Consider the following 72,089-nt stretch of genomic DNA (forward strand, 5'->3'; position numbering starts at 1 on the left):
GCAAAAAAATGTAAAGAATTTTACGAGGGGTGATTGATAAGTTTGTGGCATAAGGTAGAAGGAGTCAATTTTAGAAAACCTAGCACATTCATTTTTCAACATAGTCCCCTCCTACATTTACACACTTAGTCCAGCGGTTGTGGAGCATACGGATCCCTTCTTTGTAGAAGTGGTCCACAGCACTTCGTTCATGGCCGAGGGTAGAAGGAGATGAGTTATACAGATCTCGTTACATGCATGCGCAGTTCAACTCTTTGAGTGAAAATACAGAATGTTTGATGTTAATAACTCATCTCCTTCTACCTTAGGCCATGAACCTATCAATCACCCCTGCTGTGGACCATTTCTGGAGGTCCAAGACGCTGACTTCTACAAAGAAGGGATCCGTATGCTCCACAACCGCTGGGCTAAGTGTGTAAATGTAGGAAAAATAAATGTGCTAGGTTTTCTAAAATTGACTCCTTCTACCTTAGACGATGAACTTATCAATCACCCCTCGTAAGTACTGTTGAATTATAGTGATGTGTGTATGTCTTTCTTACCTTTAGATCCAATGATGCAACCCATATCTGTCAGGTTTGCAAGGGACTCTCTTGCACTTAAGGTGTTCCTAAATCCTGCTGATTATATCTTAATTTGCACAAGTCCAGTTCAACTATTACCCTTGTGGCATATTTCAAATTTATTCTTGGCCTTCTTTACCCATAATCCAGTTTTCTCCTCCAGCCCTATTAGAGTCCACAATGTCTGCCCTCTCCTTCACCATTTTCACCACCAGAGGGTCTACCTTCAGCTGCGAAGATCCTAAATTTTGGGGTTTTGTCCCTAATCTTTTCCAATTCTTTCCTTTTTTAGTACATTTCTGTAGAGATTATCAATGAAAATTTTGGAATGGAGTGGAAAGTGCAGCCATTACCAAATGCCATCATTAGCGCCCAGCTGTGTGACAAAGTTCCAGCCATAGATTTTTGTCCAAGCTTTAATCATCTGCACTTGTATCCCTTTATGTCATAGGAATAGTCATAGTCGTAGAGCACTACAACACAGAAAGGTGCCTTCTGGCCCATCTAGTCCTTGCCAACTATTATTCTGCCCAGACCCATCAACCTGTACCTGGACCATAGTCCTCCCATCCATTTACGTATCCAAATTTCTGTTAAATGCTGGAATCGAACCAACATCCACCACTTTCACTGGCAGCTCGTTCCACACTCTCAGCACTGTTTGAGAGAAGAAGTTCTTCTTCATGTTCCCCTTAAACATTTCACCTTTCACCCTTCAACCATGACCTTTCATTCTAGTCTCTGTGAACTGCCATTTCTTTAAGGCCTGCTGTAAATTGCCTTTGAACCGTATTTTTTGCTGCAGTGACAGAGCTCTAGAATTTGTTGCTGTTGTATTGTCTTGTTTATAATTTATTTCAATTTATTTCTGTAGAAATATGATAGTCGATAAATGATATTTTACAATGCAGACTGAGAGAAACTGGTTGTTAATGAAGTGTGTGGATCTAACAATTCAAAAAGTATCTCAGGTTTGCAGCACACGTTAGTACTGCTGTCTACCTCAGCACAGTCATATAGTAGTTAGCATAATACCATTACCGAACCAGCAACCTGAGTTCAACTACCGCTACTGTCTGGAAGGACTTTGTACGTTCTCCCCGTGACCAGGTGGGTTCCCTCTGAGTGCTCTGGTTTTTATCGTCACTTGAAAGAAATGACTGAATCTTCTTCCACACGATTCCTGCTAATCCGGGCTAAGAGTTCTCTCAGCCCCGTTCAGCGGAATTGAGAACAGTTGTAATGGGAGTCGTTTGCCCTTGTGGTAAATAAAACAGGCAATTGTATTCTTGCTGCCCATTGTTCCCCTGCATGATCTTGCTCAGTGACAACTTTTTTATATAAAAATAAACGTTATTCACAATAAAAGTCGCTTTCCAAGAATAAACTGTCCAGCGCCTTTCATTCTCACATTCATAATCAATGCAATACATGTTGTTCTGTTACATTTTTTAAAACCAATAGTATTAAACAGGGGTGTGAACAGGCAGCTATCTTTCAACTCCTCACCAATCACTTGCCGGCTCTTGTTCTGCCCCTTCCCTTCACTATGTTTGTACTATCTCCTCTCTACCTGTCAATCCAGATGAAATGCTTCAAAACATAATGCAAACTGTCCATCTCCCTCCATAGCCCTGAAGGGGGGTCTTGGCCTGCAGCATTGTCGATGCTACCTGACCTGCTGAGTTTCTTCAGCATTTTGCGTGTGTTGGTTTGGATTTCCAGCATCTGCAGACTTCCTCCTTGCCTTTATGATGCATTGTCCCTCCACAGACCTGTTGAGTTCCTTCAGCACCTTTGGTGTTTCTCCTGATTCCAGCATCTGCAGTCTCTCATATCTCCAGCCAACCTCCTGCTGTTCCTTCTAGCTGAGACCCTTCTTCAGGATTGCCACTTTCCGACGGTGTATGGGTTAGTAAGTCGGGAGAATCACTGTTGGCCTCAGCAGCATGGGTTCACTGGCGGGCTGCCCCGAGCACATCCTCGGACTGTGATTTATTTCTACTGGCTGTTTTGTGCCACTGAATTTGTATTTCACTGCCACAGCGGCCCAGTCTAACTGAGACCAATTTATCCTGCAGAGTCTAGAGGCCATCTTGACCTGTATGACTCAGCAATTGAGGGAGCTGATGGTTTTTTATGATGCCTCGCTTCTTCAAGTGATCGACAGTGCTACTCAAGAATACTTTTGTACCATGAAGCGCGGGCTAGCTTAGGAGCCGAAGACAAAACGGTTCAAGCTAATGGTCTGTTAGAACAGACAAAGAAGTTCCTTCAGCAGGCAAACCATTAACAGTCTCAGAAACTACAAGAACATTGTGTCTTCATGAAACAAAATGTATCTTAGCAACTCCAGCACAAAGAAGCACTAGTGAAGCATGGTATCCACTCACTAATCACTTCTATCATTGAGATTATATTAAAAAAAAACCTTGAACGTTTACTCTGGGCCAGAGAAAAATATCAGTTCTCTGCAAACTAGTCTCTTTTGAGTATTTTACGCCTTGAATAGTCACAATTCTTTTCCTTATTCATCACCTGCAGAATGCCCCATTCATTAACTGGGTGAGTGTGTTCAGTAACTGAATACTACAGGACACAGTCCTCCAGTGATCCTCAAGGTGGACATTGCAACACAATGGGGATGAAATTCCTTCTGTAAAGAAAGGTGCTGAAAGCATTTGGCAGGACTAGAAAGTGGGAAATACCTTGCCACAGGGCAGCAGTTTCTGAGTGAAATTAATGACAGAAGTAAGCCCATCTCTGAAGTAAAGTAAGATGCAGAACAGCAATTAAGAGAAATATGAATGATTCTGCAGATGCTGGAAATCCAGAGCAACACACAAAATGCTGGAGGATCTCACTAGAGCAGGCAGCATCTATAGAAAGGAATACAGTCAATATTTCCCGCTGTGTACTGATGAAAGGGACCAGGTAATGTTAAACACAAGAAAGTCTGCAGATGCTGGAAATCCAGAGTAACGCTCGCAAAATGCTGGAGGATCTCACTAGAGCAGGCAGCATCTATAGAAAGGAATACAGTCAATATTTCCCGCTGTGTACTGATGAAAGGGACCAGGTAATGTTAAACACAAGAAAGTCTGCAGATGCTGGAAATCCAGAGTAACGCTCGCAAAATGCTGGAGGATCTCACTAGAGCAGGCAGCATCTATAGAAAGGAATAAATAGTCAACATCATGGGCTGAGACCCTTCTTCAGGGCTGGTAAATAAAGCGGGTCATAAATCATCAGAATAAATCTGATTCTGATTCTGTGTGCCAAGCACAGCTCCAGCACAAATACAAATTTGCAGAAGACTTCACTGTTGTTGGCTGTATCACAGGTGATGGTAAGTCAGCATGCATGAGCGAGGTAGGACTCGTCATTGAGTGGTTCACCAGGACTGGAAAGGAAGGGGAAAGAAGCCGGAAAAGGAAGATGGGGCGAGGGGAGGGAGTACAAGTTAAAAGGTAATAGGTGAAGCCAGTAAGGGGAAGGTAGGTGGGTGAAGAGGTGCTGGGTGGAAAAGATAAAAGGCAGAAGATAAAGAAATCTGATAGGAGAGGAGAGTGGCTTGTTGGAGAAGGGAAGGAGGAGGGACACCAGAGGAAGTTGATAGGTAGGTAAGCAAAAGAGAGGGGGTGTGTGAAGAGCCAGAATGGGGAATGGAAAAAGAGAGAAGAGCGGGGGGAGGGAGAAATTACTGGAAGTTAGAGAAATTGATGTATGTCTGACTAATAATGTTGTTTGCCTCAGCATAAGGTTTTTTTTATATAAAGATACTGTAGCAAACAGAAATTATAGCATTCACATTCTTGGTTTTTTTTTCCAGAATAGATGAAAGGCATGCTTGTGACACAAATGGGAATAACTCACAGATAGAAAATAAATAGTTCAAGCCCATTCCTCCTCTGGGCAAACTGCTCCATTTGGATGAACAGATGTACCAGGTGCACACAGACTTTTAAGCGTAGAACCTGGGCATACACAGAGTTTAATTTAGTGTTGCTGTGGGCTGTGTTTACATCTTCTGCTGGGCAATTGCCACTGAAAGTGCACTGAGACAGCCAATTAGACGGAAAGTAAGTTGCCTTTTTTGACATTTGGTTTTCCAATTTTCTTTTCCACAACCATTGTGAGAGGGCTTTTTTCAAATAATGCAAAGAAAGTGCTCTAATTATTGATCAATGCAAAACACATGAATATGCCTGACTAAGTGGAGAACCAGACACACAAAAACCAGTGCTCATCACCAATAATGGAAGTGGGCTGTAACATAAACTCTGAATTTACCACCCTGCTGCACCAATAGCCAGTCTCACCTGCTGGCTGTATGAGTCATTCACAGATGCATAAACCTCGGTTACTAATGAACATTGGGAATTGTTCATCTACTCTTGGATTTGAAGATTCAAGATTGCTTATTGCCATTCTTCAGTACACGAGTGTAAAAGAGAAAGAAATTATTGTTACTCTGGTTCCGCCGCAGCATTAAAAAAACAGTAAGACAAAGAACACAATAAAAACACATTCCAAAATTAACACAAATCCAGGGACAAAATATTGCAGTCAGATTTTCATTTCTCAAACAGATCACTGAAGATTCAAGATTATTTAATGTCATTGCAAGTACTCAAGTGTAAACGAGAACAAAATAATTGTTACTCTGAATCCAATGCAGCATATAAAAATCACACTAACATAAAGAACACAATAATTTAAAAAACACAATAAATATAAATACGTAAGACTAGCTTACGTACATAAATGGGTCAAGATGGCGCCAGCTAGCAATGTTTTCTTGGGTGACATCTTCCAGATAGCTAATCATTTCAGCTTTTCTACGTCTTCTACTTATTCTTTTTATCTTAATTTTGTTTTTGAAACTGTTGGAGCCAGTGACTTGCAGTCTATAGTTCGACTGAGTGAGCTAGCACTCTGCTGTCCCCGAGAAATCTCCAGAAAAGAAATGTGAGCACAAGCTACCACGCGGTGCAGCTCAGAGACGAGACGAGGACCCACGATTGACTACACCTCTTGCCAAATAATGCGTCAAGGAAGATTGGAACATCAGGGCAAATGCGGAGGAGAGCGAGTGGCTCTCGGGGGGGGGGGGGGACCTTGGGTCCCAATGCTCTCAGGGATGTTATCAGAATTCTGAGATTTATGGATTGGTCTGAAGTTCAAATTGGCCTCTTTCAGTTCTACGTTTTTATTGTGTTTTTGCCCATTCTTTCTTGTTGCCGACTGGCAGGCTGAGGTTTGGGTGATCTGATAGTTTTTGTGTGAGGGAGGGATTGGGCTGGGGTTAAGGTTTATGAGGTTTTCTTTTCATGTGGGGGGGGGAATTGATGTCTTTCTTTCAACTACTTCTATGGTACTTCTGTATTTTGTGGCTATCTGGAGAAGACAAGTCTCAGAGTTATATTCTGCACTCAAACTTTGATAACAAAATGAACCTTCGAACCTCAGACTGATTGTATGTCCATAAAGTGATGCTAGGCTCTGGAGTGTCTGTACATGAGGTGACTGACAGGAAATGTCAGTGGTGGTGGGGTGGATCAGCTTTACTGCTTGGAGAAAGTAACTATTTTTGAGTCTGGTGGTCATGACGTAGGTGCTATACAGCCTCTTCCCTGATGGGAATGGCACAAACAGTCCACAAGCAGGGTGGGTGGGATTCTTTATGATGTCTCTGGCCCTTCTCTGTCACCTTTCTATATAGATGTCCTTGATGGCGGGTAGGCTGGTGTACATCCACTTTTGGATTTAAAGGGTTAACTTACGAAGAACAGTTGAATAAACTTGGTTTGTTTTCTCTTTTGATTTAGATTGTTGAGAGATAATGTAATAGAGTTGTTTAAAATAACAAAGGGGTTTGATAGCAGGAAACTCTATCCTCTGTAGGGGGATCCAGAACAGTGACCACAAACATAAAGATGAGTAGAGGTCAGGAATTTTGCTGCAAACCCCAGGATACCGGGTCAATGAAACTTTTGTTATTAATATCAACATTTATTTTTAGGCAAAGCTATCAAATGATTCAAATAAAAACAACTGTTGTAAACATTTAGAATTGAAAGCAAAGTTAATATTTCTGGTAAAAAAAACTCTCATCAGGATCTTGAAGCATAAATTCCATTTCTCCTTCCACAAATGTTGTCTGACCTATTGAGTATTGTCAGTATTTTCTTTGTTTAGGGACGCAAAATACCGCAGGTTCTGGAGATGTGGGGCAACACACAAGGAGATTTCAGGCAGATGGGGCTTATCCGCCGAGGTTGGCAACTCACCTAAGAGAAGGAAAACTGATCTCAGACCTCTGCTGCCTTGCGACTATACCCACTCATGGGGGAGGCTTGGGAGGAAACACCGAGGGAAAAAAAATCTGGAGCTGGAGTCCCTAAGGCAGACCCACTTTGAATTCAACATTGTCTGGCAACTCCTGCAATGCTACTGGTGCCAAAGTATATCAGTCTCTGCTGTTCCTTTGGGTCCATCAGCTGCATGGAGACAGGGAGGCTGCTACATAAGCATGAGCTCACTTTCCATACTGTACTGCCTTGGCTTCCATTTCTAGACAGCTAGGATGCAATATCCATAGATGACCAGCCCAACAGAGGCCACAACTCAACACAAAAAGCTCAGGGAACTTAATGGGCCAGGCAGCATCTATGGAGGTAAATGGACAATCAAAGTTTTGAGTCAAGATCCTTCATTAGGACTTGATGAAGGGTCTTGACGCAAAATGTTGGCTATTCATTTCCCTCCATTGATTCAACCTGACCCGTTGAGTTCCTCTAGCTTTTTTTTGGTAATTTCTTTCTTTTAATTATCAGATTTCTATCATCTGCATTTTTTTATTCTGATTTTCATCATCTGCAATCAGGAGATTATTCATCAAAGAATATTAAAAGGAATTGACACAAATCAGCACAAACTTGCTGCAGATGATTGCAAGCTCAGCCAGCTCCATCATGGACACTAGGACTCTTCAAAAGTGATGCCTCAGGAAGGCGGCATCTATCATTAAAGACCCTTCCCATCCAGGACATGAATTCTTCTCGAGATACCATCATGGAGGAAGTACCAGAGCCTGAAGACACTGAATGGTATAGGAACAACTTCTTTCCCCACCAACTGCTGTCTGTAAGGAGTTTGTATGTTCTCTCTGTGGCGTGTGGGTTTCCTCCAGGTGCTCCAGGTACCGGTTGTTAGGTTAATTGGTAATTGTAAATTGTATTGTGATTAGGCTAGGGAAAATTGCGGGGAGGGGGTTGCTGGGTGGTGGGGCTCGAAGGGCTGGAAGGGCCAATTCTGCGCTGTATGTCAATAAATAAATAAAAAATTCTGAATGGTCTGTGAATCCATTAACATTACCTTACTATTTTGTTCAGTTTTGGACTAATTATCTATTTTACTTTTTGTTTATTTAAAAATATTTCTTTTTGTAACTTATAGTATTTTTTATTATGCATTGCGCTATACTGCAGTCGCTAAACAACAAATTTCGCAACATGTATCAGAGATAACAAACCTGATAGTGATTCTGAAAAACCTGATTCTGAGATGAATTGAACTAATGTGAGGCACTGAAGGCTCTGATAGACTTATAGGATTTCTACTCATAATGAGTTGGGTCCAAGCCTTCCTGAGAATATCACTAACATTAAAATATGTTTGTCCCTATGAAAGTTTTCACTCTCATGTCTCGAACATACTGTATGATTGCAAGAAAGGTGATTGTCTAACCTTGCGTTGTATGAAGGTATATTTACAAAGTAGTGGATATGGTCCAGTCCATTGGGGGGTAAAGCCCATACCACCATTGAGCACGTCTACACAGAGTGCTGTCACAGGAAAGCAGCATCCATCAACAAGGGCCTCCACTATTCAAGCTCTCTACTCACCGCTGTCATCAGGGTGAAGGCACAGGAGACTCAAGGTCCACACCACTAGGTTCAGGTACAGTTATTACCCCTCAAACATCAGGCTCTTGAGGGAATAACTTCACTCAACTTCATCTGCCCAGTCACTGAATAGTTCACACAACCTATGGACTCACTTTCAAGGACTCTTCATCTCATGTTCTCAATATTTATTGCTTGTTTATTTATTAATTTTTTTTGCTTTTGATTTGCACTGTTTGTTGTCTTTTGCACACTGGTTGTTCATCCGTCCATTTGGGTGCAGTCTTTCATTGATTCTATTATGTTTCTTGGATTTACCAAGTATGTCTACAAGAAAACGAATCTCAGGGTTGTATATGGTGACATACATTGTTCTTTGATAATCCATTTACTGCTCAATCCTTGTTCCAATCTGTATCATTGTAGTTACACAACAGTAGCAACCCCTCCACAATGTTTAGTCAATTGCTGCCTGAAATATTTTTTGCTCTAGTTTCCTCCAATATCGGAATGCTGCCTGGGCCAATAGCCCATTATGTGTGTTGAAGTTCAGGAAGGATTTAGCATGATTTCTACATCCAATTTGGACATATGCAAGGAGCATGTTCAGTCAATTAGATGCACGCAAGGGGCACATCCAGTCAACTGAACATTTACAAGGGACATGTCCTGCTTGATAAAAAGTTTGCCCTCACCACGTCGGTGTATAGATCTGGCAAGGTGGGCAGTTGTTCATCATCAACATACAGTGTTACTAATCATTACGAATATGACTGCTTGTCTAGTTGCTGGTATACAATGAGCAGAGCTGATCACTGAGCTGGAACTTGTCCAGCATCCTGGGTTTTCACCAACTTCCACAAATCTTCCTATGGGTTTGATTTACAGGCATCACTATAACATATCCATCCCCTGTCCTTTTCAAGCTGAACACAGCCTTTTGCATGTACATACAGTACGTCCCATCCAAATCCTTTCTGTCATTGACCATCCAGGTGAAACAGCATCTCCTCCACTTTCTTGTTTATCTAACCAAAAGCCAAGTCTCAAGTGGAATGATCTCTCTTTGCTGGCATGCACCATTACTTCTGAAGTCTTCCAAGGACATATCAGCCTTCTCCTATTTATGCACCCGCCCGCAACAAAAATTTCACAAAAATTGGCATCTGTTCCAATAAATATATTAATAATACTTTCCTTTATTTTCCCATCACTCATCATTGGCGAGGCCTAATTTGGAGAATTGTGTGCAGTTTTGATCACCTACCTACAAGTAACGATGTAAACAAGGTTGAAAGGGTACAGAAACATTCTACAAGGATGTTGTCAGGTCTAGAGGACCTGAGTTATACAGGAGGACTGAATAGGTTAGGAATTTATTTCTTGGAATGTAGAAGATTGAGGGGAGATTTGATAGAGGTATACAAAGTTATGATGGGTATAGATAGGGTAAATGCAAGCAGGCTTTTTCCACTGAGGTTGGGAGGGACTATAACTAGAGGTCATGGGTTAAAGGTTAAAGGTGAAAAGTTTAAGGTGACCATGAGGGGAGACTTCTTCACTCAGAGGACTGTGAGAGTGTGGAATGAGCTGCTATTGGAGTATAAAGTTGCATTGTTTGCTGTGTAACCAAAGCTATGTAGTCAGCTTTGTATTTGCTATTTGCTATGTATGTATCCAATTTAGTAGGAGAATGAAATCTCTGTATTGTCTCTGTACTATCGAACACATCAGTGACTTAAGAATGTAGCCAAATAAGAAGATAATGGTGTGTTAATGAGAGGTGTAACCAAAACTATTTAGTCAGCTTTGTGTTTGCTATTTGCTATGTATGTATCCAATTTAGTAGGAGAATGAAATCCCTGTATTGTCTCTGTACACATCAGTAACTTAAGAATATAGCCAAATAAGAAGATAATGGTGTGTTAATGAGAGGTGTAACCAAAACTATTTAGTCAGCTTTGTGTTTGCTATTTGCTATGTATGTATCCAATTTAGTAGGAGAATGAAATCCCTGTATTGTCTCTGTACACATCAGTAACTTAAGAATGTAGCCAAATAAGAAGATAATGGTGTGTTAATGAGAGGCTAGCTAAGAGATAACTGTGGCCAGGGATGAGGTAACACGTGGCCTAAAAAGTAGATTAGAACATGATTAAGTTGATGGGTAGAAACAATAGTGGGAAGTCGGGAGCTGATGTACATGTGATACGCAACTGTAGACCGATTGGACATGCTAATGCAACTAAACCAGGAGATTGCTATAAAAAATGCTATGTACAAGGATCGGTGGGCAATCAGCGACTAGCTCACTGACTGTCTCAGCTTTGATTTGCAAATTAAAGTTTAACACTTCTTGAAGAATCTTCTGCGTCTCCTGGTCGTTTGTGGGGCACAAGAAACCACAACAAAAATTGGCGTAGTCGGCAGGAACGGAAAGAGACCTGCGGAAAGGAAACAGCAGATTGGGGATCCTTCCCAGTCCTCTAGGCAGTTTAAGTTGTTCAGCATGGACTAGAGGGGCCTGTTTCTGTGCTATACTTTTCTATGACTATGACCTTCTGAGTTTTTCACTGTATCTAAGTTGCCAGACATTTTTTTTTCCTGGGATCTGGTGGTAGACAAAGAAAAAATTTCTTTCAAACAAAGAGAGAGATGACCAAAGGCAACATTGTCCGTTTCTATCACAAGCTATGCTTCCAGACTATTGATCCCATTCTCCTCCTGGTATCTTTAAAAGCCAGCCTTTGGAAACACGGTGTCATATTTGAGCTCAGGATGAGTTTTGGTCTTCATGTCCCACCCATCTCAGCATCAGAATCAGGTTTAATATCATCAGCATATGTCATGAAATTTGTTGTTATGCGATAGCAGTACATACTAATAAAAACTACAGTATAGTGTAAAAGTCTTATGTAGGAGGGTGCCTAAGACTTTTGCACAGTACTGCAGTAATTTCATGTATTGCACTGTACTGCTGCTGCAAAAAAACCCCACATTTCATGACATGTGTGAGTAATGATAAACCTGATTCTGATATGGGTCTCTATTGTGGACTGAGAGTGGGAAGGGGGCAGGGAGAGGGGGATCACGGTTGGGAAAAGGGGAAGGAGCAGGAAGCACCAGAGAGACATCCTGTAATTTTGCTCCATGTTGACAAATACAGTACTGTGCACGTACTTGGATAATAAACTAACATTGACTTTACTTTGTCTTTGAACATTGTAACGAAGCTCGGCACAGTGTAGCAGTCTGCAGGGGCGCTGACTCAGAGCTCCAGTGAGTCGGGTTTAATCCTGACCTTAGATGCTGTCAGTGTGGGGTTTCCCTTGGGTGCTTTGGTGCACCTCCCTACCACACCTCAAAACATGCTGGTCAGTTGGTTATTTGTAAATCACGTCCCCCACCACCACCCAATGTGCATGGATGTTAGGAAAAAGGTCAGAGTTGAAGAAAAAAAGAATTGGTTATAGGGAAAAGGCATGGGAATGGCATGTATGATTTTACTCTGAGAGCCGACATAGATTTAATGGGCCTAATGGTGTGAAAAATTTAAAATATGAGAAAGTCCCCACACTATTATCCAGACTATCTATTCAGTCACCCTGAATGGATGCCAGTTACTTTGTGCTTTTACATTAGGGATCATATTTAGCCTTAGTTCACTAGGCACAGGTAATTCAGTAATGATTTTCTTTCTGCCTGGAGACTTCAGAAAGATTGGAAATCTTGACATTGCCGGTCTATTGATGTTACATCGCACGGCTTCAAATGCGTTGTGGCTTAACGCTACTGACGATTCCTAATTCAAAGCCACCTCATTCCAGTTAGCTGATAATTCATCTGTGTCCATCAGAATTCCATTTTTGTTCTTTTATAATGAAGTTTCATTATAATATTAACTTGGATCTATCATTAATAATGCTTGTGCATTATTATAATAAGCTGCAGAGAGTTGTTAAATGAGTCAGTTCCATCATGGCCGTTGTATCCAGGACACGGTGTCTCAAAAAGGCAACGGCCATCATTAAGGACCCCACCACCCAGGACATGCCCTCTTTTTACTGTTACCATCAGGAAGGAGATACAGAAGCCTGAAGGCACACACTCAACGATTCAGGAACAGCTTCTTCCCCTTTGTCTTATGATTTCTGAATGGACATTGAACCCATGAACACTACCTCTCTACTTTTTATTTCCATTTTCTCGCACTGCTTATTTAATTGAACTGTTTGATTTAAATATGTATACATACTGTAATTCACTGTTTTTTTCCTATTATTATTATGTATTGCATTGTACTGCTGCAAAGTGAACAAATTTCACAACATATGCCGATGATTTCAAACCTGATTCTGGTGTGGTTTTGAAGGTGGGTGCGTGAAGCAGGTAAGAAAGACCAGTAATATTAGCCCATTAGTAAGTAGCCGCTACGTCAATGGATATTTTCCCTGCACTCTTTGGATATTAATTCACAACATGAACCATTGTCGCCAAACCCTCATTCAACCTGCTGCCTTGAAACCTTGCCATGAATGTAAGAAACTGCAGAGAGTAGTGGACTTAGCCCAATACATCAAAGCCACATCCCACACCACCATCAAAAGTACCTGTCTGAAGTGCTGCCTCACGAAGGCAAAATCTATCATGAAGCTTATTTACATACTGCCCATTACACCACTGGCGTTTAGGGCAGCAGTGAAGGCAGGAACATCTCTGGAGGTGTTCATCATGTCAGTAGCTTCCTCACAGCTTTCACTACTGTCAGCCACTCAAGTCCCAGGTGGAGACTCAGGAGCACCTTTGCACTGAACTGCAGAAGGATTTTTCATCGCTGTTTCCACAACAGTTTTGTTTTACCAGTCAGGGTTGTTAGCTCTCAGCTGAACCCCTGAACCTGGAGGTCCGGTCTCTCAGTCTGGCCTCTAACCTTTGACCTGTTTGGCATGGGTAACCCTACCAAGAGCCAAAGCATAAAGCCTAGACTCCAGCCAACATAGCTCTCTGGGCCATTGAGGCAAGCAAGTTTCCAAACCCAATGACAAGGTTCTGGTCCTCGAGGAGGATCTATCATAAAAGATCTCCACTATCTGGGCCATGCCATCTGGCAAGAGATGAAGAAGCCTGAAGTCCCACAGAACCGGGCTCAAGATCAGCTACTTCTCCTCAACCATTCAGTTCTTGACTCAACCAGAACAACCCCAATCACTATAGCAACACTAATACCACTTTGCATCTCAGCAAATTTTGTCTTTTTAGTTCTAATTGTCCACTGTATTGTATAATTTATAATTTATGTTCTATTTTGGGTTTCTTTGAACATGTTGTGTCTCTGCTTTGACCTTGTCTTTGACTAACAGAGGTCACCATCAAGCTTCCTGCTTCTGTACGCCACGGTCGTGTAGCAGTTAGCATGACACTATTACAGCTCGGGGTGTTCCGGATTTTGGAGTTCAATGCCGTTGCCGTTCTGTAAGGAGTCTCTGTATATTCTCCCCATGGAATGCATGGGTTTTCACCAGGTTCTCTGGTTTCCTCCCACAGTCCAAAGATGTACTAATTGATCATTGTAAATAGTCCCAGAATTAGGTTAGGGTTAATCGGGTTTGTCAGGGGTTGCTGAGGCAGCATGGCTTGAAGGGCCAGAGGGCCTATTCTACACAGTATTGCAAAATTCAAATAAATAAATAATGCTAACTAAAAACACAAAATGCTGGCAGAGCTCAGCAGGCCAGACAGCATCTATGGGAGGAGGTAGTGACAATGTTTCGGGCCGAAACCTTTCATCAGGAGTGAAGTAACATGGGATGGTCGAGGGGGGATAAGAAGTGGGAAGAGGGATGATGTAGAGAGCTGGGAAGTGATAGGCTGGAGGGAAATGGGCTAGGGGGAAGGTGGAGAATTATGGGAAATAAAAGAGAAAGAAAGTTAGGGCTGGGGGGAGATTATAGTGAGGGGGGATAAAGAGAGAGAAAGAGAACCAGACTAAAATTATAGATAGGGATGGGGTAAGGGGGGGGGGGCAGGAGTATCAACTGAGGTCTGTGAGTTGAAAAATAAATAATGCTGTGTGCTTGTGATATTAATTCAGGTTAAGTTTATCTTGGCATCTTTGCCTACATGTACTTGTTCACATGACTGTAAACTCATCTTTAACACTGAAGTACTTGCTTGGTCAACAGTTCAGTTTCTAAATCCATCTGCTCGTAACGCTGTTGACATTTAGGCAGCAGTGAAGGTCCTCCATCTCTGGCCATCTTCACGGCTTCCTTCATCATGTTGGTAGCTTGGTTGTCACTATGTCAGTCACACAAGTCCTGGGTGAGGACTCAGGAAAACCATTGCACTCGGACGTAGAAGGATCCTTCACTGCTGCTTCCATGGCAGTTTTACTCTACCAGTGAGGGTTGTTAGCCCTGAGCTGAACCCCTGAACCTGGAGGACCGGTGGACCACTCTTAGTCTGACCTCTACCCTTTGACCTGTTTGGCCTGGGTGACCCTACCAAGAGACAAAGTACAAAGCCCTGACTCCAGCCAACTCTCTGTATCTCTGCGGCATGTATGCCTCCAGACTGTACAACAAGGTTGTGGTCCTCTTGGAGGTTCTAAGTTCACAATGGAGTATAAAACAGATGAATGCCATCAATGGGATTGGTTTGGGGTTTAACAAAGAGGTTCCTTTCTGGTCGTGTCTTATTCTATGTTTGTATGGAATACAATAGAATTCATTATAATCAGCCTCAATGCTTCTACATTTGCACAAGGTTTGATGAAGAGGACTGTTGACCAAAGTTGAGTAAACCTTCATATGCCCAATTTTGCGTGACGTTGGTGTAATAGAAAGCTTAGCTTGCAGGTGCAACACAGCCACAGAGCATTGGTTAAGCAGGGTTCACAAGAAAAAGCGCAAGTTACGCACCATTTTTTACAAAAAAGAACACAATTAGAATAAAAATAAGTAAAGTCCATTTTATGACAAATTGATCAAAGTTCATGCCTTTCAAAGTGTGGGTGTATGTTGTCATCACTAAGGTTCCGTTCACACCACTGGCTGTAAGGAGTTGAATGTTCTCCCCATGATCACCTGGGTGTCCTCTGGGTGTTCTGGTTTCCTTCCCTGTTCCAAAGACATGCAGGTTAGTGTTAGTGAGTTTTGAGAAATGTTATGAGGCTTGGAAATACTTGTGGACTGTCCCCCCCCAGCACAATCCTCACTGATTTGCTTTGACTTGATGCAAAATTCCAATTTCAGTGTCAGTTTTAAAGGTTCAAAGGTTCATTTTATTATCAAAGTATGTACACAGAATACAACTCTGAGATTTGTCTTCTCCAGATAGCCATGACATATAGAAAAACAGTGGAGTCATTGAAAGAAAAGACATCAACAACCCCCCCCAGAGAAAAAAGAAAAAAATCCCAAACACCCTAACCCTTCCCTCACACAAAAACTAGCAGATCGCCTACCTGGACACTACAGCGAAAACATCAAACCCCTAACCCCCAAGCCCCCCCCCACGCAAAAAAGCAGCAACAATAACATCAAACACCCAACGTCTCCCTCGTCCAAAAGGGTAACATATTGTCCACCTGCCAATCGAAAACAAGAAAGAAAACAAAGAAAAACTGAATGTCTCAGAATTTCAATGTACGTGTGACAAATAAAGTTAATCTTTAAGAAATATATTTATCTTTCAGCGATTCTCATTTATGGGGAGGGGAAAAGACTTGACTCCTCTGCATTGCTGTCCATGACTTGCTAGCTCTCATTACCTGATGAAGGCTAATACCATCAATATCACAGCCAGACTGCACTTGGGGTATTGTGAGCAGTTTAGGGTTCCTTATCTAAGAAAGGATATACTGGGATTGGTCAGAGTCCAGAGAATGACTACGAGAATGATCCAGAGAATGAAATGGTTAAAGTATGAAGAGCGTTTGATGGCTCTGGGACGGTATTTGCTGGAGCTTAGAAGAATGAGGTGGGATCTCGCTGAAACCTATTGAACATTGAAAGGCCCAGATAAAGTGGATGTGGAGAAGATGTTTCCAATCATTGGAGAGTCCAGGACCTGAGTGCAGAGCCTCAGAATACAAGGACATCCCTTTAGATCAGAGATAAGGAGGGATTTCTTTAGCCAGAGGGTGGTGAATCTGTGGAATTCATTGCCACAGACAGCTGTGAAGGCCAAGTCATTGGGTATATTTAAAGCAGAGTTTGATAGCTTCTTGATTAGTAAGGGCATCAAAGGTTATGGGGATAAGGCAGGAGAATGGGGCTGAGAGTGAGAATAAATCAGCCATGATGGCATGTTGGAGCAGACTCAATGGGCCAAATGGCCTAATTCTGCTCATATTCCTATGGTCTTATAGTTACCATTACATACATTACTCTTTTACAAAGAAATGAGAATAATAAACAGATGAAAGGGACATACAATAAAGATATAATATTCATTTGTACTAATCATTTAATTACTTCACTTTATTACCTAAACTTTAATATATTTTGCTCATATTGGAAAAGTAAAGAATATATCCTTGCACATTGTTCAGTATTGTTATACCTCTGGGTGGAGTATGTCTTTCAAAGCCCCAACTGGCTTTCAGATAAATACCATTTCATCTCAAGGAGCTTAGTTAATATGACCAAGCGGAATCGTTAAACAGCCATGTTCTGAGGATTTTCCAAATGACGATGTTCTAATGACACCCATGGAACCGAGCTGATGATGAAATTCCCAATGCTGTAAGCTCTTCATCTCACTTCAGAACTCTTGTACATTCTGGTGATTGCATTTAGATCCCAGTTGCCTCAGCATCTTCATAAATGCTCGGTTTGGGCCAGCACTCTTCATTATCTCCTCCAGCTGTCAAACTTGTGCACATAATTCCAGCTGTGTATTAAACAGAATTCCAAGGAGTTTATTTTTATTTAGAGATCTAACATAGTAACAGGCCCTTCTGGCCGAATGAGATTGTACCACCCAAATATACCCAAATGCCCAATTTATGCCCACTAACCTGTACGCCTTTGGAATGTGGGAGCAGCTGGTGGAAGCTACATGGTCGTGGGGAGAACATACAAACTCCTGCAGACAGCAGCAGGAAATGAATTGGGGTCATGAACACTGCAAAGTGATACACTAGGCACTAAGTATGAAGGATATCTTATTTTCTAAAGTGGAACAAGGATAAAGGTGAGACATGATTCCTGAAGCCAACCATCAGCTCCTTAGTTCTACCAATGTTGAGCAAGATGTTCTCGTTGTGGCACCACTCAATCACGAGTCCTATCTCGCTCATGTATGCTGACTTAGCATCACCTATGACTCATCCAACAACAGTGAAGTCTTCTGCAATTTTGTATATGGTGCTGGAGCTGTGCTTAGCACACAGATTCAGAATCAGATTTATTTACCAGTCCTGAAGGAGGGTCGCAGCCCAAAACATTGACTGCTTATTCCTTCTATAGATGCTCCCTGGCCTGCTGAGTTCCTCCAGCATTTTGCATGTGTTGCCTTGGACTTCCAGCATCTGCAGACTTTCTCGTGTTTGTTCATCAGATTTATTATTGTTGGGTAATGTAATCGGTGGAAATGTACATAATTCACAACCACCGACATTGAGTTGAGTACACTTTAAGAGGCTGGTCTGATATGATGATGTAATTATGTAAAAGACTTTAGCTCACTTTTGTGGTCAGGTTTTGGAGTTCAATAACTCTGTTGTTAGAGTTTTCTTACATTTAAAGGGCCTCAACGTCATTTTATTTGCAAAAACCTACATTAATACTCACTATATGACAGGAAATTTGAAAAGTCATATGTGTATATGATGCACACCCTCAGTAATGAACTGAAAAGCCAACATAATTCTGAAATCTCTGAGCACGACTTAAACCCACCGTCTTGTAGCTCCAAAGGTCATACCACCTGACCCATACTATTTATTGAACCAGGTAAACAACCCTAAAGATCTTTTTGTAGTATCTTCTGTCAGTTGTCCTTAGTGCATTACTGAGTGTTTCTCTATGTTCTAAGTCAAACAAAAGCCAAAAAACGGAATAAGGTTTAACATAAAGCAAAGAAAATATAACACAATGATGTTGTATTGACTTTATAACCTACTCTAAGGTCAATCTAACTCTTCCCTCCTACATAACACTCCACTTTTCTATCATTCATGTACCTACCTAAGAGTTTCTTAAATGCTACTGATGTATCTGGCTCTACCATCACTACTGGTTAAAAAAAATTACCTCCAGCATCCCCCCCCCCCCCTATACTTTCCTCCAAGCTCCTTAAAATTACGCTCCTTGGTAGTAGCCATTTCCGCACAGGGAAAATGTCTCTGGCTATCCATTTGATCTGTGCTCCTTACTATGTGCTGCACTTCTATCAAGTTGTCTCTTATCCTCACTCGCTCCAAAGAGAAAAGACCTAACTTGCTCAACCTCTCCTCGTAATGCAACATTTGCAAGTGATATTCCTTGGTAAGCTAATTTTGTGCAGAGATTTGTCAGTGCCAAAAATAGCAAATTCAATTTACGTGGAGACGTTAATGTAGCTAAATCTTTCCAAAATAATTCACAGGAAGCACTATCAAACAGAAACTGGGGCCAAGTCACATAAAGTCACATAAGGATACATTAGGGTGAATGAGTCAATAACTGGTAAAAAAAAAGCTAGATTTTAAGGAATTTCTTGAAGATGATTTAGAGTCATAGAAAAGTATAGCACAGAAACAGGCTCCTCAGCCCATCTAGTCCATGCCGAAGTCGTCACATTTATTGTCATTTAACTATATACACGTATATAATGTATATACCAAATAACATATATAGAAACATGACAACGTTTCTCTGAACCAGGATGTAAAACACAGTATTTCACATAACACACGTAACACACAATAACTTATGAAGGTACGGATAAAATTTACAGAGGTATCACACATAACTAACAAACTAAAGTGCATTAATATTATATATTGTATGGAACAGCTTAACCATTTAAACTGCCTACTCCCATCAATCTGCACCAGGACCATAGCTCTCCATAGCTCTACCATCCACATACCTATCCAAACTTTGCTTAAATGTTGAAATCAAGCTCGCATGCACCACTTGCGCTGGCAGCTCGTTCCACACTCTCACGACCCTCTGAGTGAAGAAGTTTCCCCTCATTGTTCCCCTTAAACTTTTCATCTTTTACCCTTACGCCATGAACCTCTGGTTGTAGTCCCTCCCAACCTCAGAGGTAAATGTCTGCTTGCAGATTGCACTACCTGTATGTATAATCTATATTTTCATTTATATTTATCATTATTATTGTTATGAGCAGAGAGACAACATCTGCCGGAAGTAAATTCCTTGTATGTGCATAGGTACTTGGCAATTAAAGTCTGATTCTGATTCTGATTTATCCTACTTATACCCCTCATAATTTTGTATACCACTGTCGCATCTCCTCTCAGTCCTCTATGTTCTAAGGAGTAAAGTCCTAAACTATTCAATCTTTCCTTATAACTCAGATCCACCAGACCCAGCAACATCCTTGAAAATTTTCTCTGTACTCTTTCAACCTTATTTACTTCTTTCCTGTATGTAGGTGACCAAAGTTGCACATAATACTCCAACTTAGGCCTCACCCATGTCTTATACAACTTCCACATAACCCATCTCCTGTACTCAATGCATTGATTTATGAAGGCCAATGTGCCCATTTCTTTAGAGATAAAGTGCAGAACAGGACCTTCCACCCAACGACCCACCCCACCCGTTTAACCCTAGCTTAAGCAGAGGACAATTTACAATGACCAACTAACCTACTAATTGGTAGGTCTTTGGACTGTGGGAGGAAACCAGAGCACCTGGAGGAAACCCACTCAGTCACAGGGAGGACGTACAGGCTCCTTACAGATGGCGCTGGAATCGAACTTCAAACTCTGACGCCCTGAACTCTGGTAGCATCATGCTAGCCGCTATGCTACCATGGCGCTACAAGCAACAGATCAGAAAATGGAAGTGAAGCTGAAGTTTAGAGTTTTAGCAGTTGAAGACTTGTCACCAGTGGTAAATTGGTTCAATCCGGGGGTGGTCTAGAGGACAGATTTGTAGACGTACAGGTATCTCAGAGGGAAAGGGCTAAAGAAAATTAAAGTGAAAGGAAGAGATTTGAAAGCAAGGATGAGAGTAGTAAAAGTGTGCTGCTTTCAGCAGAAACTCTGTGATCACCAGACTCAGGGATTTGGTGTGATTTAGGATATATTCAGCAAAGGTGTCCTTAATCCTTTATGGAGCATGGAAATGAGGGAAGATAAGTGACAGTTAAGTCCGGAGGAATGAAAGTTCCATTTGAAGTTCCCAAAACCAGAAGAATCAAGGCAAGGCTAGGAGTGGACATTACCAATAACCTGTTTTCATTCAACGAATTGGTTGTTTGTCAGTATTCATGTATAGTTTTTCATCGATTTCATTTGTATTTCTTCATTTTCTTGTGAATGCCTGCAAGAAAATGAATCTCAATGTAGTATATGGTGACATGTTCTTCAAACTTTGAAATAAGTAGTCCCAGCCAAGAAAGCTTATCAATGCCTCTATTTCCTCAGTAGGCTAAAGATATTTGACAGTTTAACACTGTTAATTAATTGGTTCCTAGTATGATAAATTGTAATCTTGAAATCTTGGATTTATTGTGCACTGATGATATCACCTTGACTGGTGATGAAATGTCTGCAACCTAACCTCCAGACTTTATGAAAAACCCTACAAGCAAGCAGCCAACCCAAGGTACCAATCTTCTCTTTCATTACAGAGACAGATTTATGGCCTGTTTATGAAGCAGAAGGAAATTATTTAAAATAATTAACCACGTTGGGTACTTTTAGACTATAATTTAAATTCTCACAGTATTAGAAGCTAAAAGGGACATATAAAGAGCCAGAGCCTGTTTCCCATTGTAGGGGAGGCACGGGTTTAAGGCGAGAGGGAGGAGATTTAAAGAGGAATTGAAGAGCAAACATTTCATACGAAGAACTTGGACCATAATATATACTGTAGGAGCAGAGTTAGACCATTTGGACCATCGAGTCAGCTGCACCAATTTCATCATGGCTCTTCTATTTTCCCTCTCATCCCCACTCCTGCTTTCTCCCCGTATCCCATCTTGCCCTGACTAATCCAGAATCCATCAACCTCTGCCTTAAATAATATGACTTGGTCTCCAAAGCCACGAATGGCAATGAATTCCACTGATTTACCACTCTCTGGCTAAAGAAATTCCTCCTAATCTCCATTCCAAATGGAATTCCCTCTATTCTGAGGCAGTGTCCTCTGGTCTTAGACACTCCACCACAGGAAGCATCCTCTCTACATCCACCCTGTCAAGGCCTTTCAATATTCCTTGGGTTTCAGTGAAGTCATTCCTCATTCTTTTGAATTCCAGTGAGTAGAGAATCAGAGCCATCACTCTTCATATGACAAGCCTTTCAATCCCAGAATTGTTTCTGTGAACCTCTTTTGAACCTTTTTGAACCAATTTACCAGCTCACCATTGATCCAATATGACAAAGCCGTATAACCATATAACAATTACAGCATGGAAACAGGCCATCCTGGCCCTTCTAGTCCATGCCGAACGCTTACTCTCACCTAGTCCCACCGACCTGCACTCAGCCCATAACCCTCCATTCCTTTCTTGTCCATATACCTATCCAATTTTTTTTTAAATGACAAAATCAAACCTGCCTCTACCACTTCTAATGGAAGCTCGTTCCACACAGCTACCACTCGCTGAGTAAAGAAGTTCCCCCTCATGTTACTCCTAAACTTTTGCCCCTTAACTCTCAACTCATGTCCTCTTGTTTGAATCTCCCCTACTCTTAATGGAAAAAGCCTATCCACGTCAACTCTATCTATCCCCCTCATTATTTTAACTACCTCTATCAAGTCCCCCCTCAACCTTCTATGTTCCAAAGAATAAAGACCTAACTTGTTCAGCCTTCCTCTGTAATTTAGGTGCTGAAACCCAGGTGACATTCTAGTAAATCTCTGTACTCTTCTCTATTTTGTTGACATCTTTCCTATAATTCAGTGACCAGAACTGTACACAATACTCCAAATTTGGCCTCACCAATGCCTTGTACCTTCTAATCCAACCTAGCATGAGGAAGCTTGTCAAACGCTTTACTGAATACCACATCGACAAAATCAAATAGCTCTACCTTCATCAACAATCTTTGTTTCTTCCTCAAAAACCAAAAGTTTGTGAGACAGAAGTTAGTGAGTTTGCTGCACAAAGCTGTTCTGACCTAACATCAATGCTTTTCCAAATGCAAGTAAATCATGTCTCAAAGAAATTTCACCAAGTATCTTCTCCAATAATTTTGCTGCATTTGATCTAAGGCTCATGGATCTTTAACTGCTTGATTTTTCTGGTTGACCTTCTTTTAAAAAGAAACAACAGTGTCTATTCTCCAGTCTTCTGGGACCTTGCCCATGACTAAAGAGAATACAAGGATCCCTATTAAGGCCACACAGTGTTCTTAATTGTGGAAAATCTCCTGCAAGTGGGCTTGTTCTTTATTGTAGCATTTACACAAGGAATTTCTTGCATGATCTTCAGGTCCCATTCTTGGATTTAACCCATTTCAGGGCACATGACCACCCACCAGATTTACCACAGGAATGTTAATTTTTCTGGAGACCGTGTTCGAATTTGAATACCCATTGTTTCCCAATCACTTACAGTGCAAATCTATTTACCAATCAATTAATCTAATTCACTGAACCCAGTTTATTAAAAAGTAAAGTTATGTGCTTACTTTAAAATTTTAATTCATTCACAGGATGTGAATGGCACTGAAAATGCCAGCATGTGTTGTTCATCCTGAATTGCCCCTGAACTGAGGGAGGTAGTTAAAAACTAATCAGATTCATGGACGTGGAGCTACTTGTGGAACAGTAAAACACCTTCCCCGAAGAGCATTAGAGAGCTTGATGAATTATCATGGCAATCCACTGTTATTGTGCTTACTGTTATTAAGGCTCGTTCTTTAAATAAAATCAGAACTTAATCACTTAAATATAAGAACTCCAGATGCCAGAGAGGGATTCTACCTCATGCCCTTGGTTAAATGTCCCAGAATCCTTGTAACTTGGTCAATAATTTAATCATTTGGTGACAAAACTCTTTTAAATGCTTAAGCATTTCTTTAAGGCTATTTATATTGTCTTGTAATGGTGTAATACAGACATATCCAAGTGATTCATGACTTGGGCAGTAAGCATCACATACATAGTCTTCCTCAACCAGTATTTGAGCCGAGTCCTGGGGAAGAGTCTGGACCTGAAACTTCGACAACTAATTCATTTCCATAGATGCTGCCTGACCTGCTGAGTTCTTCCAGTATTTTATCTGTGTTGTTCTAGATTTCTAGCGTCTGCAGAATCTCTTGTGTTTTTGAAAAATTCATATGGGTTTCTGTATTCTTGAGATGATGTCCTGATAAATTGAAACTATAATTTGAAAGCCAGCTGAAGCAGTGTTGAACTAGAATGGAAGGTTTTATAGAGATAATTATTTATTTTTCTTTTAAAGATCTCAGAATGACCGGAAATGAAAAGAGTAATTCTCAAAAGAAGTTTTATACATAAGGTTTGTCTGTCACATGTACATTGAAACATACAATGCAATGCATTCTTTGCGTCAATGGCCACACACTCCGAGGATGTGAAGAGGGCAGCCCACAACGTCACCACGTTACCAGCTTCAACATAATGTGTCCACAATTCACTAATTGTAAGCTTCAAAGTTCAAAGTATCAACATTCTGTATGTATACGAATACAGCTCTGAAATTTGTCTGCCCCCAAAATAAATAATAATAATAAATAAGCAATAAGTATTGAGAACATAAGATAAAGAAAGTGAGTCCATTGGTGCAGGAGCATTTCAATATTGGGGCAAGTGAAGTTGAATGAAGTTATCCCTTTTGGTCCAAGAGCTTGCTGGTTGAGGAGTAGTAACTGTTCCTGAACCTGGTGGTGTGAGTCCTGAGGCTCCTGTACCTTCTTCCTGATGGCAGGGAGAGATCATGAACTGTACCTTGAACACCTCCTTCTATTACCCAATGCAGTATTGAAGGCTGATACAGAGATTGTCTTATTTGTGTGTATTTGATAAACATGTCCTCCAAGAAGACCACAACCTTGTCATTAGTTTTGGAGGCTTGTGTGCCTTAATGACCTGGAGAGCTATGTTGGTTGGAGTCAGGGCTTTATATTTTGGCTCTTGGTGGGGTCACCCATGCCAAACAGGTCAAAGGGTAGAGACCAAAGTAAGAGTCGTGCACCTCATCTCCAGGTTTGGGGGTTCAGCTCAGGGCCAGCAAACCTGACTGGTAAAAACCAATTTTTACAGAAACAGCAATAAAGAATCCTTCTACATCTGAGTGTGACTGTATTCCTGAGTGTCCATCTGGAATGTCCATGACTGACAGTAGAAAAAGTGAGAGGAATCTACTGACATGACGAAAGAAACCCTGAACACCACCAGAAATGGTGGACCTTCATTGCTGCCTTAGCGCCAGTGGTGTAACAGGCAGTAAGTTGATAAACGTGTGATACAGTAATAAATGATTAAATAAACTCCAATTCTGAAATGTGCTGTTATTAAAATCAAATGTGTTTAAATTGTATTTAATGCATACAATTGAGAAGAAAGATATACGTTTCCTTTTTGCTTCTGGTAATATGTTTGATTATTCTAGGAATTTGTCACACTGAGCAAAATCATCTCCCAACTGGCACAGCCAGCTAGTTAAAGCTGTTGGCATTACATCCAGAATTTGTCTTTTCCCAAGTACTGAAGGGTCAGAAATATAACTTGAAGTGAAAAAATACATCAAAAGTTAAACAAATTTATCACCTACAACTACACTGTCTGTGACTTTGACGGGTAACTGTCAAAATTATCCCAGGGAGTTTGGAGAATCCGAATTGCACCATTTAAACTATTAGCAGCTATGGAGTTAACTTAAGCGTTTGAGGAGATTTGGGATGTCACCAAAGGCTTTAGTAAATTATAAAAAAATAAAATTGATGACCATAATGTTAGTGGCAGTATTGACATGCCAGGAGTGTCCCGATTTGATCTTTACATTATTGACTAAGTTAACTGACCACCGGGTGGCTGGCCTCAGCACCTCTGTAGAAAGTTCATTGGCTTCTAAAACAGTTATTTTTTATTTATTGAGATACAGTGCAGAATAGGCCCTTCCGGCCCTTTGACCCGCGCCACCCAGCAATCCTTCAATTTAATCCTAACCAAATCAGGGGACAATTAACCTTCCAACAGGTATGTCTTTGGACTGTGGGTGAAAACTGAAGCGTCCGGAGGAAACTCATGTGGTCAGAGGAAAAACACACAAACTCCTTAAAGGCAGCAACAGGAATTGAACCCATGTTACCTGTAATGTGAAGCATTATGCTAACGACTACTCTGCCGTAGGTGTGACCCTGGAAGTGTGGTTCGGCAGGACTTCTGGGCACAAGATTGCTTGGACGTTCAGAGATGCAAGAGATTTTGCAGTTGCTGGAGATCTTGAGCAAGACACATACAAAAATTCTGGAAAGCTCAGCAGGTCAAGCAGCATCTGATGAAAAGCCACAAGCAACATAAAGACACAAGAAACACCTCATGCTGAAATTTGGGAAAAAAATTATGCAGTTATTGAGGGAAATAAGCAGGTGAGTAGGCAAAGAAATCCGAGGGACAGCACTCCATTCCCTCATTGTGGTGGGGTCCCATCATAATTGAATGGTAACACCTAAAACATGCCAGAGGAACTCAGCAGATCAGGCAGCATCTATAGGAAAAAATGAACGATTAACGTTTCGAGCCAAGACCCTACATCAGGACTTCATCATCAGTACTGATGAAGGGTCTCAGCCGGAACCATTGACTGTTTACTCCTTCTCATTGATGCTGCCTGACCTGCTGAGTTCCTCTAGCATTACGTTTATTCAGAGATACAGCGCGAAATAGGCTTGGCTCACTGAGTTCGCTGCCCAGCAACCCACCGATTTGAACCCTAGCCTGATCACGGGACACTTAACAATGACCTACTAACAGGTATGTATTTGAACTGTGGGAGCAAACTAGAGCACTGAGAGGAAACCCAAAGTCCAATGCCTCAAGCTGTGTGTGCTTCCCTGGGCTTCCAGCATCTGCAGAACGTCTTGTGTTTGTGATCATAATTGAAGGTTCTCATTACAAGCTGCCACCCTCTGAATGAATGCTGATGGGTTTCTGGTGTTCTGTTCTTACTGCAGTGCTGACAGAGAAAACACTTCTGCTTCAGAGAATCATGCGATGTTAGCCCCAGTGGAGGAACAGGTGGTGGATTCCTGTCATTACAGCAGTGCACTCCGCACTAATGGAATGTGCCCCTCCTGCACTCTGGAATTTTTCAACATCTTAAACGCAGAGAAGCCCAGCTAACTCAGACCCTCCCCTCCACACCTGGCCTAACTTGTTTCCTTCCTCCCGAGTTTAGGGATTTTGGAGCCTTGGTTTCATAAGCTAATTGATTACTTCATTTGGCTTCAGTCAGAAATCTTAATTATTTCAGCTGTAGGAGTTTTTGCTGTCTTGAGCAAAATGTTAGACTTTTCTGAAATCAAACAGTCAATTCCCTGTATAACACACAATCTGCTGGAGGAGTTCCCTGCAACCATAGTTATACACAGTGCATAGAACTATCCATAGAACAAAATGTGGGGGGATTTCATTGAAACTGACTGAAAGGCCTAATTAGAGTCGATGTTTTCAACAGTGGGGAATCCAAGACCGGAGAGCACAGTGTCTGAATAGAAGGATGCCCCTTTAGAACAGAGGCGATGAGAGATTTCTTTAGCCAGTGGGTGATGATTTTGTGGGATTCTTTGCCACAGATGGCTGTGGAGATCAAATCATTTGGTATATTTAAAGTGGAAGATGATAGGTTCTTCATTAGGAAGAGTGCCAAAGGTTACAGAGAAATGGCGGGAGAACGGGTCGTCAACATCATCATTATGTGGTGTATCGTATGACATGCACGATTATGGTCCCAGACACCATGTTTGTTCTTGGCAAATTTTCCTACTGAAGTGGTTTGCCATTGCCTTCTTCTGGACAGTGTCTTTACAAGACGGGTGACCCCAGCCAGTAACAATACACTTCAGAGATTGTCTGCCTGGTGTCGGAGGTCACATAACTTGTGATATGCACCGGCTGCTCATACGACCACCCATCACCTGCTCCCATGGCTTCACGTGACCCTGATTGCAGGGTGGGGGGTGGGTTGGTTAGGCTAACCAGATACTACACACTGGCCAAAGGTGACCTGCAGTCCAGCAGAGGGAAGGAGTGTCTCAAACCTCCTTTGGTTGAGAATTATCCTGCCACCCTGAGAATGGGGTAGAGAGGGATAATAAATCAGCTATGGTTGAATGGTGGAGTAGACTCCATAGGCTGAATGGCTTTATTCTGCTCCTATGTCTTATGGTCTCAAACTAAACTTTAATTTCATTTCATGGTCTGTGATGAATTATGATAATCTAGCTTAGTTTTACAAAAAGGAATCTGCTACAATTAATTTCGTTGACCCTTAGATAGAGGGGCTATTACATTTGGTGAGCTTCAGCTGTTCTCCCTCTGTGTCTCTTTCTTCTTCGTCTTCATTTTGGACTGGAGCAGTCCAACGAAGCGCTGCTCCTCAGACCCGTTCAAGGGTACAGTAGGGCAAGGAGATTTCTCACGTGAGTTTAAAACATTGCATCCTCGGCCCCTCTTCAGCAGTCAGGGGAAGCAGAGACGGGTGAATAGGAGGCTAGGACGTGTGACGGGCAGAAATCTAGAATGCCACACACACATGCCTACTAGTATAACTTAAATGGTGACATTGGATCTCTGTCTAATTTTGATTGGGCCGACCGGCTCTGCAGCCTGCAGACATCGAAGCCACGTTGCTGGGTTGGGCTGAAATGAGCTGGACTGAATATGCCTGGACTCTTCTGATAACTTTTGTGAGTTGGTGTTTTTCACTCATTTTTGATGTTTGCATGATTTGCTCTTCTTTTTGCGCGTTGGGAGGTTGATGTTTTTCTTGGAACGAGGTTCATGGTTTTCTTTGTTCTGTGGCTGTTTGCGGGAAGGCAAATCTCAGGGTTGTGTACTGCTTACATACTTTGCTAATAAACCTACTTTGAATTGAATTCAATTGTTATGCACTGTATAAAAAGATAGATTAGGTTAACTTTATTTGTCATAAGTACAATGAAACTTTGAAACATCCAGTGAAACACATCATTTTCAACACCAGCCAGCATGGTTCAAGTATAGTACCGGGGGCATCTCATGCTCCCAGCATCAACATAGCATGCCAACAACTCACCAGCCCTAACCCTACCCGTACATGTTTGGAACGTGGGAGAAAACTGGAGCACCCAGAGGAAACCCACATGGCCACAGGAAGAATTGTACAAACTTCTTACAGGTAGTGCAGGGATTGAACCCCAATCAGAGATCACTAGCACCGTAAAACTTTACACTAATCGCTACCCTAGGACCTGCGCCATCTCAACCGCAACCCTTCCCACTTCCAGAAATGTCTGGAATTTATGAGAAGAAGTGACCACCAGGTAAAGTTGCAATTCCGCAAGGAAAGGAGGCAGGAAAGGAATTCCTACAACGTTAGGAGCAATTCCACTTTAAAATCGGAAATCTTGGAGCTGAGAATTGTAACCATTTTGTAAACAGCAACCCTACCACTATCTGCTTACAAAATCAAGGATTAATTTTATTTGCCATAAACACTTACATGTATGAGTCATATTCATGTGACATGCAACAAGAAACATTTGACAATTATAAAGAATAAAGAATTACTGTACATAAAAAGTAAAGTTGGAAGTTGAAGCACAGATATGGAATAAAATGTACATAAATCCATGAACTTCAGCATGAATTTACAATGTAAACAGTATTATAAAAAGTGGTTTAAAGTGTTTACATAGTAGAGACTGAGGTAATGGGTAGAAGGGGGTGGGATCTAAATAGAATGGTTGATTAGATTATCTGCCTGGGGAAAGAAACTTTTAAGATAGCATGGTTTTTGTTTTAATAGCTCTGTAGTGCTTTCCAGAAAGGAGTTTTTGGGAAAGAGTTTGCAGAGTAGGTGGTGTCCACAATGATTTTCCTGCCCACTTCTTTGTCCTGAGCACATACAAGTCCTGCAGTGATGGGTAGACTGCAGCCAATGAACATTTCTGCTGATCTAACAGTTCGCTGAAGTTTCTGTATATTGCGAGAGGATGTTGCACCATGCCAGATGGTAAAGTCTGATGGCTTAAAATACTAAAGTCTCCAGTTTAAAGTGTTTGGGAATGAAACCTGTTGAGTTTATTCTGGTGACGTTGGTTGAGACCTGAATATGATGTAATCTCCCAGAATTGTTCCAAGCTCTTTGAAGTTTGCCATGGAAACGTGACTATCATTTGATCATCTGGAACAGTAAGACGGGCCCCTGTTCGTTCACTCACCTCTGACAAGTTTCTCTCAGTGGAATATCAGTCTGCATTTCTGCATTGAGAATAGAACTGTTTGATTCAGGAGAGAGTCAACTGAGTCAGGCTAACACTGACATGATATGCATTTAAAGCAACAAGGATCATTTATAATTCAGAGAGGAAAATTAATGATTATGTATAACTATCCTTGGGCAGTATTCAAACCTATTAATGATGGAAACTGGGCCATTTACTGCTTACAAGGTCAATGAGCTGCCTAGTCAGCCAATCGCCTCCTAGCTTTTAGTTGAGTAACCAGATGTGCCATTAAAGGCTGTCTTGAGGTTGCAAACTGCCAATACACATCTAGCTTTGTCACCCGGTCTGCTGTTTCATGGACAAGCCGCTCTTTCAGGGAGAGTCAATAATGCTTCAGGATTTGTCATTTCTTACTTCAACATAGCGATTGTATCAAGCACTCCTGGGGGTAGATAAAACATGTGTCAGATACAGTTCATAATCCTGACAACCTTGCCCAGTAAACAGAGGAATGTATTCCTCTCAGTGCCTTTCACTTCTTCAAAACGTCCCAAAGTGCGGTCCAGTCACTGAAGTATATTTTGAAATGCGGCTCTAGATGTAATGTGGGAATATGTCAGCCATCTTGAAAACCTCTGACAGCTTTGCGACGATGGCCAGATTATCTCCGTCAAGGGTTAAATGTTGACCCCGGACCTGAATCGTTAACTATTGCTCTTTTCAAAAATACTGTCTGACCATAATCAGAATCAGGTTTAATATCATCGGCATATGTTGTGTAATTTGTTGTTATGTGGCAGCAGTAGAATGCAATACATAATAATAAAAAAGAAAAAAATCTGATTACTGTAAATATACATAAAATAAAATAAAATAGTTAAAATAATTAAGTAAGCTGACCACTGGTGTAGTGGCATCTGCAGAGGACTTTGAGGTGAGTGGTCCTGAGTTCGAATCCAGCCAGATCCTTGCAAGCTTTCCATTCATGCTGGGTTGAACTTCCAGCTAGCAACTCAGCCTCGTAAGAACCAGACAGATGCTACAGAAAGAGCAAGGTTGTCGCCCGGTGCACTACAAGGCACGGGGTGGAACAATATGTGTTAAGTAAGTAGTACAATAACAGAAATGAAAAAAGCAGTGAGGTGGTGTTCGTGTGTTCAACGTCCATCCAGAAATCGGATGGCAGAGGGGAAGAAGCTGCTCCTGAATCGCTGAGTGTGTGTCTCCAGGCTTTTGCACCTCCTTCCTGATGGTGGCAATAAGAGGGCATGTCCTGGGTGATGGAGGTCCTTTAAAAATGGACACCAGCACCCTTTTGAGGCATCGCTCCTTGAAGATGTCCTGGATAGTGCAGAGGCTAGTGCCCCTGATGGAGCTAATTTTACAACTTTCCAAAGCCTACTTCGATTCTGTGCAGCAGCTACCCCACCACCACCCCTCCCCATAATAGATGCAGCCAGTTAGAATGCTCTCCATGGTACATCTGTAAAAATTTGTGAGTGTTTTAGGTGACATTGCAAATCTTCTCAAACTGCTAATGAAATATAGAGTGTTTCCAGAATGTCCTGTCTCTACCTCGGGGCTAACCCTTCCCCCACCTCCCAATTCTTCCTTAAAATAGTGACATGGAATTGGAATTAGAATTGTCTTTTTAAAATTCATTTTATTTTAGTGATACAGTGCCGAGTTCTTTAAGATTGTCATAGCTGGGAGAAGGTAATGGGGATAAGCTCCCACTGTCTATCAAATGCTCCCAATGGCGTGCACCTCAAATAGCCTCTGACAACCGCATCCAACTCCTAGCCTTTAGGTGTGGCTTAGCTACTAAACCTGATGAAACTGTTTCTGCTGACAGACTCGGGAGCAAGGGCGGGTGACTGATGCCTTAGAACCACTTGTTTTGGGCAGATGGAGTTCATCAGCCGTATTTGGCAGCTCATCTTAGAGAAGGAAAATTCTGATCTCAAACGTCTGCTGCTTGGCAGCTATAGCCACTCATGGGGATGGCCTTGAGAGTGAGCACAGAGGAAAAATCTGGAGCTGAAGTCCCTAAGGCCTACGTTGAATCCGACACTGACTGGCAGCTCATGCGACGCTACTGATACCCAACTATATCGGTCTCTGCCTTTCCTTTGGATTCATCTGCTGCATGGGGATGGGGAGTCTGCTACATGGGTGATGGTTTGCTCTCCATATACTACTGCTTTGGCTTGCATATTGTGGAGACAGTGACATCCATGATTGACCCTGACCGACAAAGGGCTTCATGTTGCGGAACATGCCATTCCAGCCTTTCGATCATGCCAGCCCAGCAACCCCACAACCTTGATTTTACCATAGCCTAATAAAGGATCAATTTACAATGATGAATTGTCCTACCTGGTATATCTTTGGACTGTGGGATGAAACAGGAACACCCAGGGAATATCCACGCATTACATGGCAGGATGTAGAGAGATTCCTTACAAACCGGCACCGGAATTGAACTCTTAACTCTGGAATGCCTTGAGCTGTAGTAGCATCACGGTGATCAGGATGCTAACATGGCACCACTTGTACTAAGGTACAGTGAAACAATTGTTTTACATGCTATTCATACAGAATAGATCATCACACTATGCATTGAGACAGAACAAGGTAAAACAATAACAATGCAGAATAAAGTGTAACAGCTACAGAGAAAGTGCAGTGCAAGTGAACAATAAGGTGCAAGATCATTATAAGTTAGACTGAGAGGTGAAAGGTCTTATTGTACCAGGGAACCATTTAATAATTTTTTAACAGTTCGACAGGCCTGATGCTACGTGTTTTCAAGCTTTTGAATCTTCTGCCCGATGGAAGAGGCACCTTTGCACTTCCAGCAGAGAGTGGACAAAATGCATTGTAATCACCTGGATTATTATCACCTAAAATAGAATATTCTGGTTGAAGAGATCATGGACTGAACAGAGGATTAGCAAGATAGACATAAAACATAGTAGAGTACAGCAGCAGAAATGTCCATGTGTTGTTCATTATGCCAATTTAGGCTGCACCTCTGTCTACCCTTGATCTACCCCCTCTATTCCCTGTCTGTCCAAGTACCTTCTAAACTTTCCTGTCAATGTTTCCACCACTTTCCTTGGCAGCATGTTCCAGGCACCTACTGCTCTCTACTTCCTAAACTTTGTTTAAAGTTTTCTCCCACTCCCCTTAAAGTTATAACTACCAGTATGTCCCTTTTCCAGCCTGGGAAAAGACTGGCTCTCAACATAATGATGTCCCTCATCATTTCATATATTTCTATCAGATCACACCTCCCTTCCCCAACCTCCAGAGAAAACAATCCAAGATTGTCGAACCTCTCCTGCCAAATGCTTTGCCAGATTTCCTCACTGTCCACAACTCTGTCCAAATCGTTGTCATCTTCAAACTTACTAATCAACCGAGCTACATTTATGTCAAAGTTATTTATCTACATTAGAAACATAGAGTTCCCAGCACAGATCCTTGTAGAACACCAATGGTCACAGAGTTCCAGTCAGAATAATACCCCTCCATCATTCTGTTTTCCATGAATTAAAAAGTTTATTGGAATATTCTCACACAACTACAAGGATGTTGCCTGGATTGGAGGGCATACCTTATGAGAATAGATTGAATGAACTTGGCCTTTTCTCCTTGAAATGATGGAGGATGAGAGGTGACCTGATGGAGTATAAGATGATGAGGGGCATTGATCATGTGGACAGCCAGAGGTTTTTTCCCAGGGCTGAAATGAATAACATGAGGGGGCATAGTTTTAAGGTGCTTGGAAATAGGTACCGTGGGGATGTCAGGGGTAAGTTTTTCACACAGAGTGTGGTGGGTGTGTAGAATGCACTGCTGGCAGTGGTGGTGGAAGTGGATACAATAGGGTCTTTTATGAGCCTCTTACATAGTTACATGGAGCTTAGAAAAATAGAGGGCTATGCATTAGGGAAATTCTAGGCAGTTTCTAGAGTAGGTTACACAGTCAGCTCAAAATTGTGGGCCGAAGGGCCTGTAATGTGCTGTAGATTTCTATGTTCTATGTTCAACAACTAATGATAGAGCAAGAAGCATCCAACCACGTGGTTACTGAGGTTATTTTCAAATTGAACCTCACCAATTATAAGTATGCAGAAGAAACCTGACAACATGCAGCCATTAAAATAGTTTATTTTAAATAGCATGGTGAATTATTTCAGAATCAGAATCCGAATCAGGTTTAATATCACTGCCATATTTCATGAAAGTTGGTGTTCTATGGCAGCAGAATATTGCAATACATAATAATAAAAACGGTGAATTTCAGTAAGTACATCATCTCCATCATCATTACAGTATCTGCCGCATTGTATGATGTGGGTGAACATGGTCTAGCCATAACAATGATTGTTCTTGGCCAGATTTTCTGCAGAAGTGGTTTGCCATTGCCATCTTCTGGGCAGTTCTTTACAAGATGCGTGACCCTATCCATTTTCAATACTCTTCAGAAACTGTCTGCCTGGCATCAGTGGTCACATAATCAGGAGTTGCGATATGCACCAGCCATCCACCACCAGCTCCCATGGCTTCACGTAACCCTGATCTGGAGGCTAAGCAGGTGCTATGCCTTGCCAAAGGGTGACCTGCAGGCTAGCAGAGGGAAGGAACACCTTATACCTCATTTGGTAGAGACATAACCCCACCCCATCGCCCAAAGAAGTATGTATATATATTTTAAAAGTTAAATCAAATAAGTAGTACATAAAGAGAAAAAAGTAGTGAGGTAGTATTCAAAGGTTTAACATTCATCCAGAAATCTGATGGCAGAGTGGAAGAAGCTATTCCTAAATCATTGAGTGTGTGCCTTCAGGCTTCTGTACCACCTTCCTGTTGGCAGCAGTGATGCTGAGTATCTTTGGCGACATAACAAATTTCCTTAAATTCTTAATGAAATATAGCCACTGTCGTGCCTTCTTTGTAACTGCATCGATGTGTTAGGCCCAGGATAGATTCTCAGAGATGTTGCCACCCAGGAACTTGAAATTGCTCGCTCTCTGCACTTCTGATCCCACTATGACAAACGCTGTGTGTTCTCTTGTCTTACCCTGTCAGAAGCCCACAATCAACTCTTTGGTCTTACTGACACGGAGCGCGTGGTTGTTGCTGCAACACCACTCAACCAGCTGATCTATCTTGATCTTGGACGCCTTCTCTCACCACCCGAAATTCTGCCAACAACAGTTGTGTTGTCAGCAAACTTCAAGGTGGCATGTAGGATTAACGTAAATGAGTGGTTCATGATCGGCACGGTCTCTTTACGCAGGAAGTCCTTTTTCTATGTTGCATCTCTCTACGAAATTCCAGTTTGTGCACGTGAGGCAGTAAGGATAATATGTTCACAGAGCTCTCTGACCATGCATTCGGAACAACATTCCCAGATTAAGGAAAATAAATAAATGAACAGCAGTGATGCTTGATTATCATTGAAGGCAAGGTAGAATTTCACTGACACTCACTCAAGGGAATGTCCATAAAGTGCAAACAATCTTTCACCCTCCTTAATATGCACATAGTGCTGTAAAAATAACTCAGCGTTTCATTGTGGGAATGCATTTATTTCAAGAGTGTTGGAGGGAGGCATTGAAAAGCTTGCTTTATAAAGGGAACACATTAGATTCTTATAAAAGGTACACCGACACTTAAAGATGATCTTCATGAAGCCAGGAGTTCAGTAACAAATAGAAGTGATTTCAAAGCAATGCATAAAGAAGGAGAAGGCTCCAGTCACTATGAACCTTGCCACATTACTCTAATTCAGGGGTTCCTAACCTCTATTATGCCCTGGACCAATACCATTAAACAAAGGGTCCATGGACCCCAAATTGGGAACTCCAACTGCAGGTGAGCATTGAGTATTTTCTGTTACTGTGTATTGATGGAAGTGCCAATTGCCACACATTAATAGGATTGTCAATTATTTTTGAGTAAATCCACATGAGATATTTGTTTACTTGAATTTGGATCACACCTTGCTGCAATGGGAATGTTTCTAAATATATTAAGTCCAGCTAAAGATGGCATAATTGCAAGCAACTGCTAGCAACATGGACACCCAGTTAGAACTGACTACAACAAAGATACTCACTTTTGCTTTTCCATTTTTGGATAGTAAACGCTTCACTTTATACCCTGTGATTGATATACTTATAGGTACTTTGCTTTTCTTTACCCACTTATGGTTGTCCATCATGTCTGACGATGACGGGAAACCTGTGTGGAAAAGTTTTTGAAGTGTATAAGGTATTGCACAGGGGCAGTTCTACTCTCACAACCTCCAAGATTTGGGTCCAGTCGTACAAACAGACCTCACAAACTGGGGTCTTCCATGGCTCAGTGGCTGACTCTGACATCTTCTGTGCCTTGTCATGCACTCTGCTCTCCGCGGAGTGATGCAGGACCGCCCTCCTGGCCGTTGGTCTCACTGTAGACCTCATCTGCCCAGTCCGCTGGAGACGGCTTTGCATGCTAGGACAGGGCTGTCCCTCTCTCGCTGGGACCAGAGGCTACCGGCCAGCCTCACCTGATTTAGCCCGCCTGCCATCGTACCAGGGGTGTGGCCACTGTCACCTGCAAACAGCTACTTGGAGCCGCGGGTCAAGCCAAATCAAGATGAGCGTCTGCTGGAGACCAAAGGTGACTGAGCTGGCCTGGAATGGACACGGCAAGCCCGTTCACCAGAGGTGCTGCCCCTCCCTGGACACCACATACCGAGTAGCACATCCTTTGTAAACTTAGAAAAATATTGATCGTATTACAAGGAACATAGTATTCATAGTTTTGGACAAAGGATCCAAAAGGTGGATGTGAGTAAATCCTCTTTTAGGGTTAGTAAGTTGTGGGCTTGCAATGTTGGTGCCAAAATTGAGATCACACTTGTGGGCTGCATCCAGCACAGACCTCAGACTGTGTTGTCCATTGGCACAAAACAACACGTTTCACTGGGTGTTTCAGTGTTTTTATGAACATGGGACAAATATTGAATAATATAGCTAATCTCTTCACCTCGCTACCTAGAAACAGATTGTCTTCATAAGGCACTTGGGAGGGTAACGTTTGGAGTGATAGGATGTGCAAGGGAATGGGACACTTAGATTGCTATCATAAGCAAATTGATGTGCCAGGGCCCAGGCCTGAGAGCGCATTGAAGTGGCAAGGCCTGGGTCCAAGAGCAAAGAACAACCTGAGGTTTGATTGATTTAAGTGCCAGGCCGAATGGGAAATGTCAGGTACGGGCCGAATCAAGGTGACAGGGCTTGGGTCCGAGAGTGTAGCAAAGCGGCAGGGCTCAGGTTCAAGAATGAGGAACAACCTGAGGATTGGACAGTTTAAGCGCTGGGCCACATTGAAAAGATCAGTGTGTTTTGAGGCCAGAGGCAAGGGGTGGGCCGATTCAGCTTGCTGCTCTGTGAGGTTTGCTTGCCTCTGCGGTGAACTGAGGCTGTGGCCTATAGCTAAAGGGCTGCTGGATCTGCTGTGATTGGCTTCGTGGCTGTGGGCTCACTTTCATAAACTTCATTTGTTTGCTTGCTTTTGATAATTGTTTGATTTGTTTTTTCTTCCGCATATTGTTTGCTTCACAGTTTTTTAATGAATTCTATTGGGTCTCTTTGTTTTGTGGCTGCTTGAAAGGAGATGAATTTCAATATTGTATATTATATACATACTTTGATAATAAAATCACTTTGAACTTTGAAATGACATGAAGAGGGTGGTGCATATATGATTGTGTTGCCAGTGGAAGTTGTTGGGCCAGGTACAGGTATCGATTGTTTCAGTGACAAACTCTGACATCTTCTTCACGAATGACACCTGGGCATGTCTAGTCCGGTGGTATTTATAGCCCCGTAGTCCATCCCTCCTGACTGGTTACTTGTCATCCAATCACATTTCTCCCACCTTGTTTACAATTGAATTCCGTTAAGTTTGTCATCGAAACGTTGGTTATAATCGATACTGGTACCCAGCTGGATGCCTGAGAAGAGTTTATTCATCATATATGCCGGAAAAGCATTTTCAGTAAAATATTTTATAAGTTATTATAGTTATCACAGATAAGATCTAACAATCCTTTGTGATCTCTACCTTTCTATCCCTGTAATAACAATTTGCAGAATGTCCACTTACTCAGCTTTTGCACATTCATCCTTTACGACCGTCAAAAGAATCAAACATGAAGAGAAATAACTTGTGCGATGAATTTCAGAACCTAGAGTAACGGACACAGCCATTGATAGTAATTAAGACATGCATTTTAAAATGTGTACCGAGAGTGAACTGGACATGCTTTAAGCATTCTGATGATTTCAATCCATATTTATGAACATCAGTACGGGGACTTTGTGTTGCTCAGTGCATTTGGATTCCCGATGACAAGATGTTGCTTTCACACAATTAACAGCAGAGAAATACACCTCGGGCACAAACATACGGATTTATGTGTTTAATGGCACATCTGTGCTCACCAAAATGTGATGACTGATTTTCACATAATAATGGCAAGCGCCATAAGCCTCACAGTTACCCGTGCTGTGAGTTCTGGCATCATGAGTACAAAGAGGATTTATGAGAATGTTGCCAAGACTCGAGGGCCTGGGTTATAAGAACAAGTTGGGAAGCTGGGACTTTTCTCCTTGGGGAATAAGACACTGAGGGCTGACCTTATAGAGGTGTATAAAATTATGAGTTCCATAGATAAGATGAACTCACACAGTCATTTGCCCAGGGAAAGAAAACCAGAAACAAATGGGCATTGATTTAAGGTGAAAAACAAAAGGTTTGAAAGGAACCTGGGGTGGGGGGGCGGGGGGAGCTTATTCAAATTAAATTTATTATCAAAGTACGTATAGATCAACATATACAACCCTCAGATTCATTTTTTCATGGTTATTCATAGTAAGTGCAAGAAACACAAAATAATCAATGAAGAACTGCACACAACAAAGACACAGACATCCAAAATGCAAAAGACAATAAATTATGTAAATACAAAAAGGAAAATATTAATAATAAATATTGAGAACATGAGGATGGACAACAACCAATGCGCAAAAACCAACAAATTGTGCAAATACAAAATGAAAGAGGAAAAAAAGAAATAATAATAATAATAATAATAATAATAATAATAATAATAATAATAAATAAGCAATAGATATTGAGAACACGAGATGAAGAATCCAATTCAGTGGAAGAAGTTTGGCGATGGGATGAGAGAAGTTGAGTGAAGTTATCCCCTCTGACTCAACAGCCTGATAGCTGAGAGGTAATAACTGTCCCTGAACCTGGTGGTGCAGGTCTTGAGGTTCCTGTACCATCATCCCAATGGCAGCAGCAAGAAGAGAGCATGACACACACAAAATGCTGGAGGAACTCAGCAGGCCAGGCAGCATCTATGGAAAGAAGTACGGTTGACTTTTCGGGCCGAGACCCTTCAGCAGGACTGGAGAAAAAAAGCTGAGGAGTAGATTTGAAAGGTGGGGAGAGTGGAGAGAGAAATGCCAGGTGATAGGCAAAACTTGGAGGCTGAGGGATGAAGGAGAGTGCTAGGAAGTTGATTGGTGAAAGAGACAGAGGGCCATGGACGAAAGAAGAAAGGTGGGGGTGAGAAACACCAGAGGAACGTGGTGGGTTGTCAAGGAGATAACGAGAGAGGGACAAGGGATGGGAAATGGTGGAGGAGTGGGGTGGGCTGGAGGCATTACCGAAAGTTTGAGAAATCGATGTTCATGCCATCAGGTTGGAGGCTACCCAAATGGAATATATGGTGTTGTTCCTCCAACCTAAGTGTGGCTTTGTCCCGGCACTGGAGGAGACCATGAATGGACATATTGGAATGGGAATGGGAAGTGGAATTAAAAAGGGTGCCCATTGGGAAATCCTGCTTGTTGTGGCGTGACGGAGCATAGATGCTCGGCGAAGTGGCCACCCATTCAAGAAGCCGGCATGGCCTGGGTGGTGGGGGTCCTTGATGCTGGATTCCAAGCTGTGATGCAACCAGTCAATGTACTGTCCACCACACACCTATAGATGTTTGCTCTATTATTCTTTGACCCTAGCACAGTGCTTTACTTGATGGGAACCAGGCATTAGTTAAAGTAATGTGATTCCAATGTGTCTCTGTCTATCAAATCAGGAACCTTGATTATCACACCCAAGCATCTGATCAAGAGATTGTAAAAAAAAATCAAAAATTAACAAGATCAGAATTTTCCCATTCCAATTTAATTTCCTTACACTGCTCTCTTTCTCAGCCAGCAGAGAGAGCTGAGCTTGTTATTTTTTTGAATTAGCTCCATTTAAAATACTTCAATGGCGACTGCATTTCACGAATAACTTTCGAAGTGTTCCCAGTCCTCCAAGGGCAAGGCTTCATTAGTATTGGACATGGGCTGAAGGCTGAGAGAATTCAGCACGACAATCGCCTCTGTCCTCAAGGTAGAATTTAGGTCACGAGAATTCTTCACACAGGCTTCTCTGTGTGAAAATTAACAAGGCAGCAATGTCAGCTGTTAACCTTGACAATCTACTCCCACAGAGAGACCCAGTTCACTGGATTACTTATATAACCTACTAAGGGGCTTTCTTTGTAATGGGCCTCATACATGAAAAAAAGCTGGCACTTTATTTGATCATTAGATGAGTGTTGGCAATTTCAAATAAATTGGTAGATTTTGTGAAAATGGGATAATGAAATTATGCCTGTGATCAGGGACTGAGAAAGAATTCCTGCTCCTGATACATATCTAAATAACCTCTCCTTACAGCAGCATTTAAGATGAAAGTAGATTCTATACTGCTCATATTTCCAGTAATTGACCCCTTCAGTATTCCCCCATTCCCAGTTCCCTCTCTCATCTTATCTCCTTACTTTCTTATCATCTCCCTCTGGTGCTCCTCCCCCTTCCCTTTCTTCCAAGGTCTTTTACTCTCTCCTATCAGATTCCTCCTTCTCCAGCCCTTTGTCTATTTCACCAGTCAGAACTTCCCAGCTCTTTACTTCACCATTCCCCCTCTCCCAATTTTACTTATCACCTACCACCTTGTACTTCTTCCTCCCCTTCTTGCTCTGACTTTTCTTTTTACCTGTAACATCGACTGCTTATGCTTTTCCACAGATGCTGCCGAGCCGGCTGAGTTCCTCCAGCATTTTGTGTGTATCGCTTGGATTTCCAGCATCTGCAGATGTTCTTGAGTTTATACTGTTGTGGCTTACATTACTTCATTCTGTGCACAGATTTATACATCAGGCAATATCCACAAAATAGTGTTCTTGGAATTTAAACTGGAAATGCATATAATTAAGTGGTGCTGAGATTCATTGATATATTCCTCAGAAGAAATCCATTAGACCTTTCCCTCTCTGTGGTCACCTCAAGAGGCATCCACATTGTTCCACTCTTGTGGCTTAACTGCATAGTCATCTTCAAACTTTCTCTTTTAAGTATTTACTAACTCCTTATTGAATAACATAGGACAAAAATTTGGACGGTGTTACGTCCTCTTTGCTCTGCCAGATACTAATTAGTTTAGAATTCAGTTTTCACTGCCCTCTTATATATATTTTTAGTGCAACTTGTACAGCATGGCCAATTGGACAGAATTGAGCATGAGTGCCACAGGCTTGGAGAAAGAAATGTCTGTGACATCAATCCCCAAACAAAGGTAATTTGATACCAGCACTACTAATCTGGACCGTGACTAATCTGGTTTGTGGATCTCTATAGGGAATCTGATGGTTATACACACACACACACACACACACACACACACACACAATCTACGGAAAAGAGTAAACAATCAACGTTTCGGGCTGAGACCCTTCATTAATCAAAGAGTTTGTCAATGTATTGTAGGTTTGGATTAAACTGAGTCCAATTGGTTCAAACATTGAGGCTTTAATTTGGTGTAGAAGGTGGCCCGATTGTGTAAATCCTAGAACTTCCAACCCAATATTATGAAGGACATACACCAAAAATTAAACTGAAAATTATAAAGCAAAATCACTTTTTTCTTCTTGGTTCTCTTAAAGAAAGGATTATTTTCTCGAGCTTCCCCTGGTCTTAATGACCAGACACTTGGAGCACCTTGTATAATGCACCATAACATAGTGCCCTGATTGACACTGGGGTCAATCCCGACTTAACCCTTTGAATGACAACTGCTTGAAAAAAAAGTCAATCAGAACAGCCACTGATTTCAAGAGTGCAGGAGGAAAAGTAGAGGGTAAAAGTAGACAATTATTACTAGGAAAATGAAAGGAATTTTTCAGAATATACATGGGAAAGGGATTGTTACAGCATTTTGATAATCAATGATGGGAAATAACATTTTGCTAATTATATATGGGAATTAAGATTTTTTAATGAATGTGAGGAAGAAAATCTATAAACAATTTTTATTCAATAGTGATAATAAAGGATATCAGTTTACCCAATCTGATTTCTAATTTTTCTTGTAAGTCATTCAATATTATTTCAATTACATTTTATAAATGTTTATTTGGTAACAAAAATGACTTTAATTTCTGCTGCCTGTACTGGAAGGTTGCCAATTGGATCACACTGGCTCATATACTCAGTTTCATGCCAACTTATCCCCAGGAAGAAGACAGTCCGTAGGACCATAAGACATAGGAGTAGAATTCAGCCATTTGGCCCACCAGATCTCCTCCGCCATTTCATGATGGCTAATTTATTATCCATCTCAATACCATTTTTCTTTTTTTCCATCTCATAACCATTAACATCCTTATTGATCAAGAACCTTTGCTTTAAATATATCCAATGTTTAAAGTCATCTGCAGCAACAAACAACCCTGTACTGCCCTGCACTGTTTTGGGCACTTTATGTAGTCTTGTGCAGGTCTGTAGTCTAGTGCAGTTTTTATGTTGTTTTACGTAGTCTAGTGTAGCCTTGTGCTGTCTCACATAGTCTAGTGTAGTTTTGTGTTGTTTCATGTAGAACCAGGGTCCTGGAGGAACGTTGTTTCATTTTTCCTGTGTACTGTACCAGCAGTTTATGGTCGAAATGACAATAAACTTGACTTGACTTGAATTCCACAGATTCACCACCCAATGGCTAGAGTAGCCCATGAAGCAAGAGGAGGGCAAAATTCACTGAATAATTAACTCTGACCGGTAATAAAACAAGATAAACCGAAATCAAATTTAAAATTATTTAAAAACATAGTTTTAGTTTCTAGGATGTCAACATCATCATCATTATGAGCCATGTTGCATTGATGTGGCGATCATGGTCTTACCCATGAACACGATTGTTCTTGGAAAATTTTTCTACAGAGTGATTTGCCATTGCCTTCTTCTGGGTAGTGTCTTTACAAGAAAGGTGACCCCAGCCATTTTCAATACTCTTCAGAGGTAGTCTGCCTGGTGTCAATTTTCACATAACCAGCACTTGTGATGTGCACCAGCTGTTGTACAACTATCCACCACCTGCTCCCATGGCTTCAGGTGACCCTGATCAGGAGGGGGTCTAAGCAGGTGCTTCTCCTTGCCTAAGGGTGCCTGCAGGCTAGCAAAGGGAAAGAGCACCCTACACCTCCTTTGGTAGGGGCATATCGCCACCCAGAACATCTTAGATGTACTGTATTTAAAAAACTCTTATTCTGAAATAATTACACTGTTTAGCACAGATCACAACACAATAACATGAACAAATCTCTGTTACAATCTCAAGTTTAAAGTTTATTGCCAAAAAGAGAAGTATTCGAAAACTGGTCAGCGGCAGCAGGAGATGACAGGTTGTGAGGGCCTTAAAGTCTTGGAATTCATCTTGCCTGGGAAACATCTTGAGTGGGGAACGATTAGACAAAGACAAACTGCAGTGGTGGGTGCAGAGAACTCTATATTACCCCATGGGCAGACATGCGGTTTGCTCCTGTGCTTTCCATCAGCCATCTGCAGAGCACATCCGTTATTAGTTTTATTCTGCAGGAGTAATCCTTAAGTAGCCTGCTGCAACAGAAGGTATGCGAGTCTTCAATTGTGTTCAGTGACACGGAGAGCTGTACTGGGGCTATGCCTCTCAATGGGTTTACTTGTTCCAGACCCTTCTCCTCTTTAAGAACACTTAAAAGGAAACTCCATTAAATTTGGGAATTATCATTCAACTCGGAGCATAGAGGGTCTTATTCTCTGAAATTTGCTGACCTTACCTCATCCTTTGGACTGAAAACCCTTGAAATTCCCCTGGGAGCCAAGTGATGAGCTTGAATTGACCACATTGTTCATTAACTCTTTAGTCTAAAATGTTTGTATCTTTTTTTTAAAATTTCCCTCAGTAAATCCTTTTACCATGTGTGAATGTAATGAGTGGTTCTGATCCTTTTCTTTAAAAAAAATCTTGCTGTTATCACCCTGCCTATTTGGTAGATTTTCTTTAGATTAATGATGTGGAGGCACTGGAAAGGGTGCAGAAGAGATTCATCTGGACGCTGCCAAGATTGCAGGCGAGGTTGGATTGCTTTCTTCCTCATGTTGGAGGCCAAGGAGGCACCTGGTAAAAGTATGTAAAATTATGAAAGGTATTCTACAGAGAAAATGATCAAATATAATCCCAAGCTGTAAATGTCAAACAATAGATGGCATAAGTTTTCAGTTGAGAGGGGGAAAATTTAAATGAGATTCACAAGAGATTTTCAGAGAGTGCTCAGTGTCTCTCAGATGGAATCAGACTTGATAGAGGTTTTTTTTGTCTGATACATGAACAGGCAGGGAAAGGACAGATGCAGCAAATGTGTAGGAATTTAGAAGAGCTTAATTTGGTATCATGATTAGCCCAGATATGATGGGCCAAAGGGCCTTGCTCCTGTGCTGTACTGTTCCATGTTCTAGTCTGAATTTGAGATAAAAAGAGGATTAATCTGGGATAAATGACAAACCAATTATTACATATTGTCCCTGAAAGAAATAGCAATTCCAAGCCTTTCTCACCTCATGCCTACTGATTCCTTCAGGCTGCCAACAAAATACAGAAGAAACTTGATGCACATTGTAGGGAACAGGGCTGGCTGGGTGAAACACCTACCATTCACTTACATTGTCTGACCCATTGATGCCTTTGTGTCCAGTGCCCTTGCTGCAGCCCCCGGTCAGTAAAATAGAAACTTGAAGCAAGAAGAGATAAGCTTCATGAGGTTCCATCTTGAAAGTTGATATACTTAGGAGGTGAATCAACATCAAAGTAAGAAAAAGTGCCTAATGAATCAGATAAACCTGATTCATCATTGTGCATTTCACCTTCAGTTACTTGCTAGGGCTTTCAGGTATGTATTCCATCACTGCAATCAATATTTTTTGAGTTCTCATGCTTAAATCTAAATTGGGCAATCAGAGGATTAATTGGAAATGAATATCTTTCAGGTGCGGTATGGAGGATTTACTGGTACGTGACATGCTGGAAGATGTTTCTGCTCTGTGGAGGTTGTGGTCATTTTGACTTTCAATTCCAAGTGGCTGCAAAGGCACTGAATCCCCCAATTTATGTCCACTTCATGTGACATCAAAAATAGTTGAGAACAATTGACACAGCAAAGATTTTAGGACCAGAAAATGTCTCAGAAAACTACACCCAGAACGAATTATCTCCCCAGCTGGTTTGTTCTAGCACAGGTATGACACAACCACGTGGAAAATTGACCAGATATAGCCTTCTCACAAAAGGATAGATAAATCCAGTTAAACTATCTATCAAATAGTTAATTTATTCAAATAAATATCCCAAAATTGCACAACACAATGAAAACAGATGCAACAAAATTGCGTTGAGAGAATGGGAGGAAACTGATGTAAATTCTTGGCTATTGCTTTATTTTAATTTTGATTGTGTGGCAAGAGAAATAATTAATATACATGTGTTTGAGATTCTTTTATAAATAGCAGCACACAGATGAATGAACTGCTTGGAGCTTGCTTCAATTAACAGTGGGAATTAAAGAAAATCTAATAATTGAATTTGATATAAACAATGGTAGCTTAATAATTACCAATATCATTTTTTAAATTTCCCTTCAAATTTAATTGACAGTTAAATAAATCATGAAAGATGGTTTAAAATCTTGCACTCAGCAAGGTTTTGTCTTTTGGGAGCAGCTAATCTCAGTTTGAATAAGAGGTACTGTTTTGTATTTCCAAAACATAAAACTAATTGAAAGATAAACATGGCAGCTCAGGATTCGTGACTTGGTCTTGTTTTTACTCTATATGAGGCACATACATATGGCATAGTGGCATAATGACGTATGCTATTCACATACTTTTACATGTACTGTATCCTGTAATAAATTACGTAAACAATAAAGAATGCTTAATCAAACAATATATTTACAATATAACTCAAATATTACTGAAATATTACAGGGTGGCGGGGTGGAAATAACTCTCTACCAAAAGGAGGTGTAAGGCGCTCCTTCCCTCTGCCGGCCAGCAGGTCACCCTTGGACAAGGTGCAGCACCTGCTTAGCCCCTCCTCCACTGATCATGTCCATGTGAAGCCAGGGATGGTCCTATGGGTAGCTGGTGTACATCACAAGTCCTGGTTATGTGATCACTGACGCCAGGCAGACAATCTTTGAAGAGTATTGATAATGGGTGGGATCACTCATCTTGGACAGACACTGGCCAATGGCAGGCAATTGCAAACTACTTCTGTAGAAAAGTTTGCCAATAATAATTATGGTCATATGGACCATGATAGCCCATATCTTAGACATGGCACATAATGAAAATGATGATTAGTTAAATACACAACACTCCTCCCTGCTTAGCTGTAAACTCCAATTCAATCTGGAATGCATCTCAACTTATATACATATATACCATATACTGTATCTCTCTCTCTCTCTCTCTGTATGTGTGTGTGTATATGTATATATATACACACATACATACACACATGCAGTATATATATATATATATATATATATACATACATACACAGTATACTACAGGACATCCATGGCATTATAAATCTTAATTTGTCATATTCAGGCTTAAAGATGTAATCTTGGTGGAGGACCCCTGATAAGGGGGCAACGTCACTCTATTTGGCAGGAGAGAACTGTGTGAAACAATCTCAGGTTCTGGGCCCTCATCTGTGGTCGTTGCAGGAATTGTTTCTGACAAACCTATCCCTTTTGGCCAGCCCAAAGGCAAATTTCACCTTCAGACCTGCATTGGTCTGCCGTGTGTGAGCCCCTGCCCCAATGTTAACACAATTTGTTCAGCCAAGCAGGCTTCCACCTAGATGCTGCAGTTTTGTTCACACTCTCTTTCAATTGACTGCAACTCAATTACATTTCTGTCTGCTGTTTCCACTGACACAGCAATTTCAACTGTTCTTTTAAGTGTAACTTGTGTTTCAGTTGGTAGCCATTTTTGAATGCTTTCTTGTAAGGTTTCACAAACTGAACAATCTCTCAGTGCATCATTAACCCCATCACAGAACTGATAATGCTGTAATAGACTCCCCTCCCTTTTGATTCTGCTTATGAAACCTAAACCATTCTGCAATCACCAATGGCTTCGGTTCTAAATATTCCTGCATAACTTTAGTGTATTCAGCAAAGCACTTTTCAGCTGGTTTCATTGGAGCAGTCAATCTTCTAAGCAAATGTATGCCTTCCAGTTTATTAAACTCAGTAAAACTGTCATTAGTTTCTCATTGTTTATTTCATTTACTTCAAAATACTGCTCGATTTGTTCTGTATACATGAACCAGTCATTTTTGTGCAAAATCAAACACGTCTGCCTCTCCAATGGAGCCAGCCATTTCTGCTTGTTTGTTATCTATAATTATTATCATCTGCTACTCATGGTTTATGAACCTATGAATTTTGTCCATTTTCTGCCTATTTTTAAACTCGAATATCTCTATCCCTTCCCAAAGAAACGCACACTGTACTTTTTTAAAAATTCAGATGTCTCACTGCACTTCAAAAGGTCATAAAGGTCATCTTGGATTCATTTAAAACTTTGTTTCTTAACTCCAAAGCATAAAACTAATTGAAGGAAAAGAAACAGGAGCCTGGGAATGCATGTCGTTGTTTCATTTTTACTGTAAATGAGGCATGTATAGATAACGTAGTAGTGTAATGATGTATATCATTCACGTACATTTACATATAACCCATAATGAATTATGTAAACAACAAAGAATGCTTAATCAAGCAATATATTTACAATATGACTCAAATATTACTGAAAATATTAAACACCCAACAGATACATTTTGATGAAGAAAGGAATGCTTGGCTTGTAGTTGCTTTCTTTCAGCCGTCCTGTGTGTTGCACCTTTCCTTTTACTCATGTTGTATGGACAATTTTTGATGGATTGTAACTTCACCTCACAGTCAACATATATTTAATAAAAATAATAATAATAATAATAATAAGAAGAAGAAGAAGAAGAGAAAGAAGTACACAACAGTAAACATAAATAGGTCTCAGTAGGTAGACTTAGTGTCAGAGAAATGTATTTCTCAATTCATAGGTTCATAAACCATGAGTAGCATATGATAATAATTATATATAACAAACAAGCAGAAATGGCTGGCTACAGTGGAGAGACAGACGTGTTTGATTTTGCACAAAAATGACTGGTTCATGTATACAGAACAAATCGAGCAGTATTTTGAAGTAAATGAAATAAACAATGAGAAACTAATGACAGTTTTACTGAGTTTAATAAACTAGAAGGCATACATTTGCTTAGAAGATTGACTGCTCCAATGAAACCAGCTGAAAAGTGCTTTGCTGAATACACTAAAGTTATGCAGGAATATTTAGAACCAAAGCCATTGGTGATTGCAGAATAGTTAAACGTTAGAACCCCAAAGCCCCCACCCCAGCTCCACCCCTCCCACACACAAGGCAATGATCCATCCTCCCCCACAGCAAAACAGCATCAGCGCCCCCACCAATCACTCAAGTGTGTAGCTTTACAGAAGTATCCGTAAAGACACAGTCTTGCAGCACCCCAAAGGCTACTCGTTCACCCGGCAATTTGACATATCATGAGCATGACAATTTGACATATCATCCCTAATAAGGGAAAAAGAGGCGACCCTGTTTCACAGTGAGAGGGGAGACATAACAAACAACTCACTGATTTATGATGTTAAAAGTCTGTTGTGTCACTTTTTCCGAGCTCTGCGCCCAGAGAGGCTTAGATCTCTGGACACACAGCCCACGGAGGGTAACTGCTCCCGATATTCCGTGATAAAGCATAACAGAGAAAAATGAAGAAATTATCACTACAGAAGAGAGAGTTAACAAATGGAAGAGCATGACCCTCCATGGAAGACATCCACACAATCTGAGCAGACTAGATGACAACAAAGAAGCTTTGCATTCCTGGCACAGAGTTGGAGGCCTATTTCCAGAAACCAAAGAGTTTCTTGTATGAATACAGGACCAGTTAGTTAACACAAAAAAATGATCAAGAGTACATAGTAAAAGACCAACAAGTTCAAACTGATAAATGCAGAAAATGCCAAAGGAAACCAGAAACAATCCTACACACTACAGGATCCTGCAACTGACACAAAATACTGGAAGAGCTCAGCAGGCCAGGCAGCGTCTATGGAAAAGAGTACAGTTGATGTTTTGGGTCCTGCCGAAGGGTTTTGGCCCAAAACGTCAACTGTACTCTTTTCCATAGACGCTCCCTGGCCTGCTGAGTTCCACCAGCATTCTGTGTGTGTTGCTTGGATTTCCAGCATCTGCCGATTTTCTCTTGTTTTTGACAGGATCCTGGAGCAGTTTAACTCAATCTGATTACTTACACAGGCGCAATCAAGTAACAAACATCATTCACTAAAATTTTGCTTTAAAATACAAACCCATAGATGACAGCACACCTTACTATAGCCCAATTCAGTTTTAGGGACAGAGTCCTACAAATTATATTACAGCTGATCCATTATTACAGATAGCACAATCCATAATAACTGTACAGGTATAATGTTTTAGGATAAACAAGGAAGAACAGTTTACTTAATAGATATAATCATTCCAAACATACCTAACATACAGAAATCAATAACTAAAAACACCAGAAATATGCTGAATTAAAAGAGGAAATTGGAAGACTGTGGAACATGAACAGGGTATACTTTGTCCCAATAGTAATACCTGCAAATGATAACACTTCAAAGTCACTACACATTAGCATTAAACAATTAGGCCTGCACGACAATATTTATGTAAATCTCAAGAAAGCTACAATACTAAACACCACTGGAATACAGGTTTCCCCCGCTATCCGAGGGTAGAGCGTTCCTATGAAACCGTTTGTAAGCCGAAATGTCGTAAAGCGAAGAAGCAATTACCATTAATTTATATGGGAAAATTTTTAGAGTGTTCCCAGACCCAAAAAAAACTTACCAAATCATACCAAATAACACATAAAACCTAAAATAACACGAACATATAGTAAAAGCAGGAATGATATGATAAATATACAGTCTATATAAAGAAGAAATATTTTATGTACGGTGCAGTTTCACTTATCAAAAGCGGGAAGACAGCGAGCTGAAATCGATCTGGAGAAAGAAAAATCGGCACGTACCCCCACTTGCATGTACACGCCTACGCACGTACACACATAGGCACGTGCACGCATGCGCACACAACTGCCCGCACAAGGCTTCATGGTCATGGTAGTCTTTCTCGGGGTAAACACACGTATAAAGCAGGCGTCTTTTTTTGTAAAAGCGAAAACCCTCTTTGGTTAGAGAAATCAGGTACTAATGTAGGTCTTTTGTAACAGCGAGCTGTCGTAAAGTGAACGTTCGAAAAACGGGGGCCACCTGTATTCGGAAAATTCCTAGCAATTGACAAATGAGTGTGGTTGGCTGTGCCCATACCTGATGTTTTACCAGCCTGAGCTGAGAAAAGATAATAATAAGTAAATGAATAACAAGTGAATCTCAAACACAATTTGAAGGCTAGTAGTTACAAATCAGTACATTTACTGCCCTACACAACTGCAGGCAGTCAATATCAATGTCCCTGTTAGTGCCAGTTGAATCCACTCTCCACTAATTCAGAACCAAAATATTAACTGTTGATGATGGGAATCTTTTATAGAAATAACAGAAAATGCTGGAAACACTCAACAGGCCAGGCAGAGTCTGTGAAAGAGTAAACATTTTAGGTCAAAGATTCTTCCTTGATCTGAGGAAGTGAGCAGACAAGTTGCAGAGGAGCATAGGACATAGAGAGCAACTGCAACAGGAAGTTCAAGGTAAATTTGTAACTGAAGTATGTATATTTCAGATTCATTTTCTTGTATGCAAACATACATAGCACAACTGCTGCTCATGTGGTTCTGGGAGGTGATACCCCTTTTACTCTTTGGTGAGCTTCCCCACCCAACTCCACCCTCCATGTTATGCTTAATAGTTATGAGTTACACTCTAGAACCACCTTCTCAGAGATGGTGTTACTGATTGCTGAAAAATCTGTGTATGTCTGGAGGCAATCACATCAGACGCCATTGTGGAGTCAAATAGTTAATGATGCTCTCAATCTAGCTTGACATTATGTAAAAATAAAGCTTTTTAGCAGATAGCTGACTCATAGAAACAGATCCCTCAGAAGGAAATTAAATCGGGAAGGAATGACTTTTTCAAGTAATGTTAATGTCGTGAATTTAAATATTTAATTTTAAGTTTGAATTTAATTGTAACTCATCTGAATTCTCAGATAAAGGTCATATTACCGTACTTCAGTTAATAAATATATAGCACTAACATTTAACAATTTAAAACCCAATATGGCCAACCATAAGCTCTTTAGTTGCAGCATATACAGTATCATGCAAAAGTATATATAATATAGCATAGTGCGAGGGGTGATTGATAAGTTCATGGCCTAAAGTCCATTTTCTCAGACAGTGCTTAATTTCAATTTTTAATGATCTGAAACAGAAATATCACAAAAGTTATTAACTTCAAACTTTCTGCATAATCACTCGAAGAGTTCAACTGCAGGTGCACGTAATGAGAGTTGTATAAATCACCTCCTTCTATGTTAGGCCATGAACTGATCAATCACCCTTTGTACGTGTACGGTCCTGGATTCGTCAATGTGGGGCAGAGGGTGAATTTGTAAATCTGGCTAGAGCAAAGGATGTTGGGAATGGTGAGGGTGGAGGTGTGGGATAGATGGCTGACAAGGAGTGCCATGAGTAGGGGTGGTGCAATGCAGACACACCCAGCTCTGAGAGTCCAGGCAGCATCATTTGATTCCAAACTATTGGTTTATTGATCATTACAGAATGTCTCTCTGGTACTTCCTGCTCCCTCCCCTCTCCCTTCCCCTTTTGTTATATTGCACTGTACTGCTGTGGCTGCGAAAAAAGAACAAATTACACGACATATGTGAGTGATCATAAACCTGATTCTGATATGGGTCCCTATTGTGGATTGAGAGTGGGAAGGGGACAGGGCGAGGGGAATCATGGTTGGGAAAAGGGGAAGGGGGAGGGGAGGGAATGGGGAGCACCAGAGAGACTTTTTGTAAAGATCTCTAAGCTAATTGTTTTGAATCAAATGACCCTGCCCATTATCTCAGGGCTGGGTGTGTCTGCACCAGCACCACCTCCCACCCTGGCACTCCTCTGCCACCTGTCCCACACCCCTTCTGCAGCGCTCCACTCTCACCATTCCCAACATCCATAGCTCCCACCAGGTTTACAAACTCGCTCTCTGCTCCACGCTGACAAATACAGTGCTGTGCAAAAGTCTTCGGCACCCTAGCTGCATATATATGCATACAGCACCATATTTGTCAACATGGAGCAGAGAGTGAGTTTGGAGTAAAGGATGTGAGGCAGGAGTAAAGGATGTTGGGAATGGCGAGAGTGGAATGCCACTTCCTGCTCCCTCCCCTCTCCCTTCCCCTTTTCCTAACCATGATTCCTCTCTCCCTGCCCTCTTCCTATTCCCAGTCCACAATAGAGACCCATTTCAAAATCAGGTTTATCATTACTCACATACATCATGAAATTTGAATTTTTGAATCAGCAGTATAGTGCAATACATAAAATTACTACAGTACTGTGCAATAGTCTTAGGCACCCTAGCTACTGTATATATATGTGCCCAAGACTTTTGTGCAATACCATTAACATTTAAGAATTTAAGACCCAGATATGGCCAATGATGAAGTTCTTTACTTGTAGCATATACATCGATAAACCAAGTAGATTTAAAGAAGTGAAGAAAAAGTATGAATAACAATCTGCTTGACCATTAATGAGACGATATTAAGTACAGTTAAAATCCGTGTAAGGTCAATGGTGCAGTTTAAATTATTAATGTACAGATTTCCCTCATTTCCACATTATCCCCCAGTTCTTGGGTGCAATGATTTACCGATATATTCATTAATAATTTATTGAGGTTCATTCCATTAAAGGCACAGGGCACGTTTTATCACAGCTGTGCAGGCTTAGAATCTTTCAGTTTCTGCAGTGTAGCTTGAAAAGGAATCTGCATCATAATTGCCACAGGATTGTTGCTTGCAACAGCACAAACAATTAAGAGAGATGGGAAGATGAGGAAAAGTATATTATATGGCCCAATGAGCCAATTTGGGTAATATGCTGGGGAAATATGTCCTCCTCTACATTCTCCTGTTGTTAAAACAAAGGATACATTCTCTCAGCAGTGAAATGTCCTCTTTAAGCAATCCCTTGGGATCGAGAATGACTTACTTCCACACCCGTTCTGTGGGTTCTGAGATATTGATGAGGCCAATGTGGGATTGGTATACACTTTCAATGATGTGGCAGGAGGTGTCTGGGATTGTGATGTGTTCTTTCCACCATAGCCCAAGGCTTCTGTGTGGTCCTAATACCAGGCATCGAACTTCCAAGAACTCTCTTGGATACTCCTGTGAACATGAGCTCAGGATTCCCGGGAGCTGTTAGGGACTTAACACATTTTCAAGAAGGCTTCCAGCATATCCTTATGTCTTTTCCTCTCCCTGCCAGGAAACCTTGACCCAAAATCAAGTACCCATTTCAAGAGGCCGATGCTATACAGCATTAGGAAGTGTATGGTCACGCACGTATGGTCAGGATTCCCTAAAGCTTACCTTGCAGGTTAAGTTAGTAAACATGAGAAAGTCTGCAGATGCTGGAAATCCAAAGCAACACACACAAAATGTTTGAGGAACTCAGAAAGACAGGCAGCTTCTATGGAAATGAATAGACAGTCAATGTTTCAGGCTGAGAACCTTCTTCTGGACCGAGGTTAATAGTAAGGAAGACAAATGCCATGTTAGAATTCATTTTGAGAGAACTGGAATATAAAAGCAAGGCTTTATAAGGCATTGGTTAGACCACATTTGGAGTATTGTGAGGAATTTTGGGTCCTATATCTTGGGAAGGATATTCTGCCATTGTAGGGTGTCTAGAGGAGGTGTACAAGAATGATCTCATGGATGAAAGGGTTAACATATGAGAAGCACCCTGGGCCTTTACTCGCTAGATTTCAGAATAATAATAGGGGGGTCTCCTTGAAACCTATTGAATATTGAAAGACCTGGATTGAATGGCCATTTTAAAGATGTTTTTAATAATGGGGCATCTAGGACCAGAGGGCACAACTTCAGAATACAAGGATGTCCATTTAGAACAAAGATGAGGAGGAATTTATTGAGTCATAGGGTAGTGACCCTGTGAAATTCATTGCCATAGACAGCTGTAGAAGCCAAGTCATTGGGTATATTTAACGTAGAGTTGGATGGGTTCTTGATTAACAAAGGCATTAAACGTTATGGCACAAAGGCAGGAGAACGGGTCTGAGAGGGAAAATAAATCAGCCATGATTGAATCGAGGACAGACTTGGCAGGTAATGAATGGTGTAGTTCTGCTCCTCTGTCTTATGCTTATAGTGGGGAATGAGGTGGTCTGGTAAGTGAGTGTAACTAGGGCTTCAGTGCTGGAGATGTTGAGCCGTTGAGACGACTGTTGCTGGCTTACCTTTGAAATGAATTTGAAGGGTTTCTCAGAGACAGCGATGCCAATGTCTTTTTACTACCTTGGATGTATCTGTTGTTGGTAGTTCAAACCTCACAGCACCAAAGATAGCAAACATGTACTTTGAGAACGTTAGGCCAATAGCTGGCTAGCATATATAGAGGGACCAGAGGATATAAGTCTGTGCCGCAGATCTTTGTTTTCTATGAAAATAGTGAAATATGTCTTCTGGAGGTAATAGTTTAAGACCTAATATTACATTTGCTTCCATCACTTTTACAGATATTTCAATCCAGATCATAAAACTCACTGAAATACATAAATGCAGATGAGGGGCCTTCACCTGAAACATCAACAGTTCATTTCCTCCCAAATGCTGCCTGACCTGCTGAGTTCCTCCATCGCTCTGTGGGTTCTTTTCAAAATATAAAACGGAAGCATCTTATGTGTCAGTGAAATATTCCACCAGGGTTAAGAAGCCAATAAAGGAGATCAGTTTGGTTCACTTCATCATTCAGTCTGAGGATCATTTTGTGTACTTTCCAAAACCAAATTTGGGGATGTGTTTTCATTTGAATTCCTTCACAAACACACACATTCTTGCTTTAAGCAGAAGAGGAAACCACTCCTAAAACAAATCATTGCTCCATCAACAATTGACCTTAAATCCTCCCAAACCATTCATCAGCAAGCAAGTAACCGACACAGTTTGCTCTTCTTGAAGATATGAAAGCAGGGAGAGGCTTGTCCTTGCTTGCACACACTGACCATTTGTGACCGGGAATTGAATTTCATTTATTTTTGGTATCGAAAAGCTCAGCCTTTTGATTTCTAAAGGACATTACGGTAAGTATATATAGTCGATAGATTCCTGATTGGTTGGGGCATCAAGGGTTATGGCAAGAGGGCAGGTGTATGGGGTTGAATGGGATCTGAGATCGACCATAATAAAATGTCTGAATGGGCTCGATGGGCAGAATGGCCTAATTCTGTTCCTATGTCTTATGGTCTTGTTGTTCTGCCACAGACTGTGGTTGGGTCAAGTCCCTGGGTATGTTCAAAGTGGACATTGAACCCATGAACACTACCTCATTATTTCTTTTTGATTTATTTTTTAATATTTCTGCTTCTGCACTACTTATTTTAACTTAACTAATTGATATGCATACATATTTACTGTAGTTCCGTTTCTTTTCTCCGTATATATCATGTATTGTACTGCTGCTGCCAAGTTAACAAATTTTATGACACTCAAGACTCAAACTAAGTGGGTGACACACAGAGGAAGCTAACTGGTGCTCATAAGTCATTGTGAGTCGCAGTGGTATCAGGACCACAGATTGAGGCACTCGTGACCTGAAGAGGGGGAGGATGATAGAGTAGAGGTAAGCACATCGCTTTACTGCATCAATCATCAACAAAAGGGATTACATCCCCACCGCTATCTACACAGAGTTTGTGTGATCTCCCCAGGTTTCCTCCAACTGCCTCAGTTTCCTCCCACATCCCAAAGATGCACAGTTAGGGTTAGTAAGTTGGTGGCATGCTATGCTGGCACCAGAGTCACAGCAACATTACCGGTGGCCCAGCACAATCCTTGCTGATATGATCTGAGTTCAAAGTTCAAAGTACAAAGTATGTATAAATTATGCAACCTTGAGAACTGTCTGCTTACAGGCAGCCACAAAACAAGAACCCAATTACAAAAAAAAGACCAACACCCAATTGCGCAGGGAGAGAAAAAAAACACAAATTAAGAAGGAACAATAAAAGCAAGCAACAGCATTTCATTGCATATTTTGATGTACATGTGACAAAACAGGTCCTTCAGCCCATCTAGTCCATGCTGACTTAGGCTTCTGTCCAGTCCCTCCACCTGCACTGGGACCATTGCATTCCATATCTCACTCATCCTATCCTAGTTACCTATTCAATCTTCTCTCAATTGTAACAACTGAACCCACATCTACCACTTACGCTGGCGGCTCATTCCGCACTCGCACCATCCTCTGAGTGAAGGCGTTCCCCCTCAGGTTCCCCTTAAATATTTCACTCGGCCTTAACCTATGGCCTCCGGTTCTAATCTCACCCACTCTGAGGGGAAAAAAGCATGCATACATTCACCCTGTAGTGTTTCAGTTGCAGTTATAGAGAAAATGTAACTCAGGTAGACAATCAGATGCAAGAGCCAGGACAAGGTAGATCTATGAGGTAAATATCAATGTGTGGATGCTTTGATAATTCCTCAAGGATAATGGCATAGTATTGAACTACCATGCCTGTCACAAGAAAAGCCGCATTTAGACCTTATTTAAGAGAGCACTAACACACTGCAGCGCCAGCAACCCTTAGGCCAGGGAAGAGAACCACTTATTCAAAGTGCCCCAGAACAATGGCTACCCCTCGATGGGATCTCAACAGGAGAAGATCGCTAAGAAGAGAAAGCTGGGCTGACCTTACCCAACTCACACTGAAACACGCCATCTTACCCTATGTCAAGACTGTCTCAGAAAAGACAGCTCGACTGCTCGAACTTCGTGGCAGCACAATCATTCACAAACAACGACAACTTTAAGGAAGCTTGTCTCAAGAACGAAGGTACCAGTAAAGACAACCGGCAAAATCCACGTGGTGCACAGGGTTACCTGTGGAGAGTGCAACAGGAACTACATTGGCCAGACAGGATGTACACTCTCAACTGGTTTATGGAACACAAACTGGCGGTACAGAGACTTGATCCACTGCTGCTGACCTCAGTACATGAAGATCAAGAAGAACGTCACTTTAACTGGGACACCACGGAGGTTCTGGCGCAGGCAAACATGAAGCAGGCACGAGAAATTTTAGAAGCACGGTTCTTTTCTGATAGCTCCATAAACACATCGAAATAGACACCATCTACGAACCCCTAAGAGCCAAAGAAATGTGAGCCAAAAGATTTCAAAGATCAGCTGAGGGAGAAGCAAATCAGGACCGAGGCAAGTGAATGGGGACCTGTATAAATGCAAACACTCCCAGAAAGATACACCAACAACTGTGCACTGAGGATGTCACCATGACTGGTGATGAAATGTCTACAAGCTAACTTCCAAGCTCAGTGAACCACAATATCAAATAATGGCAGTATGTTTTTAAATACATTAAATTGTCTGGGTGGAACTTATAAGATGTAAGGTAATGTCTGAGTTGTGTTGGTTTAAATCATGCATGATTTATTGCTTTCAATTGAGGTCTTACTGAGATTAGTGGGTGTGGTATACTCAGATGACATCATTATGTCATGAGTCACATGGTCATACAGAGACACAGCACAGAAACAGGCCCTTCGGCCCATCAAGTCTACACTCACTTATGTTATTCCTACATCTGTGAACTTGACAGTGAAATGGCATTCCATTTATGATGGACTGTGATGGAAACCATCCAACTAATTTTCAGATGAGTTGGATTTGAACAGGAAATAGGCACTAATTCATCAGCTTTATTTTAAAATTTACTCATTTTTGGGATTTGGGAATCTCTGGCAAGGCATACATCTGTTTCTGTTGCTCATCTGCATGCCCTTGAGAAGATGGTGAGTGTCATAAAGAGCTTTTTATGCATTATTTCCACATAAAAACTGTTTAACTAACATTTTCCTGCTCTGATTTCTACACAGCAAAATGACAGATGTGTGGGAATATTAAGTTTTGAAATATGAATTCATGAAGATAATATACTTTACATTTAGTGTGTTCCATAGGGGTAACATTCCCTCTAATTTTTTTTACAGCTGCATGGACTAACCATTGTTCTGAGCAGGAAATTTTTACACGGTCTGAAAACTGCGCAGCACGTTATATGAAAGAGAACTCCAACTGCGCAGCAACAAAGGTTATGAGCAAAGGAGCATTTCCATTACTACGCGGCCGCGCACCGACACAGCTTAGAGGGGACCAATATCTGTTCTCCTCTAAATTATCCTACGAGCTAGGAAGATTGTCTGTATCATAACTCCTGAGCAGCGCTGTAGCATACCGCTTTACAGTGCCAACAATCAGAGGATCGGGGTTGAATGCCGACTGCTGTCTGTAAGGAGTTTGTATGTTCTTCCAGTGACCACCTGGGTTTCCTCTAGGTGTTCTGGTCCAAAAGACGTATGGGTTATGGTTGGTAAGTAGTGGGCGTGCAATGCTGGTGACAGAAGCATGGCAGAACTTCCCCTCTTCTTTTACTTAATCCAGCACAATCCTGGCTGATTTCAAAGTTCAAAGTATATTTATTATCAATGCATGTATGCATTATACAGCCTTGAGATTCATCTCCTTACAGGCAGCCACAAAATAAAGAAACCCAAAAGGAATATATTAAAAAAACCATCAAACACTTAGAGGAAAATGCTAAATTGCAGGTCCCACTGTAATTTAAGAATAAGGTCCTAATATGATATATCTTCAATAGTCCACCAGCATGGATTTTTTGGGTTAAATGGCCTCCCTCTGTGTTGTAATGGTTCAAGGTCAGTGATGCTAATCAGTCACAGATTTCTATAAAGGGCCTGAACAGTCGGATGGGAGCTCTCCTGTCTTCTGCCTACAGTGAGAGCTGTAAAGACATTTTCCCTCCGTCCTTATTGTAATGTACTTTCTAAAAGGCAGATTAAATCAGATGTTGACATCTTCATTCCATGTCTCCTGTGAATAGGCTGACTTCCTTCTGAACATTTTGCCCCCTTGGCATCTGGAAGTAAAGACGCTAAAGTTGAGTTGATGTCAGGTTTCAGCTTTTAAAACCTTTATCTCTGGCCATGGCCCATAGCAATTTTTAGAATCCAACCCTTTTCTCATAACTAATCCTCACCCAGCTAATTCCCCAACATTTTCCAATATGATTCTATTTCCATTAAATATCTGATCACTATAATCTTGAGGCTTATACAATCTCCTCAAATCTCTTTTCATCCGATCCTTCTTGTATATAATATTCTTTTAGAGACGGATAAAATGTTGAGGACTAGAGATTGGGTAAATGCACAAAACCTTTTTCCTAGGGAAAGAGAATCAAAAACTCGAGGACATTTGCTAGAAGTGAGAGAAAAGATATAAAGTGGGACTTGAGAGGCAACTTCTTCACACAGAGAGTGGTGCATGTATAGAATGAGCTGCCAGAGAAAGTGGTTGAAGCAGGTACTATAAGAACCTTTAAAAGGCATTTGGACAAGTATGTGGACAGAAAGAGTTCAAAGTACAAATATATAGAGGTGTATAAAATTATACACACCATGGTTAAGATGGATACACACAGTCTTTTATGCAGAAACACAAGGACATGGATTAAAGCTGAGAAGTGAAAGTTTTGAAAGGACCTAGGAGCAACTTCCTCATAGTTCAACATAAATTTTTTATCAAAGTATATATATGTCACCATATACAAGCCTGGGATTCATTTTGTTGTGGGCATATTCAATAGATCCATAGAAGAATAATAACTGTAGTAGATTTAGAGCAGGGCTTTCCAACCGGGGATCATGGACCCCTTGGTTAATGGTTGGGGTCCATGGCTTAAAAAAGGTTGGGAACCCTGATTTTGAGAGATATGGCCAAATGAGGGCAAATAGGTCTAGATTAAATGGGCAAATTGATTGGCAGGAATTTGTTGGGTCAAAGGGCTTGTACCCATGCTGTAATACACTATGACTCCTTTGTGAGTTCTCAATAGAGAAAAAAAAGAGCAAGGGATGCTTATCAGCTGCAATTTTGCTTGCTAATTCTTTTACACACAGTGGACACATTATTAGGTACAGCTGTACACTTAACATAAACATCTAATCAGCCAATCATGTGGCAGCAAGTCAATGCATAAAAAGCATGCAGATACACTCAAGAGATTCAGTTGTCATTTAGTCCAAACATTAGAATAGGGAAGAAATGTGAAGACTTTGATTGTGGAATGATTGTTGGCGCCAGATGGGCTGGTTTGAAATGGCTGATCTTCTGGATTTTCACACCCAGCTGATACTAGTGTTTACAAAGAATGGTGTGGAAAATGAAGAAAAGACATTCAGTGAGTTGCTGTTCTAAGGGCAAAAACCTCTTGTTAATGAGAGAATAGAATGGCCAGACCGGTTCAAGCTGACAGGAAGGTGACAGAAACTCAAATAATCTCACGTTACAACACGCTGAGTGCACAACACGCCAAACCTTGAAGTAGATGGGCCACAGCATCAGATGACCACAAAGAAAGACTCAGAGATCACTTTATCAGATAGGGTAGGTACCAAATAATCTGGCCACTGATTGTATATCCTCTATAGAAATCTGTGACTGAGTGGCATCATTGACAGGAATCATTATTGTACAGAAAGAGGCCATTCAGCCCATCAACCCTATGTTAGAAATGAGGATGTATTATATATGCATGTCACTACAAAAGGACCTAAAATGCACTAAGTTTAGATGTTCTGACATCGTTTAATTGGAGTCCATTTTCTCATATCAATTCTCCTTCACTTTGGGCACTAAAGGCTTCTCTAATAATATGTTGGAATTGTCTTAAAGCACCTTCTTTTTTAACATTGGCTAATTTAGCCCAATTAAATGTTGTATTTATTGCTTCCCCAAAGCACAAACAGTGGAGCCAAATATTACCTCAACAGGGAAGAGAAAAGATTTAGTTGCATACTAATATGTAGCAGTCTCCTGGAATTGGGCCCCAATGCTTTAAAGCACACAAGGAAAGTGAATGAACTACATTTTAAAAATAATACAAGAATAAATTACAAGATAATAACAGAAGCTGGGAAGAAATATAGACAATTTTAAAATTTAATTAAGTTTATATTTTTTTACCAACAATAGACTTGATAATGTAAAGTCCTTCTTAGTGAATTTCTATAAGGCAAAATAATAGATCAGAAAGCACCCAGACAGACAGGTAGACAGCAGACAGATAAGTACCGTAGGTAGAACAGCTGCATGAGTACACCAGTTCTGGGCTTGCTATTGATCTAATCACTAACAGGAATTGGCTGGTGTTGAGGGACTCAGCCCTCTCATATCCCATTCCACCCCAGAGGGTAGTATGTTTGGTATGGTTAATGCCTCCCTGAGAGTGTGAATCCAAGTTAAAAGAGATGGTGAGACTGTCATTCAAGATTCAAGATTGTTTAATGTTATTTCTAAGATACCATGTAAAGGAGAATGAAAGAATTGTTACTCCTCCTCTGATGCAGAACAAAACAAAACACAATAAGACAGTTAGTTTGTAATGTACTGTGTCATATTACGTGGGTGATCATGGCCTTTCCATAACCATGACTGTTCTTGGCAATTTTACCAAGAAGTGGTTTGCCATTGCCTTCTTCTGGGCAGTGTCTTTAGAAGACGTCTGACCCCAGCCATTATCAGTAGTCTTCAGAGATTGTCTGCCTGGCATCGGTGATCGTACAACCCTAATAAACTAGCTGCTCATATGACCATCCACCACCTGCTCCCATGGCTTCACATGACCCTGATCGGGGAGCTAAGCAGGTGCTACACCTCACCAAGGGTGACGTGCAGGCCAGTGGAGGGAAGGAAAAGCTTACACTTCCTTTGGAAGAGATGCGTCTCCATCCGGCCACCCAGAAAATGAGGTAAAGAGCACAATAATATTAAAAAACACGATAAATATAAATACATAAGATAGCTTATATCAATAGATTTATTGTATGTCCATAAAGTGACGCTAGGCACAGGAGTGTCTGTTCATAAGGTGACTGATGGAAAATGATAAAGTAGTGGTGTTTGGGGTTGTAGAGGGCGGTTAGTGGGTGGAGGTGTTGATCAGACTTACTGCTTGAGGAAAGTAACTGTTTTTGTCCTGTGGTCCTGGCATGGATGCTATATAGTCTCCTCCCTGATGGGAGTCGGACCAACAGTCCATGAGCAGGGTAGGTGGAATCCTTCTTGATGTTACTGGACCTTTTCTGGAAGCTTTCTGTATGTATGTCCCTGATGGTAGATGGGCTGGTGCTGGTGATGCATTGGACAATTCTGACCCTGCCAATGCAGTGTAGTTTCTCTACCATGCAGAGATGAAGCATATTTAGATGCTCTCTACTGTGCATCTGTAGAAGGACATAAGCAGAGATGTGCATTGTCCAGCTCTCTTCAACCTCTCAAAAAGTAGAGGCACTGATGAGATTTTCTGATGGTGTAGAATGTGTTCTGGAACCATGAGAGGTTGTGTGAAAAATGCACTCCCAGCCATTTGAAACTGTTCGCAGTTCAACTGTGGTGTGAATTCTCCTGTGTCGTCTTGATATTGAGGAAGAGGCTATTTGCCTCGAGGCATTAGGCCTTGAGGTCTTCCACATCCTCTCTGTAGGCTGCCTCATTGTCTTTGGTGATGAGCTTCACCACTGTCATGTCATCAGTGTGAGCAGAGTGAACTGCAATAGGCTCAGTACACACCACTGTGAGCCAGCCATATTGAGGATGATGGGGAGGGAGGAGCGATTGTGCATCCTGACGAACTGAGCTCCGTTGGATAGGAAGTCCAACTCTAGATGCACAGTAGGAATAGGAGTTTGTTCACCAAGGTCGTTGGACAATCGAGTTGAATGCCAGACTGAAATCCAGAGAAAGCATTCTGACATATTTGTCTTCGTTTTCTAAATGTGTCAGGGCCAGGACATGACAAAAGCTATAGCATCTGTGGTAGAATGGATCTGTCAGTAAGCATATTGTTGAGTGTCCAGTGTGGCAGGAATGGAGCTTTTAATATGTACCATTAGCAGCAAAGCACTTTCATGACAATTGGCATCAGTGCCACTGGGCGGTAGATTCCTGGGTGGAGGATTGCGTCTAAATAAGTGGGGCAGCACATACAAAATGCTGAAGTAACTCAGCCAGTCAGGCAGCATCTATGGAGTGGAATAAAGAGCCGACATTTCGGGTCATTCGCTATGGTGCGTGTGTGGATGTGTTGCTCAAGTTTTCCAGTGTCTTGTGGAACCTCTTGTGTTTATGTATGTGAGGGATTGGGTGATAGAGAGCAGGGATTTTGGAATGTCAGGACCACGAGATTATCAGGGAACCGAGGAACTGGGGGGGGGGGGGGGATTGCCAACAGTGTTGTGGCTTGGGGCAATTGGAGAATTAACTTAATGAATGATGTAGAGGTGATTGATTCTATTGGGGGTTATGCCTGATGGATAGAAATTAAAAGTGGAGAATTCTTCAGTTGATTCATGGCTGGGAACTGGGGTATATTACTATACCATGCTATTTAGTTTAATTTATAAATTTTTAAAATTTTATTTTACATTTTTTAAATATATATATTTCTTTTTGTAATTTATAGATTTTTAAATGTATTGCACTGTACTGCTCCTGCAGAACAACAGATTTCACGACATACATAACACACACAAAATGGTGGAGAAACTCAGCAGGTCAGGCAGCATCTATGGAAATCAATAAACATTTCGGGCCAAGACACCATTACCATTACCATTATAGTTTATTGTCACCAAACAATTGATACTAGAGCGTACAATCATCACAGTGATATTTGTTTCTGCGCTTTGACTCTTCTTCAGGACTGGAAAGGAAGGGGGAAGTTACCAAAATAAAAGGGTCAGGGTGGAGGCGGGGGGAAGGAGGACTAGCCAGAAGGTGATAGGTGAAGCTAGATGGGTGGGAAAGATAAACAGTTGGAGAAGAAGGAATCTGACAAGAGAGGAGAGTGGACCATAGGAGAAAGGGAAGGAGGAGGTGCACCAGGGAAAGGTGACAGGCAGGTGAGCAGAAGGGAAATGAAGCCAGAGTGGGGAATAGAAGAAGTGAGAAAGGAGAGGGAAATAAATTGACAGAAGGACAAATTGATGTCAATGCTATCAGATTGGAGCCACCTAGATGGAAGATGAGATGTTGCTCCTCCACCCCGAGTGAAGCCATTGACTGATGTGCCTGACTGAGAATGGGGATAAGAATCAAAACAGTTGGCCACTGCATTCTGCTGATGAAAGTTGGATCGTGCAGCATAGAGCAGGCAAAGGAATTGCCATCGTTTTAGGTCAAAGCCCTGAAGCAGGGTTTCAACTTGAAACGACAGCAATTCTTTTCACATCACACGTACCATTCAATTCACTGAGTTCCTCCAGGAGATTGTTTGTTGCTCCAGATTGCAGACAACATGGCAACTGGCTGAAAGTGGAGTAGGTTACCTTGCATCACGGCACAGTAGCATAGTGATTAGCACAATGCTTTACAGTGCCAGCAACCCAAGCTCAATTCCCGCTGCTGCCCGTAAAGAGTTTTTATGTTCTCCCCATAACCACGTAGTTTCCTCTGGGTGCTCTGGTTTCCTGCCACAGTCTACCAGTTGGTAGGTCATTGTAAATTATCCCATGATTAGGCTAGGATGAAATTGGGGGTTGCTGGGCAGTGTGGCTCAAAGGGGAGGAAGGGCCTATTCTGTGCCGTGCCTCAATAAAATAAAATTTAAAAAGGTGTGTTGTAGGGTTAATGACGTCACTTGATACGTTCCTGAAGCTGCTATCACCTCAGACATGCAGGCACAACTCGCATGAGGAAACGACCGGTCAAATTTCCAGAGTGTTGCAAGATAACCCAGGAAGGTTTTTATATTGTACATCCTGTCCAAAGTCCACTTTCAATTACCTAAAACTAAAGTACACAGTGTTGCACGATCCAATTTCAGGGTCACTCTATTTGCTGAGTTAATTAATTTGTTCGACAGGCAATAGACTAGTTCCTAAGAGGCCAGTCATGGCTCTTTCTGATCCCTAAACCTCTGATAGACAGCCTGAACTGGCAAAATGAGAAAATGCGTTCCCTGGATTTTAATAATCATTCACTTGAAAATGACTACCAATTTCCTCTTGCATTGATTGTTTTAGCTACTAAGATCATTTATATCCCAAAGAAGTAGACCATGGAAGTGCTTGTAATCCAAAAAAAAAGAGGAAAGATTAATTAGAAATCTTTATAAAGCCAGCTTGCATTGTAAGACCTTAAGACCACAGGTATAGGAGCAGAATTTGACCAATTGGCCTATCAAGTTTGCTCCACCATTTTATCACAGCTGATCCATTTCCCTCTCAGCCCCAATTGGCCGCCTTCTCCCCATACCCGTTCATACCCTGACTAATCAAGAACCTATCAATCTCCACTTTAAATATATCAAATGACCTCCACAGCCACCTGTGGCAACGAATTCCACAGATTCACCATTTTCTTGCTAAAGAACTACTTCCTCCTCTCCATTCTAAATGGACGCCCCTTTATTCTGGGGCTGTGTCCTTTGGTCTTGGACTCCCCCTCCATGGGAAACATTCACTCTATATCCACCTTATCAAGGCCATACAATATGTGAAAGGTTTCAATGAGAACCCCCTCATTCTTCTGAATTCCCAGAGCCATCAAACACTCCTCATATGGTAAGCCTTTCATTCCCAGAATCATGCTCATGAACCTCCTTTGAATCCTCTCCAATGCCAGCACATCCTTTTGTAGATAAAGGGCCCAAAGCTGCTCATAATACTCCAAATGAATATTTGTGTGTATTCCAGTATTTGCTCAGAAAAAGGTGTCAATGGAATGATGATAAAAAAATCCATTTTTAGAAGCTCATTTTCTTTCTCAAGCTGTTCAAAATGCTTCAAACAGACAATATTTCTTTAAAGATTGTTGTGGAAATTGTATAGTGCATAGCAAAACTTTTTAAAGCTGTTACTTTTTCGGGATTTGTGCATTGATAAGCCTAGAATTTATAGTTCATATCTAGTTGCTCCAGAAATGTTAAATGCAAGAGATTCTGCAGATGCTGCAAGTCTAGAGCAACACGCACAAAATGCTGGAGGAACTCAGCAGGTCAGTCAGCATCCAGAGAGAGGAAGAAGCAGGCTCCATTTTGAACCAAGACCCTTCACCTGGACTGTTCTTGAAATGGCACTGGTGAGCTATCTTTTAGACCTGTAAAGTTCTTTTGATGAAAGTATTTCCAACAATGCTGTTGAGAAGGTAGTTCCAGGGTTTAGACACAGTGATTTCCAAATCAGAGTGAAAAGTGACTTGGAGGAGAATTTGCAGGTGGCACTATATTCATGCACCTCAGGCCCTTGCTCTTCGTGGTGGTGTGGGCTGAAGGTTTTTAAAGTGCTGTTGGGAATAGTGAAGTAAGGGAGGTGCATTTTATAGATATTATGCAGCGCAGCCAATGTGAGCTGGTGGTGGAGGGAATGAATATTTATCATGATCGGCAGTGTAGCAAAGTACAAACTTCAAAGTATATTTATAATTAAATCATATGCTACCTTGAGATTCATTTTCTTGCCAGCAGTTACAGGGAAAAACAAGAAAAACAATCAAATTTTTGAAAAGCTATCCAAAAAAACAGACCAGGATGGGCAATCAACCATTTTGCAAATGAAGACAAACTGCACAGGTACAAATAATACTGAGAACCTGAGTTGTAAAGAGTCCTTGACAGTGTGTCTGTGATTTGTTAGGATCAGATCAGAGTAGTGGTGAGCGAAGTTACCTACAAATGAAGCAGTCAAATGGATTAGCTTGTTCTGGATGGTGCTCAGCTCCTCGAGTTCTGTTGAAGGTACTTGCTGAGAAATCCATCATACTCCTGACTGGAGTGTTCAACACCAGAATCACGTTTAACATCAATGGCGTATGTCATCAAATATGTTATTTTGCCACAGCAGTATACTGCAATATGAAATAATAAAAACGTATAAATTGCGGTAAGAAACGCAGTACTGTGCAATGGTCTTAGGCACGTATGTATAGCTCAGTTTTTGCACAGTACTGTATATGTCAACATGGAGTGGAGAGTGAGTTTGTAAATCTGGCAGCAGCAGAGGAAGTTGGGAATGGTGAGGGTGGAACATCACCAGATGGGTGTGGGACACGTGGCAGAGATGGAGTGCCAGGGACGGAGGGAGGGCATGGGTGCAGACGCACCCAGCCCTGATATACTAGGCATCGTCTTTTGATTCCAGACAATTGGTTTATTGATCATTACTGAATGTCTCTCCAGTGCTTCCCTCTCCTTCCCCTCTCCCTTCCATTTTCTCAGTCCACAATAGAGACCCATATCAGAATCAGTTTTATCAACACTCACATATGTAATGAAATTAGTTTTTTTTTGAGACAACAGTACAGTGCAATACTGTACTGTATAAAGTCTTTGGCACCCTAGCTATATATACAGTATGTGCGTAAGTCTTTTGCACAGTACTGTCTGTATGAATAAATAAATATATATATTTATAGATGTATATAAAATTGTATTAAATAAATAGTGCAAAAAGAAAAAAAATACACTGTACATGAGTTCACTGACCAGAAATCTGATGATTGTGGGGAAGATGCTGTTCCTAAATCATTGCATGTGTGTCTTCAAGCTCCTGTACCTCCTCCTTCATGGTAGCAATGAGAATAAGGCATGATGCTGGTTCTTAATGATGGATGTCACCTTTCGCATTTTGAGGGTGTCCTGAGTGTTGGAGAGGTTAGTGCCCATGATGGGGATAGCTGAGTTTGCAACTTACTGCAGCTTTTTCAGATTCTGTGCAGAGGCCCCTCCGTACCCGACAGTGATGCAACCGGTTAGACTGCTCTACCTAGTATATCTGTAGAAATTTGTCAGAGCCTTTAGTGGCATATGAAATCTCCTCAAACTCCCACAGAGTTTACAGAGAGCGAAAGGACAGGAGGCATGTCACTCATTCCAGAATACCTACAGCCTCGTGTAGCCATTATATTTATATGTCTTCTCCAGTTGAATTTCTAGTTTATGGTGATGGTGAGGGTCTTGGGAGGAGGCTTAGCACCAGCAGATTAACATGTTTGATTTCAGCATGTACATACTGACCCAACCACCACTGATGATGGGGATGTTCTTGGAGCCTCTTCTTCCTGGCTAAATGCAACCATGTTCAAAGTAAGTTTATTATCAAAGTACATGTATATTACCATGTATGATGTGCTGGGATAACTCAATGGGTCCAGCAGCATCAGTGGGAAGAAAGGAATTGTTGATATTTCAGGTAGAACCGGTGCCTGAGAATGTTACATCCTCAGGCTCTTACACTAATGAAAGGTCACGGCCTGAAACATTGCACAGTAATGCATTTCTTACTGCAATGTATACATTTTTATTATTTCATATTGCAGTATACTGCTGTGGCAAAATAACATATTTGATGACATACGCCATTGATGTTAAACGTGATTCTGGTGTTGAACACTCCAGTCAGGAGTATGATGGAATTCTCAGCAAGTACCTTCAACAGAACTCGAGGAGCTGAGCACCATCCAGAACAAGCTAATCCATTTGACTGCTTCATTTGTAGGTAACTTCACTCACCACTACTCTGATCTGATCCTAACAAATCACAGACACACTATCAAGGACTCTTTACAACTCAGGTTCTCAGTATTATTTGTACCTGTGCAGTTTGTCTTCATTTGCAAAATGGTTGATTGCCCATCCTGGTCTGTTTTTTTGGATAGCTTTTCACAAATTCGATTGTATTTCTTGTTTTTCCCTGTAAATGCCTCATCTTATTCACTTTTTAATTGTTTTATTATGCTTGCTGTTGGATCACTGTGTGGTTGCTCCTGAAAGTGTGATGTTTCAATTAACAACTCTGCACATGAAAAAAATGAGACAAATTTGAATGATAAAAAGATTGCACTTCATTTAAATTCACCCTAAAAAAAATATTCCCCCCCCCCCAATGCATCCCGAATGATCAATTAATTATCTCACTGTTGACTTACAGGGAACTTTCCACATCTGCATGTTCTTATTGATCCTTGGATTATTTTCAGAACAGTTCCAGGTCAGATTGATTGAATTAGTGATCTGGCAGTGGTTTTCTTTATTTTGAGATACTGCACGGTAACAGGACTTTTCCGGCCCAATTACACCCATGTGACCAATTAACCTACTAACCCTAATGCCTTGGACTGTGGGAGGAAAGTGGAGCACCCAAAGGAATCCCATGCGGTCACGAGAAGAATGTACAACATCCTCACAGGCAGCGGCACTAGCTGTGTGATTTCTGCAAAAACCTTCATGACGGCAGTTAAATTTAAAGTTAAGCTCGATTCAAGTCCCTGGGTGTCAATATCTCTGAGGATCTAACCTTGATGCAGCTACAAAGAAGGCACAACAGTGACTATATTTCATTAGGAGTTTGAGGAGATTTGGTTTGTCACCTACAACACTCGCCAGTTTCTGCAGATGTGCTGTGGAGAAAATTCTAACTGGCTGCATCAGCATCTGGTATGAGTGAGGCGGGGGGAGGGGGGGGGGGAGGTTTGCTACTGCCCAAGATCGAAGTAAGCTGCACAAAGTTGTAAATGTAGTCAGCTCCATCATGGGCAGTGGCCTCTGTAGTGTCAAGGACATCTTCAAGGAGTGATGCCTCAGAAAGGCAGCGTCCATCATTAAGGAAGCCCCCTCCACCACCCAGGTCATGCCTTGTTCTCATTGCTACCATCAGGAAGGAGGTACAGGAGCCAGAAGGCACCCACTCAGCGATTCAGGAACAGTTTCTTCCCCTCTGCCGTCCGATTTCCATCGAACCCATGAACACTCCCTCACTACGTTTTTTCCCTATTTTTTCACTACTTACTGAACATAACTATTTAATAGATATACTGTAATTCAGTCTTTTTCTATTATTATGTACTGCATTGTGCTGCTGCTGCAAAGACGACAGTTTTCATGACATATGCCAGTGATATTAAACCTGACTCTGTTCTTTACCTGCTCTGCTGTCTCTGGGAGAAGTAAACTAACTCGCCTCAAGAAACCATTCAGTAATAATGCATACATTCGGATTTGGTTAATTGAGGAAAGTAAATATTAAACCAATGATTTAAATGAAGGTGAAATTGGATAATTCAAGTTCAAGTTGAAGTTTATTGTCATTCAACCATACATGTACAAACTAAGTGAAAGAGCATTCCTCTGGGGACAAGGTGCAAAAATACAGTACATGTATCACAAACAGTACACAGAAAATATTAATCATTAATTTAAAAACAACTATTCTGTACATGTACAAGTTGACAAAGTACATATACGGCACAGTTAAATATGCAACAGCATATGATGCTACTGGCGCTGACATGAATAATGTGTACTGAGTGGTAGCAGAGTGCATTGTAAGCATAGGTTTAACACAGCTTAAACCGATCTAACAGTTTGAAAACAGTTTGTTTTCGCGGGTTTGAGCATTGGAAGGCGGTATTGATGGTTGAGCTGGCATACAGGATGTTGTCTCCAGTCTACAATGGACTCCGGCTTACTTAATATGCTTCTGTTTTCTCACACCCATCTTCCAGCATCTCCTTTCCTGAGCAGCAGTAGCAGGCAGCTCCATGGTATGAGGATAAAACTGAGATGAGGAGCAATTTCTTTAGCTGGGGGGGGTGGTGAATCTGTGGAACTTATTTCTGTAGAGGGCCATTAAGGCTAAGTCATTGGGTGTATTAAGTACAGAGATTGATAGGTTCTTGATTGGTAAAGTGGTCAAGCGTTACATGGCAAATTTGGGAGAATGAATAGCTTCAGAGATTCTGCAGATGCTGAAATCCAGAGTAACAAACACAAAATGCCATAGGAACTCAGTAGGACATACAGAATCTATGGAGAGGAATAAAGAGTTAACATTTCAGGCCAAGACCCTTCATCAAGGAGAATGGGGTTGGTAGATTAGAGATGATTGAATGGCGCAGCAGAATTGATGGGCTGAACGGCTTAATTCTTCTCCAATATTTTGTGGTTTTATCAATAACTATATTTAAATTCTGCAGTTGGAATTGAGCTCAGGCTTAGAGATTGTTAGTCTAGGCTTCTGGATAGGGAAGCAGGAGGAATAACCTTCCAGGGAAGCAGTGGAAAATAGTTGCAGTGATTTTATACATTCAGTGGCCATTTTGTTAAGCGCCTCC

General features: G+C 41.3%; 1 long non-coding RNA gene across 2 annotated transcripts; it reads right to left on the reverse strand.

Annotated features, from left to right (window-relative positions):
* Positions 1-14,551: 14,551 nt before the first annotated feature.
* LOC140740347 (uncharacterized) lies at positions 14,552-50,693 on the reverse strand. Of its 2 annotated transcripts, none has more exons than XR_012101822.1 (3): positions 50,622-50,693; positions 17,039-17,368; positions 14,552-15,591 (listed from the first exon to the last, which is right to left on the reverse strand). It is a non-coding gene; the product is annotated as an uncharacterized lncRNA (long non-coding RNA). The 2 variants fall into 2 exon arrangements; XR_012101821.1 differs by lacking the exon at positions 50,622-50,693 and adding an exon at positions 32,442-32,662.
* Between the last annotated feature and the right edge of the window lie 21,396 nt (positions 50,694-72,089).

The sequence above is a fragment of the Hemitrygon akajei genome, chromosome 16 (assembly GCF_048418815.1).
Source record: "Hemitrygon akajei chromosome 16, sHemAka1.3, whole genome shotgun sequence".
In the NCBI taxonomy this organism is placed as follows: domain Eukaryota; kingdom Metazoa; phylum Chordata; class Chondrichthyes; order Myliobatiformes; family Dasyatidae; genus Hemitrygon; species Hemitrygon akajei.